Below are 72,089 nucleotides of genomic sequence, written 5' to 3'. Positions count from 1 at the left end.
TCAAATGACTGGGAATAAAAATCATCTCACAATAATAACCCAGAATGTTAATGGACTGAACTCATCAATCAAAAGACATAGACTGCCAGATTGGATTAAAAAGAAAAAAATCCAACAATATGCTGCCTGCAAGAGACTCATCTCATAGAAAGAGATACCAATAGACTAAAGGTGAAAGGATGGGAAAAAACATACCATGCACACAAACACAGCAAAAAAGCTGGAGTATCCATCCTCATTTCAGATAATGCGGACTTCAAGCCAAAACTAGTCAGAAGGGATAAAGAAGGACATTACATACTGCTTAAGGGAAGCATAAATCAGCAAGACATAACAATCATAAATATCTATATCCTGAACATTGGCTCATCCATGTATGTCAAACAAATCCTTCTCAATTCCAGAAATCAAATAGACCACAACACAATAATACTAGGCGAATTTAACACACCTCTCTCACCGCTGGATAGATCGTCCAAACAAAAATTGAATAAAGAAACCATAGATCTCAATAACACAATCAACAATTTAGACTTAACAGACATATATAGAATATACCATCCAAGAAAGAATGAATACACTTTCTTCTCAGCAGCACATGGATCCTTCTCTAAAATAGACCATATTTTATGCCACAAAGCTACTGTTAGCAAATACAAGAAGATAGAGATACTACCTTGTACTCTATCAGATCATAATGGATTGAAATTAGAAATAAATGAGAGAATAAAAAACAGAAACTTCTCCAATACCTGGAGATTAAATAATACACTATTATACGATGAATGGATAACAGAAGACATCAGGAGGGAAATTAAAAAATTCTTAGAAGTAAACAAGAACAACGATACATCATATCAAAATCTCTGGGACACTATGAAAGCAGTACTGAGAGGAAGATTTATTTCATGGGGCGCATTCAACAAAAGAAGTAGAAATCAACAAATAAACGACTTAACACTACAGCTCAAAGCCCTAGAAAAAGAAGAGCAGACCAACACCAAAAGTAGTAGAAGACAGGAAATAGTTAAAATCAGAGCCGAATTCAACGAAATTGAAACAAAAGAAACAATGGGAAAAATTAACAAAATAAATAGTTGGTTCTTTGAGAAAATAAACAAAATTGATAAACCCTTAGCCATGCTAACAAAGAGAAAGGGGGAGAAAACTCAAATTACTAAAATTCGGAATGAACAAGGAAATACCACAACAGACACGAGTGAAATACAAAACATAATTAGAAGCTATTTTGAAAATCTATACTCCAACAAAACAGAAAACCTCGACGACATCAGCAAGTTTCTAGAGACATATGAATTACCTAAACTGAATGAGAAGGACATACACAACTTAAATAAATCAATTTCAAGCAATGAAATAGAAGAGGTCATCAAAAGCCTACCAACAAAGAAAAGTCCGGGACCAGATGGGTTCTCAGCTGAGTTCTACAAAACTTTTAAAGAAGAGCTCATTCCAATACTCCTCAAAGTATTCCATGAAATAGAAGAGGAGGGAACCCTCCCAAACTCATTCTATGAAGCCAATTTCACCCTGACCTAAACCAGACAGAGACACATCGAGAAAAGAAAATTTCAGACCAATATCCTTAATGAACATTGACGCAAAAATTCTCAACAAAATTTTAGCAAATCGCATACAAAAATATATTAAAAAGATAGTGCACCATGATCAAGTGGGATTTATCCCAGGGATGCAAGGTTGGTTCAACATCTGGAAATCAATAAATGTCATTCACCATATCAATAGACTTAAAGTTAAGAATCACATGATTATTTCAATAGATGCAGAAAAAGCATTTGATAAAATACAGCATCCCTTCATGCTCAAAACACTAGAAAAAATTGGAGTAGTGGTATCATTCCTTAACATTGTGAAGGACATCTATGCTAAGCCCATGGCCAATATCATTCTAAATGGTGAAAAACTGAAAGCATTCCCCCTAAAAACTGGAACAAGGCAGGGATGCCCTCTTTCACCACTTCCATTCAACATCGTCCTTGAAACTCTAGCCATAGCAATTAGACAAACCAAAGAAATTAAAGGGATACGAATTGGAAAAGAAGAACTCAAACTATCCCTGTTCACTGATGACATGATTATATATTTAGAGGAACCTGGAAATTCCACCAGAAAACTTTTAGAACTCATAAGTGAATTCAGTAAAGTAACAGGTTACAAGATCAATGCTCATAAATCCAATGCATTTTTATACATAAGTGATGAATCTTCAGAAAGAGAAATTAGGAAAACTACCCCATTCACAATAGCATCGAAAAAAATAAAATACTTGGGAATCAATGTCACAAAAGAGGTGAAAGACCTCTACAATGAGAACTACAGAACACTAAAGAAAGAAATTAAAGAAAACCTCAGTAGATGAAATGATCACCCATGTTCTTTCATAGGCAGAATTAATATTTTCAAAATGGCCATACTACCAAAAGTGCTATACAGATTCAATGCAATTCCAATTAAAATCCCAATGACGTACCTTACAGAAATAGAGCAAGCAATTATGAAATTCATCTGGACGAATAAAAAACCCAGAATAGCTAAAGCAATCCTTAGTAGAAAGAAAGAAGCAGTGGGTATCGCAATACCAGATCTTCAACTCTGTTACAAAGCAATAGGAACAAAAACGGCATGGTATTGGTACCAAAAAAGACAGGTAGATCAATGGTACAGAATAGAGGACACGAACACAAACCCAAATAAATACAATTTTCTAATACTAGGCAAAGGTGCCAAAAATATGCAATGGAGAAAAGATAGCCTCTTCAACAAATGGTGATGGGAAAACTGGAAATCCATATGCAACAGAATGAAACTAAACCCCTATCTCTCACCCTGCACAAAAATCAACTCACAATGGATCAAAGACCTTGAAATCAGACCAGAGACCCTGCATCTTATAGAAGAAAAAGTAGGTCCAAATCTTCAACTTGTTGGCTTAGGATCAGACTTCATTAACAGGACTCCCATAGCACAAGAAATAAAAGCTAGAATCAACAACTGGGATGGATTCAAACTGAAAACCTTTCTCTCAGCAAAGGAAACTATCAGTAATGTGAAGAGAGGGCCTACAGAGTGGGAGAATATCTTTGCCACTCATACTTCAGATAGAGCGCTAACTTCCAGAATCTATAAAGAACTCAAAAAACTCTACACCAGGAATACAAATAATCTAATCAACAAATGGGCTAAGGAAATGAATAGACACTTCACAGAAGATGTACAAGCAGTCAACAGATACATGAGAAAATGTTTAACATCTCTAGTAATAAGAGAAATGCAAATCAAACTACCCTAAGATTTCATCTCACCCCAATTAGAATGGCGATTATCAAGAACACAAGCAACAATAGGTGTTGGCGAGGATGTGGTGAAAACGGCCCACTCATACATTGCTGGTTGGGTTGCAAATTAGTGCAGCCACTCTGGAAAGCAGTATTAAGATTCCTCAGAAAGCTTGGAATGGAACCCCCATTTGACCCAGCTATCCCACTCCTTGGCCTATACCCAAAGGACTTAAAATCAGCATACTGCAGAGATACAGCCACATCAATGTTCATTGCTGCTCATTCTCCATAGCCAGACTGTGGAACCAACCTAGATGTCCTTCGATTGATGAATGGATAAAGAAACTGTGGCATATATAGACAATGGAATATTACTCTGCCATAAAGAATGATAAAATTATGGCATTTGCATGCAAATGGATGAAATTGGAGATTATCATGCTTTAGTGAGATAAGAAAATCTCAAAAAACTAAAGGATGAATGATCTCACTGATAAGTGGATGAGGACATATAATGGGAGGTAGGAAGTGTTGGGGTTAGGTTTAGGGTTAGTTTTAGGGTTAGGGTTAAGAAGGGTGGTAAGAATGGAGGAAGGAAGGACTGCATAGAGGGAAAAGAGGGGTGGGAGTGGTGGGGGGAAGGGAAAATAATAACAGAATGAATCAAACAATATTACCCTATGTAAATTTATGATTACACAAATGGTATGCCTGTACTCCATGTACAAATAGAGAAACAACATGTATCCCATTTGTTTACAATAAAAAGAAATTAAAAAAATTTCATACCACCTGGAGAGTTCTGCAAACTCAATGTAATCCCTAGCAAAATTTCAATATTTTTTAAAAGAAATACAATAAACGATTCTAAATCTCATATGAACTATGAAATACCCTGAATATTCAAAACAGTAATGACAAAGAAAAAAAAAAGCTGGAGGCATCACACTTCTGATTTTTTTTAAATTAGAGCTTTGTAATTATACATATTAGTGGGGTTTATCCTGAGAGACATACATGACCCCCCTTTCCCTTCTTTTTCCTCCTGTCCTCCCTCTCCTCCCTTGTTCTCTCTCCTCTACTAGACTGCCTTTGCTCATCAATTTAATTATATTGGGTTGGTTATTTCAACTTATATATAAAGGTGAATTTCCGTGTGGTGTTTTTAAAAACAATTATAGTTGTATACGGACACAATACCTTTATTTATTTATTTATTTATTCATTAATTCATTCATTCATTTATTTATGTGGTGCTGAGGATCAAACCCATGGCCTCGCTCATGCCAGGCAAGTGCTCTGTCACTGAGCCAGAACCCCAGTCCCATGTGGTATTTTTATATATGCATACAACATGATTTTTAAAGAATTAATTATGCATTGCATCCTTTCCGCATTCCTCCACTGTGCCTCTTGATCTCCTTTATCAATATTACTTCTGTTTATGATATCCTATCCTTACCTTTCTCTTTCCTTTTTTTATCCTAGCTTTCGGATATGAGAAAAAAATATTCAACCTTGAGTTTCCGATTTTAGCTTATTTCACCTAGCATGATATTCTTCATTTCCACCATTTACAGCAAATGCCATAATATCATTCTTTATGACTGAGTAGAACTATATTTTATATATATTTCTTAATCCATTCATCTATTGACAGGCACTTGAATTGATTTTGTAATTTAACTATTGTGTATTTGTGCTGCTACACATATTGAGGTGGTAGTATCTCTACAGTAAGCCAATTTTAGATGTTTGGGGACAATACAAAAGAGTGGGAGAGATGAGTCATATGGTGGTTCCATCCCTAGTATTTTGAGGAATCTCCATACTGCCCTTCAGAGTGGTTTTACTAGTTTGCAGACCCACCAACAATGTAAAGTGTACCTTTGCCCCACAACCTCACCAGTATTTATTATTGTTTTTATTTCTGATCATTGGCATTTGTATTTGAGTAAGATGAACTTTTAGTGTAGTTTTGATTTGCATTTCCCTCATTACTAGAGATGTTGAACAATTTTTTCATATATTTGTGTCCCTTTTGTGTTTCTTCTTTTGAAAAGTTTCTGTTTAGTTCCTGTGCTCATTTACTAATTGTGTGTGTGTGTTTTTTTAGGTGTTAAGTTTCTATATTAATCCCCTATTGGAGGAGTAACTGGCAAAGATTTTCTCCAATTCTGTAGACTTTCTCTTTCTTCATACCCTTAATCATTTCCTTTGCTGTGCCGAAGCTTTCAAGTTTGATGCCATCTTGCTTATTAATTCTTGATTTTATTCCTTGTACTTTGGGGGTCTTGTTAAGGAAATTGGAGTGTGGATACCATGTTCTCCTCTAACAGTTGCAAGATTTCTGGGTAATTCCTAAGTATTTAAACCATTTTGATTTGAGCTTTGCGCAGGGTGAGAGAAAGATGCTTAGTTTCATTGTTCTGCCTAGTTTCATTGTTCTGCATATAGATGTCCAGTTTTCCTAGCACCATTTGTTTAAAAGGCTTTCTTTTCTCCAAAATATATTTTATCACCTTTGCCAAGTATTAGATGGATGTAGGTATGTGAACTTGTCTCTGTAACTTCTATTTTATTCCATTGGTCTTCATGTCTATTGCGATATCAATACCATGGGCTTGTTTTGTTATTACTGCTCTGTAGTTTACTTTCACATCATGTATTGTGATGCTTCCTGCTTCACTTTTCTTGCTAAGTATTAATTAGGCTATTGATTTGGGTCTCTTAGTCTTTCAGATGAACTTTAGAATTGCTTTTTTCTAATGCTTTGAAGAATGCCATTGGGGATTGAATTGAATCTGTACATTGTTTTAGTAATTTGGCCATTTTGAAAATATTAATTCAGCCTATCCAAGAACATGGGATATCATTCCATCTTCTAAGGTCTTCTTCAATTTCTTTATTCAGTGTTCTATAATTTTCTTTGTAGCGCTCATTTACCTCCTTGGTTAGCTTAATTCTCAAGTTTTTAAAAATTTCATTTATTTATTTGGTTACATGAATGGGATGGTTTTCTTCATTTCTTCCTCAGCTGAATCACTGTTGGCATATAGGAAAGCTATTGAGTTATGAATGTTGAACTTGTATCCTGTTACTTTGCTAAACTCAGTCTAAGCTCTAGAAGATTTCTGGTGGAGTATTTTGGTTCTTCTACATATAGGATCATGTCATCAGCAAACAGACATAATTGACTTTCTCTTTTCCTACCTATATTCCTTTGATTTCCTTTTCTTGCCTGATCACTCTGGCTATGGTTTCAAGGACTATATTGAATGAGTGGTCAAAGTGGATGGCCTTGTCTTATTCCTGATTTTAGAGAAAATGTTTTTAATTTTTCTCCATTCAGTAAAATGTTGACTTTGGATTTGTCATAAATGACCTTTATGATGTTAAGGTAAGTTCCTTTGATCCTTAGCTTCTCTAATGTTTTTAACATCATTTTATCAAAGACCTTTTCTATATGTATTGACATGATCATGTAATTCTTGTCCTTAATTCTGCTTAAGTGGTGAATCACACTGATTGATTTGTGTATGTTGAACCAACCTTGCATCCCTAAAATGAAACTTGCTTGATCATGGTGTATTATCTTTTTGATGTGATTTTGAATGTGGTTTGCTAAAATTTGCTTAAGGATTTTTGGCTATATTCATTGAGGATATTCATCTGAAGTTTTCTTTTCTTGGTTCATCTTTGTCTGATTTTGGTATCAGGGTTATACTGGTTTCATAGAATATATGGGAGTGTTCCCTTCTTTTCAATTCCGTGGAATATATTTGGGAAAGACTGGTGTTATTTCTTCTGTAAAGGACTGGCAGAACTCAGCTGAGAATTCATTTGGTCCTGAACTTTTCTTATTTGGAAGACTTATAATTGCTGTTTCAATTTCATTACTTGATATTGGTCTGTTTAGGTTTCCTGATTCAATTTGTGCAGGTCATATGTGTCTAGAAATTTGTTAATGTCTTTTAGATTTTCCAGTTTACTGAAATATAAATTTTCAAAATAGGTTTTGATAATCTTCTGGATTTCAGAAGGGTCTGTGGTGATATCTCCTTTTCCATCTCTAATCATGTTGATTTTGCACCTTCTCTCTTTTTTACCATTTTTGCTAAAAGTTTATCAATTTTATTTATCTTTTTGAAGACCCAACTATTGAATTGATTCTGTGTATTGTTTTCTCATTCTCGATTTCATTAATTTTTGCTCTCATTTAATTGTTTCCTGTCTTCTATTGGTTTTGGAATTAGTTTGTCCTTCTTTTGTAAGGCCTTGAGGAAGATCGTAGGTTCATTTATTTGGGATCTTTTTATATTTTTTAAATGTAGGCACGCAATGCTATCAATTTTCCTCTTAAAAATTCTTTTATAGTGCCCCAAAAATTTTGTATTCTACATCTCTCTTCTCAATAATTTCTAAGAATTTCTTGATTTCTACTCTCATTTCTTCTTTGATATATTCATTGAAGTGAGTGTTGCTCAATAGTCTTGTGTTCATGTTGTTTCTATTAATTTTCTTGCTGTTAATTTCTAGTTTCATTCCATTATGATCTTATAGGATGCATGGTATTATAATGATTTTTGTATTTGCTAAAGTTTGCTTTGTGACCTGAAATAATATCTATTTGGAAAATGTTCCATGTGAAGCTGAGATGAAGGTAAGTTCAGCTTACCTTCTGTAGATGTCTCTTAGGTGCATTTTATTTATAGTTTTATTTTGGTTGGAAATATTTTATTATGATTTGATGACCTGTCTATTGGTGATATGGGTGTGCTGAAATCACCCAGTATCATTGTGTTGGAGTCTATCTGGGATTTCATGTCATGGAATATTTTTTAATGTAATTGGGTGTGCTGACATTTGGGGCATAAATGTTTACTATCATTATAGCTCCTTGTTGAATTTTTCCTTTTGCCAGGATATAGTGGCCTTCTTTGTCTCTTCTGATTAATTTTTGCTTGAAATTATCTTTGTGAGATGTAAGTATAGCTGCTACTGCTTGTTTTGTGGGGGTCCATATGTGTGGAACATTTTTTCCATCATTTTACCTTCAGCCTCTGTGTATCTTTCACTTGTAAGTTCCATCCCTTGTAAACAGCATATAGTTGAACCTTATTTTTTGATCCATTCTGCTAATCTATGTCTCTTAATTGAGGAGTTGAGACCATTAGCATTCAGTGTTAGTATAGATATGTGGTTTCCTGCCATTTTGATTTTTTGCTATATTTAATGCTCTCTTGATTCTCATTTAGTGAATTACTCTTCTATTAATTTTCCACTGTTTGGGGGTTTTGGGACATGTTTCTTAGTTTCTCTGTGTGCAGTTTATTGTTGAGTATTATTTGTAGTGCTGGCTTGGTGCTCATGAATTCTTTTAGTTTATTTGTGTCATGAAATTTTTTTTTAACCTTAAATTTGAAACTGAACTTTGCTGGGCGTAGTAACCTTGACTGGAAGTTATTTTCTTTTGAAACTTGGAGTATCTCACTTCAGGTCCTCTGTGATTTTAGAGTCTGAATTGGGAAATCAGAAGTGAGCCTTATTGGTTTGCCTCTAAATGTGACCTGATATTTCTCTCTTCCAGCTTTTAATATTCTTTCCTTATTTTCTAATTTAGGCATTTTGATTATTATATGTTTTCAAGAGCTTCTCATTTGAATAGGTTTATTAGGGTCCTGTAATCCCTCTGTTTGTAGATGTCTACCTAATTTCCGATATGGTAAAGTTGGTTCTGTAACTATCTTATTGAATGCTCTTTATGCAGCTGCTTGAATCTTCACATTCTCTTCTATCCCAATGATTCTCAGGTTTGGCCTTTTAATGTTGTCCCAGAGTTCTTGTATATTCTGATCATGTTCTGTAATTTTTCCCTTTATTGCATTCTGTGTACCCAAGCTCATATACTCTGTATCCAAGACCCAAAGTTCTATCTTCAAGGCCTTAAGTTCTATTTTGTATACAATATAATCTGTTAGTAATGCTTTCAAGTGAATTTTCAATTTGTGTTTTTCATGTCTAGGAATTCTATTTGGCTTCTTTTCACTGTTTTTTTTATATCTTTATTGAAGTGGTCTTTCATCTTCTGTATTTGCTCTCCTAATTTCCTCCTTAAATCTTCTTTTAGTTCATTGAACATTTTAATAATCAGTTTTTTATAATCTTTCTTTTGACTTTTGTCTATCTCACTATCAGTGAGATCCTTTGGTGGAGGATTGTGATTTGGGGGGATTCGTTTGCCTGTTTTTTCATAATTTCAGAGGTCTTAGACTTGTGCATCAATTAAGATGGATTACAGTTCCTCTGTGTTATTTGTGTCTTTTGTGTATAATTAATTATCTTATTTGTTTTGGGCCTTATCTCTGTTTTTAATATATGAGTAGATGCCATATGGTGAACTGAAGTTCCTCTCTGATTCTTCCTATTTAGGTTCTTGTTGGTCTGGAGCTTTTGTCTCCTAATTTCCTTGAACTGGAGTAATGTCAGAACTCAGGTGGCATTAGATTGCATGTGGGGTAAGATTCACTGTTGCTTGGTTGAGATTTATTTCTCAGATGCAGGATCTCTAGTCTGTGATTTTGAAGGGTTCCAATCTCTTTCCAGCCCTTCTTAGAGGGAGGGGAGCCAGGAGTGGCACTAACATCAGCAACAGATCTACAGATTTAAGAAAAATACCTGGGGTCTACTTTAACATCTATAACACTAATTGCCACTTATATAGGAAAGGTGGTTCAGCATTTATCAAGAATACTACCAATGATAAACCATGAACTAGATCAGGCATTTGATGGCAGGTGTCTACTATGTTGTCAACTATACTAATAGTCACAAAAATGAATAGGGTAGGAATTGCATAGTCTGATCATTAGTTTGTATTTTTGGCTCTTCTGTTCTTTTTAATAAAATATAGCTGAATATTGAATGTCATTAATTTCTGTGTGAAGCAATGTGTGTTGTCTTTTGGTGGAATTTAGTTAGCAGCAGAGTCTTTACCCTGAAAACTTGTAGTACTCTTGTAGGTTGCCAGCATCTCACAGGATAAGAGGAAATAAACAATAGTAAAAACTGATGCAAACATTATACCGCATTGAAGTAAATACCCAGTTCCTACTATGATATCTTCAACCTTAATTACCACAAAAAATAGGAATGGTGGGTTCAGCAATTGTTAACAGTAAAAATAATAACCATGAACTAGATCTGGCCTTAAAAGAAAACAGCATGTGTCAACTATGTCATCCACAGCAACAATGATTGTATTAGCATTAATGGTGGGGACAGGAGATATATGAACTAAGTAGTATTGAAAGATAGCAAAAATAGTTAATTAATGGGACGGAAGGATGTTAGGGAAAGTTAGGAAGTTAGAAAAGAGTTTACTATTTCAAAAAGTGAACAGAGAGAATGAAGAAGAGATGGAGCAAGGGATAAGGAAGGTGGAGAAAAAATAGGAGAAGCAAATTAAAAGAAAAGAGGAAGAGAAAACAATAGATTTTGGCCAGTGGCAGGAGAAGAAAAGAAAGAAAGAGAAACAAAAAGTTGAAAACAATAAAAAACAAAATCAAAATATTCAAACTAGATATTCCTATACTTCAAAAGTCAAGGCAAGGAAAATTAACTACATTAAAAATGCTAAAATTCAGAAAAAAATTAATAAAAATATGTACATTTTATTATGTCTCTGAGCCAATCAGCACATCAAGAGCTCTCTCTTGTGTGTGTGTCCACGTGCACGTGTGTGCATGCACACACACACACACACAAAGAATAAAAAAAGAAAGATTCTTAATGAAAAATAAAGGAATCATCACTGCTGAGGTGGTCAAAATAATCGACCAGATTAGACAGTCACTGTCTATGTCCAACTGTCTTTCTTTCCATTTCTTCTTTTTTTATGTTATTTAAAAAAATTTTAGTTATAGATGGACACAGTACTTTATTTTACTTATTTATTTTTTATGTGGTGCTGAGGCTTGAACCCAGTGTCTCACAAGTGGTAGGCAAGAAATCTATCACTGAGCTACAACCCCCGCCCCTCCATTTCTTCTTGACCTATGTACTGAGAGTATGTACTGAAAGTGAGTGCAATTCAGCTTCTCTTCTTCCCAGTATGAGAAAGGATAGGATGTGATGTACCCTCCATTCAAATTTCGTCTGCACAGATCAGATTGATGCACTCCTAGGGTTGGGTAACTGAAGAGTTTTTTTTTAATATTTTTTTAGTTGTCAACAGACCTTTATTTAATTAATTTATTTATATGCAGTGCTGAGGATGAAATCAAGGGCCTCACACTTGTCAGGCAACTGCTCTACCACTGAAACACAACCCCAGTCCAGCAACTGCAGTTTTATGAGTGGAGTTCCAGCAGGTGGAACTTAGGTCTAATCAGGCCTCAGGGATATTGCTGCATGGTTTTTGCTCTTGAGAGATTAGATCAACATACCCCTAGGACCTAGCCCATGCTTTTCTCTGCTGGGAGCCTGGATCTGTGAGCCTCCCATGAATTCCACCAATGGGATAGGAGAGTCAATCCTTCACACACCTCTGCTGCCCACTAACAGTTTTTCCAGGCTTCCAAGGCTTAGTCTTTGAGTGTGGTCACACCTGCCTATTCGGATTCCCCATCTGCTTCAGCTGGTCACATGAGCCACCAAACTCAAAGGAGAAGTGAGTTGTGTTCCCCTTTGCTTTTCTGACTTGAATCCCCCTGGGTACAGTCATCTAGGTGCCTGTTTCACTTCCATTCTGCTGGGTACAGCTAGGCCCCATGATAGGTGCTTTCCAGGAAAGTGGTTTTGCTCAGATTTCTTGTCTCCTGCAGCAGCTCCTGCAGCATAGCTGCCTTATGATAGTTCCTTCCTCAGCTCTCCAGGACCACTTGAGAAACATGGGGCACTTTTCACACACCAGTGTACAATATAACCTCTGGATCAGCTAAGTATAGGCCTCTTTTCTGATCTCAGGTTTTTCTGTGCCAAACCAGCTTCACTCCAATGTAATTTTTCTTCTTTGTTTAATAAACCCATATTTCTGAGTCTCTAAGACACTCTGACTCTTCAATATTGAATTTTACTGAAATACCTCTTTACCCACCTGGCTGAGAATCAGTACTTCTGCTGCATGAATTCTGAGCTGCAGAGTGATTAGAAATGCTGCCTTCCTCTAGCTCACCATCTTCAAAAAATCAGTATCACACTTCTTGATTTAAAACTATTACAAAAGTATAGTAATCAAAACTGTATAGGGGCTGAGGTTGTAGCTCAGTGGTAGAGCATTTGACTGGTATGTGTGAGGCACTGGGTTCAATCCTGAGCACCACATATAAATCAATAAAATAAAGGTATTGTGTCCATCTACAACTAAAATTTTTAAAAAATCTAAATAGTATTGACATAAAAAGCCACATACAAAATTAAATTGCCTGTTTGTATATGACATAATCTTATATACAGAAAACCATGAAGACTCCATCAAATAATTATTAGAAGTAATAAATGAATTCAGCTATTACAAGAAAATAAAGGGAAAAATTATATGACATTGTCCTTGGCAATGTTTTTAAAATTATTTACTTATTTATTTTTATTTGTTCTAATTAGTTATACATGACAGTAGAATATATTATTTAAAGATGTAGATGGACACAATACACTTATTTTTATGTGGTGCTGAGGATCAAACCCAGTGCCTCACAGGTGGTAGGCCAGTGCTCTACCACTGAGCCACAACCCCAGCCCTAGAATGCATTTTGACACATCATACATAAATGGTGTATAACTTCTCACTTGTCTGGTTGTACATGATGTACAGTTACAAGTGTCACGTAATTATATATGAACATAGGATAATAATGTTTGATTCATTCTACTATCATTCCTACCCCTATGCCCCCTCCCCTCCCTACACTCCCCTCTGTTTAGTCCAAAATACCTCTATTCTCCCCCCATTTATTGTGAATTTGCATGTGCATATCAGAGAAAATAATCGGCCTTTGGTTCTTTGGGACTGGTTTATTTCACTTAGCATAATATTCTCCAGTTCCATCCATTTACCAGCAAATGCCATAATTTCATTCTTCTTAATAACAGATTAATATTCTGTTGTGCATATATACCACAGTTTCTTTATCCATTCACCTGTTGAAGGGCACCTAAGTTTTTTCCATAGTTTAGCTATTGTGAATTGAGCTGATATAAACATTGATGTGGCTGTATCACTGTAGTACGCTGATTTTAAGTCCTTTGGGTATAGGCCAAGGAGTGGGATGACTGGATCAAATGGTGGTTCCACTCCAGGTTTTCTTAGGAATCTCCATACCGTTTTCCATAATGGTTGCACTATTTTGCATTCCCACCAGCAATATATGAGTGTACCTTTTTCCTCACATCCTTGGCAACATTTATTGTCACTTGTATTCTTGATGATTGCCATTCTGATTGGAGTGAGATGGAATCTCAGTGTAGTTTTTTAAAAATTTGTATTTATTCTTATTAGTTGTACATGACAGTAGAATGCATTTATACATTTTGATAGATCATACATTAATGGAATATGATTCTCATTTTTCTGATTGTATATATTATAGGATCACCTTGGTCATGCAGTGATATATGTACATGAGGCAATAATGTCTGTTTCTTTCCTATTCTTATACCCCTTCCCCTCCCTTCACTCCCTTCTACCAAATATAAAGGTAACTCTATTCTTCTCTATTCCTCCCCCACTTATTGTGAATTAGCATCTGCATATCAGAGAAAACATTTGGCCTTTGGTTCTTTGGGGCTGGCTTATTTAGCTTAGCATGATTTTCTCCAACTCCATCCATTTACCAGCAAATGCCATCATTTTATTCTTCTTAAAAGCTGAGTAATATTTCATTGTATTTATATACCACAATGTCTTTATACATTCGTCTGATGAAGGGCACCTAGGTTGGTTCCATAGTTTAGCTATTGTGAGTTGAGCTACAATAAACATCGATGTAGCTGTGTCAATGTAGTATGCTGATTTTAAGTCCTTTGAGTATAAACATAGTAGTGGGATAACTGGGTCAAATGGTGGCTCCATTCCAAGTTTTCTGAGGAATCTCCATACTGCTTTCTATAATGGTTGCACCAATTTGCAGTCCCACCAACAATGTGTGAGTGTATCTTTTCCCCCACATCTTCACCAACATTTATTGTTGTTTGTATTCTTGATAACTACCATTCTAATTGTAGTGAGATGAAATCTTAGAGTAGTTTTGATTTGTATTTCTCTAGTTGCTAGAGATGTTGAACATTTTTTATATATTTGTTGATTGATTGTATTTTGTCTTCTGTGAGGTATCTGTTTAGTTACTTAGCCCATTCATTGATTGGGCTATTTGTTTTTATGGTGTTAAGTTTTTTGAGTTCTTCATATATTTTTAAGATTAATGCTCTGAGATGAGTGTGATGAAGAAGTTTTCCCATTCTGTAGGCTCGCTCTCCATGTTATTGATTATTTCTTGTGCTGTAATGAAGCTTTCTAGTTTGAGTCCATCCGATTTATTGATTCTTTTTTAAAAATATTTTTGTAGTTGTCAATGGAACTTTTATTTATTTATTTATTTATTTATTTATTTATTTATTTATATGTGGTGTTGAGTATCAAACCCAGGGCCTCACACATGCCAGGCAAGCACTGAGTCACAACTCCAGCACCACATTTATTGATTCTTGATGTTACTTCTCACACTTTTGGAGTCTTGATAAGGAAGTCAGTTCCTAAGCTGACTTGGTGGAGATTTGGGCCAAGTTTTTCTTCTATTAGGTGCAGGATCTTGGTTCTAGTGACTCAGTCTTTGATCCACTTTGAGTTGTTTTTTTGTGCAGGATGAGAGATGGGGGTTTAATTTCTTGCTAAATATGAATTTCCAGTTTTCCCAGCGCCATTTGTTGAAGAGGCTATCTTTTTTTCCAATGTATGCTTTTGGTGCCTGTGTCTACTATGAGATACCTGTATTTTTGTGGGTTTTTCTCTGTGTCTTCTATTCTATACCATCACTTTACCTATCAGTTTTGGTGTCAATACCATGCTTTTTTTTTTTTTTTTTTTTTTTTTTTACTATGGCTCTGTAATATAATTTATGGTCTGGTAGTATGATGCCTCCTGCTTCACTTTCCTTCCTAAGTATTACTTTGGCTGTTCTGGGTCTTTTATTTTTCCAAATGAATTTCATGACTGCCATTTCTATTTCTATGAAGAATGTAATTTGAATTTTAATAGGAATTGCATTACATCTTTTGCTTTTGGTACTATGGCTTTCGTCAATGTTAATTCTGCCTATGCAAGAGCATGGGAGATATTTCCATCTCTTAAGGTCTTCTTCAATTTATTTTTTTAGTGTTCTATAATTTTAATTGTAGAGGTATTTAATTTCTTTTTTTAGACTGATTTCAAAATATTTTATTTTTTGAGACTATTGTGAATGGGGTACTTTCCTTAGTTTCTCATTCAGTGGATTCATCACTGATATATAGGAATGCATTTGATTTATGGGTGTTAATTTTATATCCTACTACTTTGCTGAATTCAATTATTAGTTCTAGAATGTTTCTGCTGGAATTTTTTGGATCTTCTAAATATAGAATCATGTCATCAGCAAATAGTGATAGTTTTTCTTCTTTTCCTATTTGTATCCCTTTAATTTCTTCCTTCTGCCTAATTGCTCTGACTAGAGTTTAAAGGACAATGTTGAATAAAAGTGGTGAAAAATGGCATCCCTGTCTTATTCCTGTTCTTAGAGGGAATGCTATCAATTTTTCTCCATTTATAATCATGTTGGCATTGGGTTTAGCATAGATAGCTTTTACAATGTTAACGTATGCTCCTACTATGCCTAGTTTTTCTAGTGTTTTGAACATGAAGGGGTGCTGAATTTTGTCAATTGCTTTCTCTGCATCTATTGAGATGATCATACTATTCTTTCCTTTAAGTCTACTTAAATTGAATTTATTAATGAATTGCATTTGTTGATTTCTGTATTTTGAACCAAACTTGCATCCTTGGAATTAGCCCCACTTGAACATGGTGCACTATCTTTTTAATATTTTTATATGCAAATTACCAGAATTTTATTGAGAATATTTGCATCTATGTTCATCAGAAATATTGGTCTGAAATTTACTTTCCATGATGTGTGTTTGTCTGGTTTTGGTATCAGGGTTTTACTAGTCTCAAAGAATGAGTTTGGAAGGGTTCCTTCTTTCCTATTTCATGGATAATTTGAGGAGTATTCATGCTAATTTTTCTTTGAAAGTCCTATATAATTCAACTTAGAATCTGTCTGGTCTTGGGCTTTATTTTTGGTAGGCTTTTGATGGAGTCTTCTATTTCTTTGCTATCAATTTTTTTAAATTGATAGCATCTGTTTAAATCGTGTATGTCCTCCTGGTTCAGCTTGGGGAAGTCCTATGTCTCTTGAAATTTGTAAATGTCTTCAAGACTTTCTATTTTATTGGAGCATAAATTTTCAAAATAGTTTCTTATTATCTTCTGTAATTCAGTAGTGTCCATCAGAGTGTTTTGTTTTTCATCATGAATTTTAGCCAATTGCGTTTTCTCTCTCTTTTTCTTCATTAGCATGGATAAGGGTTTATCAATTTTTTTTACTTTATTCAAAGCCCTACTTTTAATTTTGTATGTTTTTTGAATTGTTCTTTTTATCTCAATTTCATTTATTTTGGCTTGGATTTTAATTATTTCCTGTCTTTTGATGCTTTTAGTACTGATTTTTCTTCTTTTTCTGGGGTTTTGAGATGTAATGTTAGGTCTTTTATTCATTTTATTTCTATTCTTTAATGAATGAACTCAATGCAATGAATTTTCCTCTTAGCACTGCCTTCATGGTGTCCCAGAGATTTTGATATGTTGTCTCACTATTTTCATTTACCTCCAAGTATTTTTTATTTCATCCCTGATTTCTTCTACTATCCATTGGTCATTCAATGGTGCATCATTTAGTCTCCAGGTTTTAGAGTACCTTCTATTTTTTGTTTTATCCTTGATTTCTAACTTAATTCCATTATAATATGATGGGATGTAAGGTATTATCTCTATTTTTTGGATTTGCTAAGACTTGCTTTGTGGTCTAAGATATGATCTATTTTAGAGAAGGATACATGTGCTACTGAGAAGAAAGTGTATTCAGTCCTTGATGGATAAAATATTCTATATGTCTGTAAAGTCCAAATTACTAATTTTATTCAGTAGTTCCATAGCTTCTTTATAAAGTGTTTGTTTGGAGGATCTATCCAGTGGTGAGAGAGATATGTTAAAATCACCCAATATTATTGTGTCGTGGTCTATTTCAGTCTTGAAATTGAGAAGGGTTTGTTTGATGTATGTAGGTGCTCCACTGTTTGGGGCATAAATATTTATGATTGTTATGTCTTGTGGATGCATAATTCCCTTAGCAGTAGAAAATGACCTTCTTGGTCCTTTCTGACTGATTTTGGCTTGAAGTCTACTTTATCTGATAAAAGGATAGAAACCTCCACTTGTTTAAAAGATCCATGTGAATGATATGTCTTTTCCTATCCTTTTATTTTCATTCTGTGGATGTCTTTGCCTAGGAAATAAGTATCGTGGACATAGTATATTGGTGGATTTTGATTTTTAATCCAATCTGCCATTCTATGTCTTTTTTAAAATTTATTTTATTGTAAACAAATAGGATACATGTTGTTTCTCTGGTTGTACATGGAGTACAGGCATACCATTTGTGTAATCATAAATTTACATAGGGTAATGTTGTTTGATTCATTCTGTTATTTTTTCCCTTCCCCCCACCCCTCCCACACCTCTTTTCCCTGTATACAGTCCCTCCTTCCTCCATTCTTGCCCCCCTCCCAACCCCCATTATGTGTCATTATCTGCTTATCAGCGAGATCATTCGTCCTTTGGTTTTTTGAAATAAGCCATTCTATGTCTTTAGATTGATGAGTTTAGGACATTTACATTCAATGCTATGATTGAGATACGATTTTTATTCCTTGTCGTTTTATTTCTTGCTTTTAGTTTGAATTAGGTTCTCCTTTGATTATTCTTCTAGTGTATCTTCCTCCTGTGGTGGTTTTTCACTTTTATTTTTCATTTTCATTTAGTATTTTCTTGAGAATATTCTATTTTGAAGTCCAGGCTTTGTGGTAGTGAATTCTTTTAATTTTTGTTTTCTATGGAAGGTTTTTGTTTCATCTTCAAATCTGAAGCTTAGTTTTGCTGGATATAGTATTCTTGGCTGGCATCCATTTTCTTTTACAGCTTGGTATGTTATTCCAGGACCAATTCTGAGGATCTGGGTTGAGAAATCAACTAAGATCCATGTTGGCTTCCCCCTATATTTAATCTGAGATTTTTCTCTCACAGTTTATAAAATTCTATACTTATTCTGCATGCTAGGCCTTTTCATTACAATGTATCTTGATATGGGTCTATTGTAATTTTGCACATTTGGAGTCCTATATGCCTTCTGTATTTGATCTTCATTTCATTCTTTAGATTTGAGAGATTTTCTGATATTATTTCATTGAAAATTTGTGCATTTCTTTGGTTTGTGTCTCTGTACCTTCATCTATACCAATAAATCTTGAGTTTGGTCTTTTCATGTTATCCCATAATTCTTGGAAGTTCTGCTCATGGTCTCTTAACATCTCTTTGTGGGCAACTCTATTTTCAACATTATGTATTTTGTCCTCATTGCATAAGGTTCTATCATCCAAGTGGTCTAGTCTATTGGTTATGCTTTCTATTAAATTTTTAATTTGTTTTATTGTTTCCTTTATTTCCAGGAATTTTGCTTTACTTTTTTCCAGAATCTCTATCTCTTTATTGAAGTGATATTTTGTTACCTATATTTGCCCTCTTATATCATCCTTTACTTCACAGATCTGTTTAACTATGTACATTCTAAATTCCTTCTCTGACATTTCTTCCACTGTGGCATAGATGAATTCTGTTATTGTAGTCGCTTGATTTGTTTTAGGTGATTTGATCCCTTTCTTTTTCATGTTGTTTGTGTGTCTACTCATTTAATGGTATGGATCTGAGGCAGTAGAGTTTCTACCCTGTGGACTTAGGGTATTCCTGAAGGATACTAGTACCTCAGTGTTTAGGGGGAGACAAATAACAGCAACAAACAATGCAAACAATTTACTGCATTAAACCAAATATTTCCTAATATGATGTATACAATGTTACTTATCACAATAAACAGGAATGATAGGATCAGTTATTGCCTATAATAAAAACAGCAAGTTTGCAATAGTGTTTACATTTTAAAATGGTGGACAGGGTCAGAACAGAAGTGATACAGGATGTGATGATTATGAGGGAGGAGGAGAGAATGCAGAAGTAAAATATTAAAGGAAAAGTGAAAGAGTGAACAATAGAGACTGGCTATTAGAAGAAGAAAAGACAGAATCAAGGGACCGCGGCTGAATGCACAGCTAGAAGGTTGGCTTTCACAAGTACAGTCAACAAAAAGACCAGCTAGAGCCATTATTGCACCCCACGTAGGATATACGTACTGTGGGTCTTGTGCTGCACATGCTTACAAACAAGTGGATCCATCTATTACCCGGAGAATTTTCATCCTTGGGCCTTCTCATCATGTGCCCCTCTCTCGATGTGCACTTTCCAGTGTGGATATATATAGGACACCTCTGTATGACCTTCGTATTGACCAAAAGATTTACGGAGAGCTATGGAAGACAGGAATGTTTGAACACATGACTCTACAAACAGATGAAGATGAACACGGTATTGAAATGCATTTGCCTTATACAGCTAAAGCCATGGAAAGCCATAAGGATGAGTTTACCATTATTCCTGTACTGGTTGGAGCTCTGAGTGAGTCAAAAGAACAGGAATTCGGAAAACTCTTCAGTAAATATCTAGCGGATCCTAGTAATCTCTTTGTGGTTTCTTCTGATTTCTGCCACTGGGGTCAAAGGTTCCGTTACAGTTACTATGATGAATCCCAGGGGGAGATTTATAGATCCATTGAACATCTAGATAAAATGGGTATGAATATTATAGAACAATTAGGTCCTGTATCTTTTAGTAATTACTTGAAGAAATACCATAATACTATATGTGGAAGACATCCCATTGGGGTGTTATTAAATGCTATCACAGAGCTCCAGAAGAATGGAATGAATATGAGCTTTTCCTTTTTGAATTATTCCCAGTCAAGCCAGTGTAGAAACTGGCAAGACAGTTCAGTGAGTTACGCAGCTGGAGCACTCACAGTCCACTGAAGCTCTGAATCCTCAGGGATGCCACCTGCACATACTCATACTCTGTCCAGGTTCCCAGCCTAGCCTCTACCAAGATATTGGTTCTGGTTTTGGGGGGATTCTGAAACCTCAAACTAATAGAACTTTCTTTTCTTCTTTTCTAGTCGGTGTAGTCCTTCTTAATTTCAGTTCATTAAAAAATGCTTTATAGTTTTGGGCAGTGGAAGGAAGGCTGGCATCAAAAGTATTTTGATTATAAAAGGTGACAATGTAAGGCCCAGTTGTGGCAGACAGTTTTTTGAAAGTAACTTGTAAAGCATTTACCATATTCTAAATTTGCACTCTTTGCAGACTTGTGTACATATATTCCGCTTTCAGAATAGTTTTGCAAATTGTACACAAACAAACAAACAAAAAAGGGTGGAAGCTTTTTAATAAAGAAATTGCATTTATAAATGATCTGTATTAGAATATAATAAATCTCCAGTTATAGACAATTACTACCCGTGTTGTACAACAGATACCTTCTATTTTAGTTGCTAATAAAGGGCTACACAACTCAAAAAAAATAAAAAAATAAAAGAATACCAAGCAAAATTAAAATATACTAATAAAATATTCTGGTTCACAAAAAACTAAACCATGTAAAATAATTGGCTTCAAAAATGCTAAAAATGAGAAGAAAAGCAAACATGAATATGTATAAATGTCATGTACCAATAAGGTCAAATTTAAACAGTGAAAAAGTATTAAAAAAGAAAATAAAATCTTGATGAAAATTTAAAGAATTCTTTCTGTGGGAATTCAGTAGATGCTCAGCTTCTCTTCTCAGCGGTTTCAGGTGGGCTGGACTGCAGCCTGGCGCTCCACCCTCCGGATGGCTGGCGTGAGAGGTGAGCCCCTGGGCTGAGTGCCTGGAGGCAGGGCCGAGGCTTCGGCGGCTCCAGGATCTTCTCCCAATGCCAATCGGTCTGGAGATGTGAAATCAGCGCTCCTCCAGTGCCCAGTACTTGCTGGTCCACGCTGGAAGTCTGTGCCCGAGGGATCTCCCCTGGGTTCCACTCCTCTGGGGCGGGGGCAGGGGAGCCGATTCTCAGTCCCCCACGTCACCTTCGGACTCCTCCTTTCCTGGTCTCGGTTCAGTCTGCAAACAATTTCTCCCGCCCGCCCTTCCGAGTTCCGGGCCAGACGCGTCTCTCCCAGCCGGACCTGCAAGCAGTCAGATTGCAGGCGTTGGGGAGAGTCGGTGCGTTTTCACGACCGGTTGTCCCCTGGGTAAACCTCTCCCCACGTTTGCTTTTCTCCTGGTCACTTAAGCACACTCTCTGTCGTGCAGCATGTGTTTGCTGGGCCTCTATTTGGGCCAAACTCGGGTTTGCCAGGAATTGGCTTCCTCAGTTGCCAGCCCCTGCACAGCTGCAAAATGGTTCCTTCCTTTTTCCTCCACTAGTTGCCTGGAGAGATGGAGGCATCTTTCCCCAAACACAGTGTCCTTCAGGTTGTTGGGCAATTCCTTGGACTCTAAGCACTCCGTACCCAGACACGCCTTGGGCCTCCCCAAAATGTGGGTTCCTTTCCTTCCCTTATCCCTCCACTATGCCCACAGAGAGACACACTGGAGCTTCTGCTGGGCTGTGGCAGCAGCTATGCTGCTGGGGAATTATTCCTAATCTTATTATATCCATCCTCCTGTGTTCCCGGTCTGCTTTGAATGTTGTTTTATATTCCAGTAAAGTCCCCCACTTTTTTTGTTCACTCACTTTGTGGAGAGGCTGCCTGAATGCTTTCTTTGTTTCAAACCACAGAGCAGCCAGGAATGCAACATTCTCTCCTCCACTATCCTGGATCTCTCAAGGATTTTTTTTTTAATATGAGTTCAAAAACACATGAAACAAAAGCTAAAATTAGATAAATGGGATTAGCTAAATCTAAAAACTTGTGCACAGCAAATGAGACAATGAATAAAATGAAAAAGCAAAATAAGCAAGACAGGAATGTATGTGTAAATCATACAGCTCATAAGGAATTAATATCCAAAATATGCAAAGAATTCAATAGTAAGAAAATCAACTTAATTTAAAAATGGGCAAAGAAACTAAAATTTGTGTGTCTAAAAAGACACACAAATGTCCAAAAAGTACATAAAAATGTGCTCAACATCAGTAATCATCAGTGAAGTGCAAATAAATACCACAATAAGATATAATCTCACACCTGTCAAGATGACTAATAAAATTGGCAAGGGATAAGCAGTGTTGTTGAGGATGTAGAGAAAAGGGAAATCTTACACACTGTTGGTTGGGATATAAATTAGAATAGCCATTATGGAAAACAGCATGCATGTTCCTCAAAACACTGAAAATAGAACTATTGTATAATTCAAAAATTCCACTCTTGGGTATATATCCAAAATAAGAAAATTAAATCAGTATCTCAGAAATATCTGTACTTGTATGTTCATTGTAACATTATCATTATTTTGGTACTGGGTATTGATCCCAGGGTCACTTAACCTATGAGCCACATCCCTAGCTCATTTTTATATTTTATTTAGAGACAGGGTCTCATTGAGTTGCTTAGGGCCTTGCTAAGTTGCTGAGACTGGCTTCAAACTCATGACCCTCCTGCTTTAGCCTCCCAAGTGGCTAAGATTACAGGTGCCAACAGGCCTGTATCATTGTAACATTATTCATGTAATTGAATTATCTAATCAACCTAAGTTTCCATCAATGGATACCAATGAATGGATAAAGAAAATGTGATACACCACACACACACACACACACACACACACACACACACACGCAAATACAGGATATATGTATATTGAAATGTTTTTTAACCATAAAAAGAAGAGAATTTGTGACAACATGGATGAACTTGGAGGGCATTATGCTAAAGGAAATAAACCTTAAAGAGAAAAACTATTAACACATGATCTCATTTATATGTGAAATCTAAAAATGCTAAACTCATAGAAATAGTAGAAGGGTGATAACCAAGAGTCATGGAGATATTGTGCTCAAAAGGTATAAACTTTCAGTTGTATGATGCATAACTTCTGGAGCTCTAATATATAGCATGGTTACTATGGTTAATAAAACTATACATTATTTTATACTTAAAATTTTCTAAGAGAGTGGATATTAAATGTTATCACCATACACAAACAAAATGGTAACTATGAGGTGAAGGATATGCAAACTTGATTGTGGTAATCACTTCACATGCAAATGTACATCAAATCATCACATTGTACATCTTAACTACATACACGTGCATTTGTAATTTATACCTCAATTATACCTCAATAAAGCTAGGAAGAGAGAGGGAGAAGGGAGAGAGAGAGAGAGAAAGAGAGAGAGAGAGAGAGAGAGAGAGATAATTTTAAAGAAAAAGAAAACCAAAAGAAGATTTATTCACCAAGCATGGCCCAGTCCCTCCTTGTACCAAGCTTACTACAGATTGAATTCAAGGAAACTCGGAGTACAGGAGGAACATGTCAGATTGGTTTTTGCTTGCTGGTTTGCAGAATCCAGCCATCAAGGAGTACTTTCCAGGCATAGGCACACCAGACACTGGAAGGGAAGAATGTATCTGATGCCAGGAAAACATGAGAGTGACACAGGCCTCCTACAGGAGTACAGGCATGTACAACACTCAGCAGACTCAAAAATTCCCTTGCACTTACTTGTTTTGTTTCCTAGACCCACAGTTATTTCTGGGCCCAGGTGACCTACTGCTGTGCTGGGGAAAGCAAAGACCATGTGGTCTTGAGCATGGCAGGAAAATCCAGCAGGAAACTCAAGTGTTAAGAGACTCCTAGATATATACCCCAAACGACTGAAAATACATGTTCAAACAAATATTTTTACATGAACATTCATAGCAAAATTATTAAGAAATAGGAAAAAAGGAGCAATCTAATTGTCTATACAGATGAATGGATAAACAAAACATGGTATATAAGGCTTTTCATCCTTTAAAATAAATGAAGTATTGATACTTAACACAGTGTCAATAAACCTTGAAATATGTTAAGTGAAAAAATACAGAAACCAAAATACATATTGTATTTACATGAAATATCCAGAATAGGTAGATCAATAGATAGAAAGCAGATTAATTTTTGCTTAAGACTAGGGGAAGGAAGAATCAGAAGTGACTTCCTTAAGTAGGTGGTTCCTTTTAGTGCTATGAAAATATTCTAGAATTAGGTATTGGTGATGGTTTTCTAATCAAGTGAATATATCAGAAACTACTGAATTCTACTCTTCTAAGTGTTGAATTTATGGCATGTACATTTTATTGTTTGTTTGTTTGTTTTAGTTTGTGGTACTGGGTATTGACCACAGGGCCTCACGTATACTAGACAAGTACTTCACAAGTGAATCACATCCTCAGCCCATGTGCAGTTTAAAAAAAAAGTGTAATGGCAACTCAAAAAACTGTAATGGTGATGGAAAGAGCATCAGCAGAGAGCCATTCTATGGTGCAGCCCTACAGAGACATGTGAACCTCACAAAGGAGAGGAACTCTGGGAAAACACACCAAAATCACAGAACCTACAGCATACAAGGTAAAGCATATCTCCATGGATAGTTTTTGAAGCTGGAAGCAGAAAAAAAACCCAAAACTCAACTAAATGCTGAATAAATTGACTATGCCCCATACACCAACAACTTAGCAGAAGGCACACTACAATTTACATGCCCAAATATTCACCCAGTTCTCCTACACATGATGACTGTCATTCAATAAATACTACAAACTATTTAAAAGTCAACATCTATCCACTCACTGCCAAGAGAAAAAGCAATAAACAGAACTGGTCAGAATTTCAGAAACCAGATGCATCAGGCTACGTAAGACTGGGAGGTTTGAATACTATATGACTGTTATAGTGCAGATTTTCTTTTTTTTTCTCCTTATTGAACAATTTTAAGTTTTTATTTCTTTACTTTTTTTACTCTCTTTTCCTTTTGTTTACCTGTTCCCTCAGAGTCTCTTTCTCCCTTTTTGCATGCAAACATCCAATTTCTTTTGATTACACTCTCACCCTTTCTATTATCTAGAACTTCTGTATATTCTTTTCTTATTTACAGCCACATTCTACATCCCTCTGCATCCTCTTTGTCCTCCATTAAAACCTGTAAACCTTATTGCAAATCTGTTTGTTATACTGAAGATAATAATTGAACTCGTTCTGTTTATTATGACAATATTATTAATGTCCTCAGAGGAGCTATTTGGTCTAGGATTGCATACTGTCTGAATTGGGCACTGATAATATTAATCTCCCCCTTAAAGAAAAGGTTCAGGAAACCTATAGGGCCACTATAAACCTATAGGGGGGAATCTGCAATACCCCAGATCTGCACTGCTAGAGGGGAAGATACATGAACAACATGAAAAAACAAGGGAAGAAAATGATCCAAACAAATCTAGATTCTATATTAATAGAATCCAATGACAGTATGTTAGAAGAAATGTCAGAAAAGGACTTCAGATTATACATGATTAAGATGATTTGCAAAGCAAAGGATGAGATAAGAGAGCAAATGCAGGCAATGAATGATAATACCAATAAGCAGTTGAAAGAGCAACTGCAGGAAGCAAAAGATCATTTCAACAAAGGGATAGAAATTCTCAAAAAAAAAAACCGAAATGGAAATCCTTGAAATGAAGGAAACAATAAACCAAATAAAAAACTCAATGGAAAGCATCACCAAAAGACTAGACCACTTGGAAGACAGAACCTGAGACAATGAAGACAAAATATTTAATCTTGAAAATAAAGTTGTCCAAACAGAGAAGATGGTAAGAAATCATGAACAGAATCTCCAAGAACTATGGGACATCATGAAAAGACCAAATTTAAGAATTATTGGGATTGAGGAAGGCACGGAGATACAAACCAAAGGAATGAACAACCTATTCAATGAAATAATATCAGAAAATTTCCCAAGCCTGAAAAATGAAATGGAAAATCAATTACAAGAGGCTTACAGAACACCAAATGCACAGAATCACAACAGATCCACACCAAGGCACATTATAATGAAATAATGAATTTAAAAAAAAAGAATTTCAGAAACCACCTTTGAAAGAATTGTGATTAATATATTAAGTAATCTAGTTGGGATGTGGTGAGGACTTCTGCAGAACAAAGAAGATAACATGTCACCAGCAGTATTCCACAACTCTGTTATAACACTGTTGCAACTCTCTACTATAGAATGCCCAATCAGAATGTGTTTTACTTTATTCAGCAGACAAAGAGCTGGCAAGCAAAAGAGGAACAAAGAAGGGGAATATTAAACACCACCTTCTATGTTAGGTGTTCAGCCTTTGAACATGAATCTGTTGGGCCAATCTTGGCAGTAATAAATGCTGTTTCCTGCTGAGTGCCCCAAAGCCCTGTCTCTCTGTACAAGAATCCCACAACAGGGAACGTGGATATTATTCATGAAGTAAAGCATTCTTAAAATTGTGTATCACTGTTTACAACTGTTAAAATAATTAATTTGAAAGTTATTAGAATGAGAAGGTTCTAGTACCCTGAGTTCCTATATAAGCAAACACAAAACCAACTCAATGTAAGTGGCATATCTAAATTTAAAATTTATCAGTCAGAAACATCAACTTACCTTTAACTAGGGAATTTATCAATGAGAACTCAACAACTAACTTCTAAATAGTGGCCTTATGGCTGCTGCTCAGCCATAAACAAATGTGTGTGTATGTATATGTACACATACATACACACATATGTATATGTATACTTAATTTCTCTTTGTGCACTTTGTACAAATTTTCCCCTTACTTTTCTGGGGGAGCTCTGAACTGCTTGCAGATCTGGTGCCACTCAATTTATGAATCTGTGTTTGCTCAAATAGTATCTTTACAATTTTAATGTGCTTACATTTATCTTTCAACATAATTCCTTTTAGCTTATTGTACATATTAAAATAAAGAATAATGATCTCTGGGAGACAGAAAGCAAATGAAGTAAGCCCTAATATTGCCTTAACTTACTGCCTGGAGGTCACAAGAGCAGAAGGGGTACATGAAAGTTTTCTAGTTGAGTAAGTAAAAGTAGGACCACAGTGAGTTTAGAGCTTATAGAACAGGAGAAAGGTGAGGATAAAGGAGAGGAGAAAGCTGTGGAGAAAGAAATCTCCAGGCTTCATGCAGGGATGGTAATAATTTGTGTTTCCACCACTGTGAATGGAAAATAAACTTTCCTCACAGATCATGGAAAATAAACTTGACAAGTCAGCAGGATCTTTTCTCAGGAATAAGGCATTGTAAGGCAGAGTATAAACTGCACTGATCTTACCTTAAAGTGTTAAAAGCAGGAACTGGAAAGAGTTGTGCTATTTCGGAGTAATTTAACTACATCTCAGAATAAATCTCAAGAATTTTTTATAGAAATACAGAAATACCTCGCACCTAACAAAAAATTCACAATGACTTCCATTCAATCAAAATTATCAGGCTTACAAAGAAGCAGAAAAGTAGGGTCAATGATAAGTGTAGAGAGGCTGGGCAAAATGGTGGCTGAGTAAATAAAGTCCCCACAGAGACACAATTTGAACAGCTATTCATACACCAAACTATCTTCAAAAGAGCTGAGGAAACCAAGTGAGAGACCACAGTATCTGTTTATTTGCATACTAATAAGAAAAGACAAATTGAAGAAGGCAGGAAAGAAAGCCTTGCCTGAATCATCTCTCCCCCAACTCCAGGCAAATCAGCAAATACAAAGACGTCTTCCCTTGAGGAGGGAGAAGGAACAAGTCTGTAGAACAAGCCTTTGGACCTGTATTGGCCAGTCAGCCAAGGAACTGCCTCCAACCAAACATGGATAACACAGAGAGGAACAAGACTCCACCCAATGGTACATAGGACAGGAAAGTAACTAGATCTTTGCCAGGGAACTCAGTGTGTAAAATTTGTATAGAACCTCAAAATGCAATGACAGGAGTCATGAGGTAATATCAGGAAAGGAAGAAAGCTTGGTTTTATTAAGGCGGTATGGCTCCAAAGCCTATGCTAATAAACATTTGAAACTACTGCAGTAGACCAAATTTGTCTTTTTGAAATAGTATCATTTAAAATGAGGTAAAAAGTGAACTAGAAATAGTGTTCAGCATTAGGGTGAATCCAGCATAATAGGTGGGAGTTTGGGGACACCAAGATGGTGGAGACAGGATATTGGTAAGAAGTTGCTGGAGGACAAGACAAGGAACAAGTCCTGTCCCTGTTTAAAATAAATTCCATTACCATGAGAACTCCACCACTGAGGACTTATCACCATGAAAATTCTGGCCACAGGTTCAAATTTTAAAATGATCAATGGGAGTAAAGTGGTCAGTATTCTAATTAGGTTTTCTAAAGTAACCAATGGGGGAAAAATTGGAAAATATTCTATCAGGTATCATAATATAATCAATGTGAGAAAATGAGGTAGGTCTTCAATTGTAGTTGTCCCAGAGTTCAGGATATAAGACCCTAATTTCCAGACATTGGGGCTTGAACCTCTGTCTTGTTCTACCCACTCTGTTCTAAGTACTATTTTCACCTTCAAGAAATTTGTACTCTACCTGTTACTTCTGTGTGCCTTGATCAATTCTTTGTTCTGGACATGAAGGACCTGGACTTTGACTGGACATCCCAATGGTAACAGGGTTAGGAATGCTTGCTGATTAAATAAGAACTAAAACATTAAAATCACTGCACTGGACTAGAAAATTTTAGCTACAAATTTTTGAATGCTTGCTGATTGAATGAAAATTGAAACATTAAAATACTGTACTGACCTAGAAAATTTTAGCTAATTTAAAAATAGCAGGATCTTCCTAAATTCCCTGCTCCAGTACTTCTTTTGTTGTAAAAACAAACCCTTTAGAAGGAACACTTTCCAAAATTTACACATATCTGATGAAGAGCCCAAATAAGGGACATTTCTTTATGCAACAGTCCACCAAAATCAGGGTGCTGTAGTGTCCCTGTTGAGCATCCAGCCAAGAACCTGGAGCCATTATCTGCAAAGGGTGCAGCTCAGCAAATGCTCAGGGGTGTCAAGGACAGGGTAGCTCCTGCTGACCATTTAATCAAGCAGCCAGGATTTAATAGGAGAAACTTGATGTGTGAGGACCAAAGGGTCCACCTCCCCACGACAGAAGGACCCATGAAATCCAACTCAGCCTATGCTCTCAGGCCTGGGAAAGCCCAGATAATGTTTTTAGCCTGAACACACTCCCATGTCCCCACTGCAACCTTAGGGGACTCAGAGTCAGGAGGGAATGTGAACCCAGGTGAGCAAGGAAAGAGGTGCAGGTCTTACCACGAACCAAGGTGAGGAGGCTGAGGAAGGAAAGCAGAACTCCATAGAATTCTGTTCTGCCCATTCTGTCAGACCTAAGATGCACCAGGCAGGTGGCCAGATGGCTCCTCCAGAGTTCTAACGGGGTGGGGGGGTCAGAGAGTGGTGGAGCTTGTTCTGATGCATGAGTTTAAGTGTGTTGGAGTGCACTGAACCAGGGGTCTGTCAGAGTCAAGGTGAAATTTAAGGAATGACTGGGGTGGTCAAACCCCAGAAGGAGGATCCCCAAGCAATCCCAGATGCCTCTGTTGTTAACCCTGCCCTCCACTGGAGCAGAATTCCTGGGCCAACTGCTTCCTCCTCATGGGACCCTAGAAGTTAAAGTCTTTGCCTGAGGCCCACAATTCAAGTCAGTAGATCCAAGGCCTGGGTCTGCCACAGGCAAGGTGAGAGCTGAGGGTAAATTGAGACCCCACTCCAGTAGGAGGGGCCCCATCCAGACTACTTCAGTGGCCAGCCCGGCAAACTGGGGTCTGTGACAAAGTTACAGGGAAAACCCCCCATACTGCAGGAGTTACACCTGGTGGTTGATGTCACCACAGAAGAGAAAGGGCCATGGAACCCTCAAGGTCAAAGTGAAACCTGAGGGTGGATGAAGGCCCACCCCACAAGGATCTATAACCAAATCATTTCAGCTGACTCTGTGTTCCACCCTGCACTCTGGGAACAGAATTCCCAGGTAACTTCCTTCTGCTGGACACTGGGAGTTAGAGCTTCAGCCTGAGGCCTGAAGGTAGTGGAGAGTATCATGGATCTGTGGGGATCAAAGTGAGAGTTGAGAGTGGACTTAGGAGGCCCCACCCCAGAAGGAGGGTCAGGGTCTCCAAACCATCCAGGCCGTCTCTGTGGCCAGCCCTGTGAGGCACCCTTTTGCATCAATGAGACCTAGTGAGGTGTAGGTTCTCTGTCTCACGGATTAAAAGAGTGAGACCCACTGACAATGGAGGGTGAGAGCAAAGTAACAATTTTTGTAACAGAAATGAAGGAGAACTCCCACAAATTTTCTACCATCTAGGGGTTCAAGTGGTATTGCTAGAGGTGACCTTTACAGCTATTGGCCAATGACTTTTAGGGAGAAGAGTTTCTACATCCAATCAGAGTGAGACACTCCCAGATGTGCTCCTGCTCTCCAATCAGGATGTTGATCACAGGCTGTTCACGTGCTGATCACTTTCTTGATCACATGATGTCTGGCTCATAAGATACTACTACAGGGAATACTATCTACAGGGAATTGTTGCAATCCAGATTCCTACACTATCTGCGGATCATATTTCTGACTCCTACTCTCAGCAAGAAACCTGGGAGTTCCAGATGTTGCTTGGACCCCACAATTCTAGTCAGTGAAGCAGACCAGGACTGGAAACTTTTGAGGTCAAGATGAGAGCTGGGGTGGATTGAGGAGGCCACACCCGCAAAGGATGGTCCCCAAACTACCAGGCTACCTCTGTGTCCAGCCCTGCCCCCCAGGGGTTCAGAATTCTTAGGTGAACCCCTTCAACCGCAGGGGACCCTGGGAGGAATTACAGCCTAGTTTTGAAACCCACAGGGAGCAGACTGACTCAGGACACTTTCAGGGGGTAGGTGAGAGCTGAGAGTAGGCTTAGGAAGCCCCTCCCCAGGAGGAGGGTCCCAAACCAGCCAAGCTGCCTCTGTGCCGAGCCCTCTACCCTGGGGTGGGGGGAAGAATTCCAGGGTGATACCTTCTGCTGCACGGGACCCTGGAGTTAAAGGCATGGCCAGAGGCTTACAGGGAATGGACAGGGTCCTAGAACCACCAGAGTTAATGTGGGAGGTGGGGGTGGACTGAGGAAGAAGTCGCCCCAGGAGGCGGGTCCCCAAACCACTCAGGCTGCCCCTGTACCCAGCCCTGCATCCGGGGATGGGGGAAAAGAATTCCAGGGCAACCCCTTCCGCAGCAGGGAACCCTGGGAATTACAGCCTGAGGCCCACAGTGAGTGGAGAGGATCCTGGAACCACCAGAGTCAAGGTAAGACGTGGAGATGAACTGAGGAGGCCCCACCAAGGAAGAGGGTGTCCAAACCACGCAGGATGCCTCTGTACCCAGCCGTGTACCCCAGGGAACAGAATTCCAGGGAAAAACCTTCCCCCACAGGGGACCATGGGAGTTAGAGCATTTCCTGTGGGCTGCAGAGAACAGACAGGGCTGGGGGACTGTAGGAGTCAAGGTGAGAACTGACAGTGGGCTGTGAGGGTGGACTGAAGAGGTCCCACCCCAGGAGAAGGGTCCCGATACCATCCAGGCTGCCTCTGAGGCTAGTCATTCACCCCAGGAAAGAATTCAAGGGGGCTTCTTCCAATGCAGAGGTGCTGGGAGTAAAAGCCCTGGGCTGAGGCCTGAAGGGAGTATACAGGACCAGGGCACAATGGGTGTCCAGAGAGAGCTGAAGGTGGACTGAGGAGGTTGCAACCCAGGTAGAGGGCCCCAAACCATCAATATTCCCTATGCGACCAGTCCTTCACCTGCGGACGGAATTCCAGGGTGCCCTTTCCGCCAGAGGCGTAGCTGGGAGTTAAAGCCATTGGCTGAGTGACCAGAGGGCCAGGGCACTGTGGGTGTCCAGGTGAGCGCTGAGGGTGCACTGAGGAGGCCCCAGCCGGCGGGAGGTCCTAAACCACCTCCATTACCTCTGTGTCCAGCGGTTCACAGGGCGGGGGACAGAATTCCAGTGAGCAGTTTCCATCGCAGGGGATGCTGGGAGTTAGAGCCGTTGGCTGAGTCAGCGGACAGGGACAGGGCCTGTGGGTGTCAAGGTGAGCACCTAGGGTGGACTAAAGAGGGTGCCCGTGCGGGAGGGTCCTAAACCACCCCCACTTCCTCTATAGTCAGCCCTTAGCGGTTGGGGGAGCAGAATTCCAGGAGCATCTTCCACTGCAGGGGATGCTGGGAGTTAGAGCCGTTGGCTGAGTCAGCGGACAGGGACAGGGCCTGTGGGTGTCAAGGTGAGCACCTAGGGTGGACTGAGGGGTGACCATCCTACAGGAGGGTCCTAAACCACCCCCACTTCCTCTATAATCAGCCCTTAGCGGTTGGGGGAGCAGAATTCCAGTGAGCAGTTTCCATCGCAGGGGATGCTGGGAGTTAGAGCCGTTGGCTGAGTGAGCAGGTAGGACCAGGGCCTGTGGGTGTCAAGGTGAGGACCTGGGGTGGACGGAGGAGGCCCCACCCCTGGGGAGGGTCCTAAACCACCCCCACTATCTTAGCCCTTCATGTGGTGGGGGCAGAATTGGAGGGTGCCCCCGTCCGCCGCAGAGGATGCTGGGAGTTAGAGTCACTGGCTTAGTGAGCAGGTAGGACCAGGGCACTGTGGGTGTCAAGGTGAGGACCTGGGGTGGACGGAGGAGGGCCACCCTGGGGGAGGGTCCTAAACCACCCCCACTACCTCTGTGGCCAGCCGTTCACGGGGTGGGGGCAGAATTGGAGGGTGCCCCCGTCCGCCGCAGAGGATGCTGGGAGTTAGAGTCACTGGCTTAGTGAGCAGGTAGGACCAGGGCACTGTGGGTGTCAAGGTGAGGACCTGGGGTGGACGGAGGAGGGCCACCCTGGGGGAGGGTCCTAAACCACCCCCACTACCTCTGTGGCCAGCCGTTCACGGGGTGGGGGCAGAATTGGAGGGTGCCCCCTTTTGCCGCAGAGGATGCTGGGAGTTAGAGTCACTGGCTTAGTGAGCAGGTAGGACCAGGGCACTGTGGGTGTCAAGGTGAGGACCTGGGGTGGACGGAGGAGGCCCCACCCCTGGGGAGGGTCCTAAACCACCCCACTACCTCTGGCCAGTCCTTTATAGGGTAGGTGGAGGCAGAATTCCAGGGTGCCCCTTCCGCTGCTGAGGATGCTGGGATTTAGAGCCTTTGCCAGAGTGAGTGGACAGGCCCAGGACACTCTGGTTGTCAAGGTAAGCGCTGAGGGTGGACTGACGAGGCCCCACCCTGGGGGAGGGTCCTAAACCACCTCCACTCCCTCTGTATTCAACCCTGCCCGGGTAGGGGGGCAGAATTCCAGGGTGCACCTTCCACCGCAGGGAATGCTGGGAGTTAGAGCTATAGGCTGTGTGAACAGAGAGGGACAGGGCACTGTGGGTGTCAAGGTGAGCACCTGGGGTGGACAGAGGAGACTCACCCTGGGTGAGAGTCCTAAACTACCCCACTACCTCACCCCTTCACGTGGTGGAGGACAGAATTCCAGAGTGCCCCTTTCTGCGGACGGGGGTACTGGGAGTTAGAGTTGTTGGCCGAGTTAGCAGACAGGGCCAGGGCATTCTGGGTGTCAAGGTGAACACTGGGGTGGACTGAGGAGGTACCACCATGGGGGCGGGGGTGGGATGGTTCAAAACCACCCCCACTACCTCTGTGGCCAGCCCTGCACAGGGTGGGGGGGGGGGGGTCAGAATTTCAGTGTGCCGCTTATGCCGCAGGGGATGCTGGGAGTTAGAGCCTTCGTCTTAGTGAGCAGACAGTGCCAGGGCACTGTGGGTGTCAAGGTGATCACTGAGGTTGGACTGAGGAGGCCCCACTCGTGGGGGCGGTCCTAAACCACCATCACAACCTCTGTTGCCAGGCCTTCACGGATTGGGGGCCAGAATTCCAGGGTTCCCCTTTCGCTGCAGGGGATGCTGAGAGTTAGAGATGTTCACTGAGTGAGTGGACAGGGCCAGGGCATTCTAGGTGTCAAGGTAAGCACTGGGGTGGACTGAGGAGGCCCATCTGGGGGAGGATCTTAAACCACCCACGCTACCTCTGTGGCCAGCCTTTCACCGGGTGGTGCGCAGATTTCCAGGGTGCCACTTTCACTGCAGAGGATGTTGGGAGTTAGAGCTTTTACCTAAGGAGCAGACAGGTCCAGGGCACTGTGGGTGTCAACGTGAATGCTAGTGGTGAACTGAGAAGGCCCATCTTGGGGGAGGGTTCTAAACCACCCCCATTACCTCTGTGGCCAGTCCTTCATGGGATGTGGATCTGGATCCAGGGTGCCCCCTTCTGTTGTAGGGGATGCTGGGATGTAAAGCCATTGACTGAGTGAGGAAACATGGATAGGGCACTGTGGGTGTCCAGGTGAGTGCTGAGGGTGGACTGAGGAGGCTCCACCTTGCGGGGAGGGTCCTCAAACCACCCAGAATGCCTTTGTTGCCAGCCCTGCTCCCTACATGGGGGCACAATTTCAGGGTGACCCACTGCAAGGGACGCTGGGACATACACCTTTAGCCATGGGATACAGGTCACCACAATGAACAAGGTCAGGGATCTCTCAGTGTGTATAGGTGAGAGGTGGGGTGGACTGAGGAATCCCTACCATAGATCACTGTTACCAACCTTCCTAGAGTTTCTGTGGCCAGCCCTGCACCCCCTTGCCCCCGTGTGTAGTAAAATTTCTGCATGAAACCTTTCCACTCCAGGGGACCCTAGGAGTTAGAGCAGATGCTGAAGCCTCCAGGGATGAGCTGCTCCTTGGCCCTGTAAGGTGTCAAAAAGAGAGCTGAGGCTGGACTTCGGAGACCCCCAACCCAGGAAGGAGGGTGCCCTAGTCACCCAGGCTGCCTTTTGGCCCAGACCTGCACCCTGGGGACATAATTCCATGGTGATACCTTCCATGCAAGTGATCCTGGGTGTTATAACTTTTGCCTGATCCTTAAAGGTAGCAGACAGGTGTAGGAACCATCAGAGTCAAGGTGAGAGCTGTATTAACCTGAGGCAGCCCCACCATAGACAGACTATCATCAAAACTACCTGGTCACCTCTGTGACCAGCCCTGCAGAGGGCCAGGTTGGGGGTGAAGGAGCAGAATTCCAGGGTGACCCCTTCTGCTGCAGAGGACCCTAAGAGACCAGATCCCTGAGTCAGTACAGGATACCAGAGCAGACAATAGGGTCGGTAGAGGGTCAAAGAGCTGAGGGTGGACTGAGGAGGGCCTGTACTAGATAGCTGGTCTCAAACCATCTAGGCTCCCCGTGTGGGCAGTCTTGTGCTCCAGGATGAAGAATTCCATGACCCCTTCTGCTGAAGGGGTCCCTAGAAGTTAGTCATTGCTTGAAGCTGGCAAGTAGCAGATAGGGCCAGGAGTTTATCAGAGGTCAAGATGAGAGCTGAGGGTGAATGGAGGTGTCCCTACCCCTGGAGGAGTGTTCCCTAACCACCCAGGTTGTCTCTGTAGGCAGCCCTATTCCCTGGGGAAAGTAGGTGGAATTACAGTGTGATCCCTTTTAGTAGCAGGAGACCCTGATAGTTATGCCCCATGCCAGAACATGTGATTACTAGTCACCAGAGTGGACAGGACCTGGAGTCTGTTGGAGGTCAAGGTGAGAGCTGAGGGTCAGCTGAGGTCACACCCCAGAGAGTGTTCCCTAAATGATCTATACTGCATCTGTGGCCACCCATCCTCCCTAGTGGCCTTCTAAGACACTGAAATCACAACCTTGGTCTGAAGGGGCAGACACAGGTTCATAGAAAACAGAGGCCCAGGGTCTGGCAGGATCCAAGGCGAGGAGCCCTGGGGAGCACAGGGGTCCCCCAAAAAATCACCCAATGCTCCTGCTGTCCAACATAGGAGGCACTGGGTACTCAGCTCATTGTGACATCCTCTAAGTTCCAATTTGGGGGATCAGACAGAGATTAGGACCTTGTTTTGATGCCCGTTCTCCAGGTTGGTAGCTCAGATAGGGCTCGGGCTGTGTTGAGGTCAAGGTTTGGATTGTGGGTGTAGCTCAGTATTAGAGAGCATGCCAGACATGCATGGAAAAAAAATCAAAGTGAGATGCTGGGAATGAACTGAAAAAGTTCTACCACACTTAAAGCATGCCCCAATTATCCAGATCTGGATGGGTGGGGATGCATACCTGGAATCCCAATTACTTGAAAGACTGAGGCTGGAGGATGGCAAGTTCAAGGCCAGACTGGACAACTTAGACCCTGTCTCAAACTTAAAAAATAAAATGTAAAGGGCCAGAGATGTTGCTCAGTGGTAGAGCGCCCGAGTTCAGTAAGGGTATTTCCAAGAAAATTATCCTGATCTGCCTGTGTGATCAGCCCTGCAGCACACAGGCACTGATGATGGGCAGGAGTCAGAGTCTTGGTCTCACTGAACATGCTCAGGTCAGCAGAGGGTAGGGTCCAAGCTCTGCTGTCAGTTCTAGGAGGCCTGGAGCAGGTTTATAGGCACTATGATTTCTGACTTTGGTATCTGGGTTTTAGGGAGCTTAGGGGCTTGGTACAAGGAGGAAGGCCTATTTGCAGTCATGGTTAGAAATGATGGAGGACTGAATGGCCTAGAACAAAGGATAGGTGTCATTCAACCCCACCCCTGCTTTCAGACTACTATTGTTGTTCATTCTGACTCTGGAATCTGGGGGAGGAGGACTCAGCTTAGGAGAGGAGTGGGCTGCTGCCAGGATCAAGGGGAGGACTCAGGGAGGAATGAGGGGAACCTGTACTCCAGATCAGAGGTGGACCTCTACCCTGACATCAACCCTGGGATACCCTGAAAGAGTGGCCAGAGGCAATGCAAACTCCCTTCTGCCTTAGGGGGTCAGGAACGAGTGAGTGTGTTTCAGATATGTGTTCTCACATCAGAAGATAGAGAATCTCAGGGCTTTCTGGAAAGTTCAATAATAGCCAGATACATACGGGAAACCTGCTTCTGCTGACAGCCTGGAGTGGCTATAGGCAGGACTTTGGGGAAGGCATCCCGCTCCTCCTCCTCCCTTTGGGCTTTAGGGAGATGATGGCCTTGGCCTGCAAGTTGCATCTACAGATCAGCAGAGGGAAACCCTGTCAGGAGTGAGTGTGAATACGTTGAGGACACTCCAGACAAAGGAGGCCCCTGGATCCTGCTCCTTCTGTCAATCTGGGGAAAACTCATGCAGCAGTGTCCAAATGTGCTGTCCTCACTTCTGTGTCCTCCAAATCAGGGAAGTGAGACCTTGATGTGATGAGAGTTCATCAGGACAGCAGAGGAGCCATACTTTGTCAGCAGAGTGAGGATTCCAGCATCTGCTGGGAATTGAGGTGAGGAACTTTGGTGACAGGGAATGAGTGCCATACCTCCCAAAGGAAGGGATCTCACAGAACCTGACTGTAATCAGCCTGGGTGGGGGCAGACAGGTCTCTGGATGACACTCCCTCTCATTTCTGCCTGGGGTTTAGCTGGGAGGTATTATGTGGGTAAGGACCTTGGTCCAAAGATCATGTCAGGTCAGCAGAGGGAGCCACAAGTGGTTAGTGAAGAGAAGAATCCTAGGACCTGCCAAACCTGATATGAATCCTTCATAAGAACTGAAGGCATCCCCAGCTCTGAAACAAGGAATCCCACATAGTTTGCCTCTCCAATGTGGTCGGCCATGGAGGCCCTAAGTGTCACGGTCATTTCTACCATGTGCACAAAATTGGGGAGTCTTTAGGGAGATGGGAGTTTTGTACTAAAGATATCAGTTCATCTCAGATGATGTGGGCATGAAGGAAGGCAGATCTGGGCATGAGTAAATATTTAGGGAATCCCCAGACCAGAATAATGGGGCCCAGGTTTGACAATCAACCCTTTAGAACCCATACTAGGTGATGGAATATGACATTTGTTCATTTCTCCTGAGAGTTGTGGGGCTCTTAGGGAGTTGAAAGTGTTTATGTGACAGGATGATATCACATTGGCACAGGGAACCACATCTTGTCATCAGACAGAGCGGTGCTAGGTTTCCCTAGAGTTAAGGTGAGGACCCTGAGGGAGGATTAAGGGGTCCCCCAGCCAAGAACACAGAGGTGCCCCTCAGAAATCTGGTGTGCCTACTGTCAGACATTGAAGCCCAGGCAGGACTGTCAGGCTGAAACACCTTTCCTTTCTGTGTGTCATTGATCTTGGAGAGGGGAAAGAGTTGATAAGAGGATCCTGGACTTACTTAAGCAGAGAGAGGATCTCAGGCACAGCCAGGAGTCAAAGTGAGACAGAGGGAACCTCTACACATGAATCCAGTTCCCACCTGTCCTTTCAAAAGACCTGGGACCAAAGCTCCATTGGTTTCCCCTTCCCCTCACTTCATTTCCAGGTGTCTTACAATGATAGGATTTGGTTTAATAAAGGTGGCTTCAGGACATCAGGGGACCATCTAAGACCTTAACTTTCATTAAGGCAAGGACCAAGTAGGTCTTCCATGCCAAGATACATGGAACCCTTAAATTTGGCCAATTCTCATCTCATGATCACAATTGGGCAGCTGTGGGCAAATGTGAGACAACTCAGACTTTTTTCTGTCTCACAGAGTTGGACATTTGTTCAAAAGGGGGCTTGAGTCCACGTTTTGCCTAGGAAAAATTGAGGACCTAGAGTCAGCACAAGGGGACCATCCACCCCAGATCAGTATGGGCTTCACAGGGTACAACCCATCCCTCCTGTCAAGACTGGGGGCCCAGTAATGTGTTTTCAGACTGAAGTGCCTATTACAAGAGCTCTGGGAACCAGCAGATTAATGTTTTGGTTTGAAGCAGTGTCCTCAGGTCACAGAACAAATGAAGACCAGGAAGTGCTGGGAGTATGTACCAAGGGCCCAACTTTCAATAGAAGAGAGGGTGCCCCATAGTAATTAATTCCACAGGGCCTAAGTCAGCCCTGGGGCCTTATGCTCTGCAGGCTGGCTTCACCTGTTTTACTCCATCCCTCAGTTTCTCAAGGGGTCAGGCACACCAGAAGGACAGGAACCTGAGTAGCCCTTGATCAACACCCAAAGAGATGACATGTAGTAGACCATTGTGAGTACCAACAAGGGTGTGGTTCTCAGTTCACTGGATCCCTCTCTCCCCCAGAACTGATCTCCTGCCCACCTTCTTGCCTACTGTTCCCACGGAAAGCCATGTCAGCTCATCGACAAAAGCGCCAGCATCGCAAGCAGGAAGGAGGTCCTAAAGCCCAAATGGAGGCAGGGAGCCTTGTTGGTGTGCAGGTCCTCAGACCTGAGGAGGAGGGCATCTCCTCTGCCTGCATTTCCTCCAGTTCCCTTCCTCTGATACCAGCTACCCAGAGGGGGGTGTCTGCTCCTGGGCCACTGGTTTTTCCACAGGTTCCTTGGAGAGCCTCCTCTCTGTCTGTCATCATGGATCCCACTTCATTGATCCAGTCCAATGAAATCTCTAGCAGCCAAAAAGGGGAGGAGGGTCCATTTCTCTGTCAGGACCAGGAACACCATGAGTCCTTCTTGGGAGACCCATTGGATGAGAAGATGTCTGATTTGGTGCAGTTCCTGCTTCTCAAGTATCAAATGAAGGAGCTGACCACCAAGGCAGAAATGCTAAGGAGCATCATCAAAAATTACCAGAGCCACTTCCCTGTGATCTTCAGTGTAGCATCTGAGTACATGCATCTGGTCTTTGGTATTGATGTAAAGGAAGTGGACCCCTCTGGCCACTCCTATGCCATTGTCAATGCTTTAGGCCTCACCTATGATGGGGTGCTAGGTGATGATCAGAGCATGCCCAAGACGGGCCTTCTGATAATGGTCTTGTGCATCATCTTCATGGAAGGTGACCATGCCACTGAGGAAGTTGTCTGGAATGCTCTGAGTATGATGGGAGTGTATGCTGGGAGGGAACACTTTATCTATGGGGAGCCGAGGAAATTCGTCACTGAAGATTTGGTGCAGGAACAGTACCTGGAGTATCGCCAGGTGCCTGGCAGTGATCCTGCTTGCTATGAGTTCCTGTGGGGTCCAAGGGCCCATGCTGAAACAAGCAAGATGAAAGTCCTGCAGTACTGGGCCCAGGTCCATGGGAGTGACCCTCGGTCCTACCCTTCCCTGTATGAAAAGGCTATGAGAGAAGAGGAAGAGGGGGCCCAAGTGCCAAAAGTAGCCAGAGCCACCAGGAGGGGCAGGGGACGGGTCAGGTCCAGGAGACATGGCAGGGCTGCATCCCGAAGCCTCCACTCCCTCATGTGAGATGGGACCCAGTTTTCACTTTGGGTTGGAAGAGAGAAGTCACCTAAGTGGTGGAGGGGATCTTCCGTCTAACATTTTGATGCTTCTGTATTTGTGTAACTTAGAAGTTGAATTGTTATTTCCTATAGAATTTTTCAAATATTCCTGTTAATTGAAAGTTTCATGTGCTTCAGAATGGAATGTCTTGAAGACCATACTCATTCATTCATTGCTCTTAACACAGTTTCAGGCTTCTTCACAGTTTTGCTTTTTGTTCTATTATTTGGCAACTCATTCTTTCTTTATTTTTTGTGACCTGAACAAAGATCACATGGGAGTGGAATGGATAATTCCTTGGATGTGTGAACAAAGCCATAAAAAGGAAAGAATAAATGATAGAGAAATGAAAGGTTAATGCTTGCCTTCCCTTATTACCTGTCTTCCCTGTGACATTAAGGGGAGTTGGTGTGCACTGGATTTGCTGTGTATTGGAGAATGGAAGAGAAACGATGAGCTAATGAAAAGGCCCTCCACGCAGCGTCTCATTGATTCCTGAAACGTTCCTGCATCTCTGCTCTGAAAGCCTGGTGTTAGCATTGGGAATACTCAGACTATAGGCTTAGCCACACTGGATCCTGTCATTGAATGTTAGAGTTGAGCTACAGCAACCATGTCAGGAAGATGGGGGGATGTCCCCAGAGACCTAAAGAACAAGTGAAGGAGGGTGAGGAGAGGGGCTCCAGTGTAGAGCAGCCAAGTGCCAATGTCCTAATCCAACCAAGGAGTTTGGAGTTTGGGGCTTGGGGAAACTTCCGTGCCTTCTGTGTGGCTGGACTTCAGTGACACTGCATGGTTGCCAGGGCCAGACTTTAGATGATGTGTCTTAGGGCTGAGAGAATGGAAGACTACTCTGAGTGGTTCCTTTTGATGGTGAATGAAGCTGAGAGGAATGTCCACCTGGGGCAGGTGTGCTGTGCGGTTGAACACGGCGCAAGAGCTTGGTTCTCTGTTACCGTCAACTGCCAGGACCTGCAGAGAGATGAGACCAAATGTCCCAAGAAGTGAGGCCTCAAAGTCCCTGGCCAGGACCTCCTGTGCTTGGCTGGGAGAGCCAGAGCTGAGTCCAGTACAATGTTGTGTTATGAGGGTGCCAATGTAATGTGGGCAATTGTAAGAAAGCACTGGAGGTTGCATGGTGATGAAATGAATGGAAAGAGTGGTTTGGATGGAACAGACTCTGGCATGGAGGTGGTCCTATCTAATTCTATGAGCTTTGTGTTAGCTGTACCCAGGGGGGGAAGAGTTCCATCTAATTATATAATACATATCATGGAGCTAATTTTACTGAGCAGTATTTTTGACTGATTTTCTATTCAATTTCATATGGAGCTGCAAGTTCTCTGAGATATTCTGGAAAAAATGCCAGAGGGGAAGATGGTAATACCTGGACTCATCATAGTACTAGAAATAGGTACCAATTGCTAAATATTGAATATATACCAGGTGTTTACATACACTTTCTACATTGCAACAGTCATACATACAGTGTTGTATCAAATCTGTTTTACAGATGGAAAGCCTAAGACTCATATTGTTCAGTAATATTCCTAAAATATGGCTAATGAATGATGAGGCTGCTCTGAATTTTGTATCCTACATTCTTCCCAACTCCCCAGTCTGAGGTGGACTTGTATATTAATTCATTTCTTAGTACTCCATAATATCTCTCCGATGAGAAAAAGAAGGATCGAGTTTGAGTGAGGGGAATACAGTAAATGTGGTCCTAAAAAGGTGACAGGATTAAACATAATGTGGGGATATCCAGTGACTGACTCATTGAGAGCCAATAAGCCCAGATGTGGGCATATTTCTCCAGTTCCAGCACTTTCCAACAGAAAAATGCCCTTCCTTTGGCTGATCTCTTTGTGCCCTCTCTTCTAGTTCTGCAACCTGGCCTGTTGCTCAGCTCCATGCACAAGTATCCTGGCTTCCCCGATAAGCTCATCCTGGAACCTTTCTGATTGCAATAGCCACATTTAACTGAAATGTTCACTCAGGACAGAGACTTCCAGATATATGGTCGTCCTGTCTGAACATCCACGTGGGTGGCAGGGATAGTATGATTTAGCACATAATCTACTCATTCTTGACATATAAAGTTAAGAGGATTTTCAAAACCACTCTGTGTAATTTGAGTGGGATGTTCTTGATTTGAACATGGCCACTGAGCACACAGATGAATGAGCATACCTTGGTTGTAAAAGACAAGCTGTTCTCATAAGCTGTAGATGAGAAAAGACCATGGAAATCACTGTGGAGCAAACATACTGTGGCTGAGCTCCTAAATCCATAGTGTCTGCCAGAAGGCAAAAATATTTCCTTGGTTGGCATATCAGTTTGAATTTAAGAAGAATAATTAATCAAATTTCTATTTTTCTTGTTAAGAATCTGGCCCACAGGAAAATCCTGGCCTTCAGTGTGCCTAACACAGCTGCCCAGGTGTTCAGGTCATAGAAAGATAGCAGGGAATCACAAGTTATGATTTTGACCATGAATCAAATGGAGGAGAAATTCTAAGCATACTGAGATTTTGGAGGTTTTTACATGGCTACTAAAGAAAAGTGCTATTGAGTGAAGAAAATGAAACCTCCCTGCTGAGATTTACATTATCCTTTGAAATGTAAATGAAACCCTGTATTTGAAAGCACCTGTTACATAATATGCAGGTGCTTGAAAAAGCTGGAGAATTTCCAGATGTATCTGACCTTCTCTGAGGCTCCACCCAGAAAGGAAGAGGGCTTTCTAACAAATTGTATTAGTGTGCTTTTTGTTGAGCCCCTACTACATAACAATTTATGGGAAAAACTACAAGTATCCATTCACTTCTTTTTCTCTCCTTCCTGGCCAAATGAGGATACTCCATTGCCAGTTCACTTGTCATTAGAAGGGTCATGCTACCTCAGTTTATCTCTGAATTAAGGAACAGAAGCATTATTTGTCAAAGCCATTTCTATACAAGGTGCCATAGAAACTGGAATGAATTCTCACGCTATGACCACACAGGACACAGACCATTCCATTCCCATATCTACAGACATAAGTGATGCGACTATACACCCATAGATCTGAGAAACAAGAATCTGTCAGTTAAGGGCCTAGGAAGGGACAGATATCTTCAAAGGAGGAACTACGCCAACATGCTGATCATATGTTTCCTTCTTGCTACTTGTACCCTTGATATTCCTGTGGCACATCTATCAGTCTCCTGAGAGCTCTGATAGCATCAGAATCAGAGACAGCAGCCCAAACTTTCCGCTTAGGATTGACTGTCTCCTTTGCTGCAGGTTCCTCCTGGAAACCCCACCACTCCTTTTGGGTAGAACTTTGTGAACACTCTTCTGTATTTAGTCTCAGGCAGTCCAGCAGGGTGTTTTACCCTTCCAGTCTCTTCAAAGACACCAGCTGAGCTATAATCCGCCCAGTCCTGATGATCACATGCTATTATTATCTTTATTTTATATCCAACAATTAATCCATTTTCAAGATATTGTGGTTTAAGTAGAACTAGCAGGGGATGATGCAACCTTTCATGAGTCTCCCAATGGTTGATAAATAATGATCATTCTGTGAATGAGCATGAGTAACAACTCACTATGATTATGAGTTATTATTCAGCTGATCCTCCACATAATGACCAAGCTTTGATGAACTGATCACCCTACCTGAGTGATTATGAGGTTGATCCAGAAAGGTAAGGCAGGGATGTCCTCCTGTCAGCCACCACAGGGCCAGCTAGGACCATGGTGTCCCCAGACAGGAAGTTTGTGCAGACTAAAGACCGTGTGTATACGATGAAGCAGCTGTCACTAGGACACTCCCCAGTCCCCAGAACACACCCAGACCCAATTTAGGATTTGGAAAGGAGCTGGGCAGGAGAGGGCTTTGGGGTTCTGAGATAGTGGTGATGAGGATCAGCAGCCCCAGGAGAGGCAGAAGGAGGAGCCCCCACTGGATCCATGTGAACTTCTGTGTACTGGCCAGGGGAGGGACACGGGAGCAGAATGGGACTGCATGTGAGCTGGAGTCCTGGACCACATCATGAGTCAAGTGATCCTGAGAAAGGCCAGGAGGAAACAGGGCACTACCTGGCAGTTCGTGGAGGGAGATGACATGTGTAGAGAATGCTTGTCCATCACCTTTCCTGGGAACACTTCCAGTGTCCAGTGTCTGTTGCATCAGACTCTTGTATGGACAAACACCACCCAGGGACTGGGCTAATGCTAACACCTGAGGAGGGCAGATCACATGGGAGCCTCCTCGTGCCCACCATGGGAAGATGCTGAGGTTCTCTGGATGCCCTGAATCTGCCTCCCAAGGGATTGCTGTGAGGATTCTCAGCCATGATACTGTTCCACTGACAAGTGCCCCTGTCCATCTGGCCATGTTTACAGGCCTCTCTGAGCTCCAGCCTCCTTGGCAAGGGGTTGACTCCTGCTTGTTTTTTTTTTTTCCAGCCTTTTCCTGTGGCAGAAAATATTGGCAGGTATTATAAGGTTTTCCTGAGCAAGCAAGGGATCTCATATCTGCTCCTAGCCTTGACAGGGGGCTACTGCTACAGTACAGGAAAATCAGGTGTTTGAATATGCAGTAGGACAGCAGTAGAGGGGCTGGAGATTATGAACAGATAATGTAGATCTTCTTGATATGAAAGAGACAGCGTTTTTGTACAAGTCAAGCTGGGGTTAAAGAGGGAGGAAAGGACTGATGACAATTTAGGGATGCTTCACTTCTTGGTTCTGGTCTGTGCACTTGTGCTTGATTTACTATATTTTTAGCATATCCTTCATCCTCCAAATTTTCATTTTGTCCTTTTCAATTTTTAAAAATTTCTATATACTCTATTTTAGTATTTTAATATTTTAGTATTTAGTGTTTGTGAAGATTGTACACAGTTCCTATATGCCACTTTTTTCTTACATGAGCATGGTAAATTTGTTAAAATTGATGCATTATTTGTAGGTAACTGAAGCTCACTATTTATTTGATTTTCTTTTTTCCACATTGCATCTAGTTGTAATATCTCTTCAGTCTCCTCTTAACTGTATCACTTTCTTCTTTTGAATCCTCTTGACAGTTTTAAGGAATACTTACTGGTCAGGTATTATGGAGAATAACCCTCAGTTTTGGTCTATCTGATTCTTTCCTCGTGGTTAGCCTGGAGTTATGGGTTTGGAGGAAGAAGGCTACAGAGATGAAATGCCATTCTCATAACATCACATGAAGGGTACATATCAGTAACATGACTTATCACTAATGATGTTGACCTTTGTCAGCTAGCTAAGGTAGCATTTTTCATGTTTCCTGACAATGACAATGTTTCTCTTCTCCTTTCTGTACTGTCCTCCTTGGAAGAATGTCAGTCCGTGTGGCCCACACTATAAGCAATAGGGAGTTGCTTCTCCCTTCTGTTTCCTGAAGTGAACATATCAGAAAAATCAGGTGGAATTTTTCTCCATGGGAAATTTGTCTATTTATTCATTTAACCTATAATTTATTTACCTCAGTACTGACACATAGATATTTTTGTACTTTCTGTTAAAATCCAGAACAACTTTTCAGTCTTCAGATTGCTCTAAGTTTGGGCACTTGGAGATCATTTATATATTCCTTTCTCATATACCTGTCGAAGATCCATTTGTATATTCCTTTCTCATATACCTGTCAATGTGGTTTTAAAAAGTTTACTCGTACTTATTTACTTTAAGGAGTATAAGGTATTCCTGACTCATTTCTCTTGTTTCTTACCCCAAATCTTGAATTAGTAATTTATCCACTGAGCCTTAGAATCCTAGATTTGGGCAGTAGGTATGCTCATTGCTTCTGTGGTGTTGTTTCTTCTATATCCTCCTAGCTGACAAAGCAAGAAATTACATGTGTATATAATTATCTGTATATATTCAAATACTTGTTGATAGTTCTAGTTATAATTGCTTAATGTATTAAGTTAATGTATTAAGTTAAATATGAGTTCTTACTAATGTCTCTGACTCTAATTCATTATCATATAAATCATCCTAGCCTCCTCTGTTTGCTTTTCTGGAAATTTTCTCTGATGCTGAGAAACATTGAGGTTCACAATATGTTTGTGTGTCAGTGTCCTGTTGCCTGATCTAGAAGCTTCAGGGTTCAGTTATTTCTGGAGAAAATGCCAGAAATAAGTTTGTGGGTCTGCAGAGCAATAGTTCAGTTCTGGGACTCCCTGGGACCTCAACAAAGCTCGCATTCTGAGCATCCTGCCTGGCTACTATCTATGAAACACTTGAGAGAGCCATGGTGCCTGTCATTTACATTTCTGAACTGACAAGCTTGATGTCTTCTGATAGTTAAGATGGTGCTGGCCACTCTGACCCCTGGCAGATACCCGTTTCTAGCAGTGTGGCCTACAGGTCTGACAGGACCTCAAATTATATATTTGCTCCTCCATCTCCACTAGATAGGTGGCCCAGGGCATGTTATACAAACCTCTCTGTGCCTTAGTTCCCCTTCTATTTCAGGGTTCACTGGGATCCTCCTCAAGGCTAGACCATTTGAAGGATGGGTACAGGAGCTGAACCAAAATTTCTGGGACAGGGTGCCCACGCTTCCGCAGTTGAACACTTGATCCAGGTTACTCATCCTTAAAACCAACTCATATAATAATATCCATTCCCCAGTGGTTGTTGGGAAGCCTAATTACCACTTGTGAAATGTTTTCAAGTTCTCAGATGAAAGCTGATACATTATGGCAAAGTATGACTCTCACAATTGCGATGCTCTTAAGCTTTCCCTGGGGCTAACCAGTATAAAATTGCCATTCATGAAACTCTGCTATTGTAACAAAGTATGATGATTATCCATAATAGATAGACTAATGTTTAAGGTATTGCTGTGCTCATGAAAAACTCTTCAACTGACTGCAAATGAAGACTGTAGACTAGGTCACCTTTTGTGGTATGGTGTGCCCCAACACACACACACACACGCGTGCACATGCACGCATGCGCGCGCACACACACAGACCCCATCTTGAGAGGCTGGGATTTTTTAAGTCCATACTTTAAGGATATTGTTGAATCATTCACTAGGTGTAAGTATAAAGTAAATAATAAAAAAAGTGTCAGTATCCACACATGGCAAACAGGACACATTTTACAAAATTGGTTTAGAAAAGTCACTAAACAATTGAAAAACTGTGACCTAGAGCAAGCAAGCAAAAATAAATCCTGGGGAGGCAAAATTTCTGATTTCCAGAGTTAACACTTTATATTAAAAGTGCCAAGTTTTCCACAAAAAATATGGAACATGGAAAGAAATAAGTGACTTATTTATAGGAAAAAAAGAAATAGGATCTGTCCCAGCTGTTGGACTTTTGTGAAAAAAACTTTATTTTTAAAATGTACTCAAGGACATAAAAGGAACCATGGCAAATAAGTAAAGTAAATCAGGGGGCCATCATCCTCCTGTCAGTGACTTGCTGCCCCAAAATCTCATTTACCTTCTGTTTCTGGAGTCATGTGAACTGATAGGAGACTGGATTGTTTGCTTGAATTCTATCTTTTCTTGCCAGCTAGCCTCCTCATTTAATTGGGCTTATGTAACTGATTTGGTTTCATTCATTCATGTGATCTTCCCAGATTTCAGCAAGTAGTTTACAGTTGAGAGGACAGTTTTAAGCAACTCTCAGGAACCACTATGTCCTTTTTAGCTCAAAAACACACCCCTAGTGACACTCTGGAAACTATTCTGCAGGTAATAATCCTTTTAAGTTGTTTTTATTTTTTAATGAATTGTAACTTTAATTTGGAATACAGTTTTTCTTTCAAAATCTCTGCCAACCCTGAATCCATGTGCCAGCAGGCATACATGGAACCAAAGAACATCTTTCAGTAAGAATTGATTTTCTGGTTTAAAGTTTTATTACTCAGAAAGTATCATTCTTCCTACACACATGCACACAAGGACATACATTACTCCATTACTTAGCTTCCACAGTTAATGGTCATCTTTAGTAAGTGCCATATGACAGAGAAATAATACAGTGGAAAACAGGTGAAACTGTCTAACAGTTTCTGTATAACCCCATACTCCAAAAGTCATATTGTAAATTTTGTAGCTTGGCTATATATATATCCCTCAGGTTTCATATGACTTATATACTTTTATCATTTGAAACGTCTTTAGATCATTTTTGTAAAGAACCAAAAACACAATTTTATTCTTTAAAAATTGAGGAATTAACTCTTGATTCCCTTGCTATGAATGAAGATCCTAGTAACCCAACTACTCATGAATCAGAGTCAAATCTGCCCCTACGTGGCCAGGGAGCCTAAATATTCCCCAAATAAATGAACTACTATGTCTAAAGGTCTATAAGGGGAATAAAAATGGACCTTTGATTTTTTTGTTTTGTTTCATTTTGGTACCAGGGATTGAACTCAGGGTCACTTAAACACTGAACCACATCCCCAGCCCTTTTTTGCATTTTATTTAGAGGCAAGGTCTCACCAAGTTGCTTAGGGCTTCACTAAGTTGCTGAGACTGGCTTTCAACTTGCAATCCTCCTATCTCAGCCTTCTGAGCTGCTGGGATTACAGGTGTGCACCACCATGCCTGGCAGACTTTGTTCTTGATATAGAGTCATATTCAACTCCAGATCACATTTTCCAGATCCTGGGCATCTCAGATCATTTGCCAAATATTTAGTTAAACCCAAAATCCAACTGCATAGAAGCTAGGACAAGAACCACTCCTTCCAACTAGATCTAGGTCCTTCCCACTCATCCTCCCCAAATTGTTTTTACCAACTACTGCTGGCCCTGTGAGGCCCCACACAGAGTACACACTGTGGAAAGACCTTGAGGAAACTACCTTATTCCTCTGAGAACTTCAGAAATTACCTCCAAACTGGTAAATACCATGTCTCCCACAAACTGTTTGAAATTGCTATTGTGATGGTAAAATACTATACCAATTCCATAAGAAGCCACATTGAATTGACAGTGGCTATGATATGTTTCCTAGAACCCCCACTGCTTCCTGTGGGGTTCATGGAATTGTCTTTTATTTGTGAAAAAGACCTTGGTACTCAAACTTATGTGTACCCCACTCCCTGCCTTAGTGGATAGTCAAGAGCTACTTGGTGTGAGCAGAGCTGAAGAGTAAAGTGGCAAATTCCAGGGCAAGATGGTGGATTAGTGTAAGGCAGCATTTCTCTTAGCTTGGCTACCCAAAGCTCAAACAGCAGAAAGACCATATCTCCCCAAGGCTCAGAGTGAAAAATCCTGAGACTGGAGGGGCAGTCTGCCCTAGCAGAACCAGAGACTACTTGACTCAATCAGATAAAAAGCAAACAAAAAATCTCTCCACCTGTGTTTATCAATCATCTGAGAGCCAATCCAGGAGCCATCTTGGGAATGTGTCCTGGCGGAGCCTACAAAAACTGAAAACCCAGATATGTGAGTTTGTAGCTAGGTTGGCATGGGCCTGTCTGAGTCTAGCAAAACAGTGGAAAGTCAGAAACTGGGAATATTTTGCCCAGGGGATCACAGGTTAGAGAGGTTGGAGAAAACCAGGCTCTCCCCAGCTCTGTGAGTCCTGAGTCTTGCAGGGACTGACAGGGCCAGCTATAGCAAGTTGGAAGGTTGGAAGAGGATATGAGGGCATTTTGCTCTCAGCTCATCCAGCCAGCCAGTCTGGCACCAACTGGGTTCCTGGGACCCACTTGGGCCAGCACTCACCAGGTACCAGCACCAGCCTGGTCCTGAACTCCCTTCCCTGTCTAGCATCCACCAGTCCCCAGGACCTGCCAGATCTGGCATAGTCTGGCATGCAACAGGGTCCTCTGGATCCCCAGTCTCCAGAATCCCAACCCCTCCCTGTCCCCTGACCCAGTCCATCACTCGCAGTTTCACAGTGAGCCCCACAGGTCCCAGGATCTGGCCTTCATCCACCCAGCACAGACCATTTGGGCCCCTGGCCTGGCTGAACTCCACATGCTGCTTCACAGCCAGACCTGTCTGGTCAAGCACACAGCCTTCCTGTCAGCCTCCAGGATCCTGTGCTGGGCCCTGATCCACCTGCCACCCGAACTTGGCCAGCTGCTTTGTTCCCTGACTGCAGCTCAGCTTCCCCTGCATGCCACAGCACCTCCAGGTCTGCAGCCCACACTAATCTCCCAAGAAGGGAAATTAGGAAGTCTTAAGCGCCAACCTTCAACATGGTGAGCAACACAATAAAAGGAAGGACACAACACATGGCCCACACTCGCAAGCTTAGATCATACTCAAGAAGAAACAAAAAGAAAACCAGGTGGGCACAGACAGTGAACTCATACACTCACTGACTAGTTTGTCCACCACAGTGGATATGACTCCTTAATTTTTCAACATTTCACAAAGATTTTCCTTTGATGCTGTGACTTGTTTGTTGTGGCAGTAATTCTGTTTTGCTTTTTGACTTTGGGTTTCCAGATTGCTTTCTTGTTTTATTTGAATGTGTACTGACTGATTCATGGGCTCCTACACATATTCATATTTGTTTCTTTCTCCTTGTTTCTAGCCTTGTTTTACTTTTTAATTTTTTCTTCTTTTTTGTTTCTTTCTCTTTCATTTTATGTCGTTGATATAGTTTTTATGTTTTTAACATTTTTTCAAAGGTATTATTTTCCCATGCTCTGTATTTTGAGGGTCAGTGATCATGATTAGCTTATTTTGATTTAGTTTTGTATCATCTTTATCACTACTCTATCTCCCTTGTCTTCCTCTCTCATTTTTCTATTTCTGACCCCCAAATTCCATTCTCTCTCTTCTCCTTTATGTTCTTCTATTTTTGTCCCCTTTCAGATTTACAACATATCCTGTTACCACTGCATCTGCCCTATTTGCCCTTGGAAATTGCAAACACTTTTTTACACTTCTATCTCTTCTTCTTTACACAAATTCAGCTGTATACTTAACACTACTTAATACTAATTGAGATATATAATGTCTACCCCTACCACCAATATCACAGCAAAAATTAATACAGTGGAAGGCATAGACAACACTTATTTTTTGATTTAAGCCAGACATAATACATGATTACGTACTGTTTTTACTGATGAAAATTGATGATCCCATTATCCCTACATATCATACCAATTAACACTAGCTATCAAAACAGGAACTAAGGACTTAGTCTACTGCAATATGTTGTTTGCACACGATGTTGCTATCAACTCCCTTCTAATCCATGAGGTACTAGTAACATACAGGGACAGTATAAACCCATAAGGTAGCAACTCCACAGCATCAGATCCATCCAGATACATGGGTAGACACACAAACAATATGAAAAAGCAAGGGAACAAACCATCAGAAAGAATCAGACTACTTCAACAGTAGACTCCATTGACACCACAGTGGATGTAGTTTCAGAGATAGAATTCAGAAAGTTCACAGTTAAACTGATCTATGAGGTAAAAGATGAAGTAAGAAATGAAATCAGAGATGGGCACAGTGGTACATGCCTGTAATCCCAGCAGCTAGGGAGGCTAAGGCAGGAGAATCATGAGTTCAAAGTCAGCCTCAGGGAAAAAAAAGTAAGGTGCTAAGCAACTCAGTGAGACCCTGTCTTTAAATGAAATACAAAATAGGGCTGGGGATGTGGCTCAGTGGTTGAGTGCCCCTGAGTTAAATCCCCAGTACAGAAAGAAAAAAAAGAATGAGTGAAATGCAATGAAATCATAGAGAAAATAGAAGGGAATGACCATTTCAATAAGATAGAGATCCTGAAGAAGGATCAGTCAGAAATCCTCAAAATGAGGGATTCTATAAACCAAATTAAAATTCAATAAAAAACATCACTAATAGATAAGACTACTTGGAAGACAATTTTAGGCAATGAAGACAAAATATATAATCTAGAAAATAAAGTCGACAATAACATGAAAAGACCAAACTTAAGATTTCTCAGGATAGATGAAGTCTCAGAACACAAACCAAAGGAATGCATAATCTTTTCAATGAAATGATATCAGAAAATTTCCCAAACCCAGAGAATGAAATGGAAAACCAAATACTGGAGGCTTACAAGACCCCAAATATAAAAAAAAATTACAACAGACCCACAACAAGGCACATTATTATGAAAATGCCTAACATACAGAATGATAAAATTTTAAAGACTTCCAGAGAAAAGTGATAGATAACATTTAGAGGGAAATCAATTAGAATCTCAGCTCATTTCTGAACCCAGATGCTGAAACCTAGGAAGTATTGGAATAATATATACCAAGTTCTGAAAGAAAATGGATGCCAGCCAAGAATACTGTACCCAGCAAAATTAAGCTTCAGAATTGATGATTAAATAAAAACCTTCCATGACAAACAAAAGTTAAAAGAATTTACAACCAGAAAGCCTGCACTGAAAAACATAATAAAATTCATGAAGAAGAAATGAAATATAAAATTGAAAACCAGCAAAAGGGGAAGATACACTAGAATAATAATCAAAGGAGAACCTAATTCAAATTAAAAGCAAGAAATAAATCAAAATGACAGGGAATAAAAATCATATCTCAATCATGACATTGAATGTAAATGTCCTAAACTCATCAATCAAAAGACATAGAATGGCAGATTGGATTATAAAACAAGACCCAGGAGAGTTTCAAGATGGCAGACTAGAGGGTGGCTGCATTTCATGTTGCTCCAGGACTCAGGATTCAAAAGAGGAGATATTGAGAGATTTGGGACCAACGCAAAGCCACCAGGTGAGTCTCTCCTGTTGGGGAGGCATCCCGGATGTGGCGGTAGTCCTGGAACACAGGGAACTTTGTGAAGTAGAGTTGCCCAATGAGACATCCCTCCCCCCGCTGGAGCAGTGAACATGGGCAACCGGGAGCATCGTAGAGGAGGCCGCTCAGCACAGCGCTGGGACTCGGAGCAACCCACCGGGGCTCCATGCAGCTGCCCAGAGGAGGAGATGTGCAGTGAGCTGTTTAGACTCAGAGTGACTGCTCCTGAACACCAGGGGGCTGCCCGGAGGAGGAGCGCGGCGGGTCGCTTGGACTCAGAGTGACTTCCCAGGGCTATGGGTGGTTGGTGGGAGGAGGAGGCGTGCAGTCAGTTGCTTGGACTCCTAACAACCACACCGGAACACCTGATGGCTGCCCAGAGGAAGAGACGTGCGGCGGGTCACTGGGTCTCGGAGCAACTGTACGGGGCTCCAGGTGGTTGCTCAGAGGAGGGGCCACATAGCCTGGCGAATAGGTGCAGAGCAGGGTCCCAGGACTTAGGAGGCTTCTTGGTGGAAGAGCTGCACAGAGACAAGCTGAGGGGCAGAGCAAAGGTTCCAGGACTGCAGGCAGATTCTCTGAGGAGCGGCAGCCTAAGGAGACTCATCTGCGAAGGGTGAGGCTCCCAGGCCCAGGAGGTAGGGCTGGGCCCCTGGGAACATTGCAGAGGAAAGCAGCCCAGCCCAGGCGGTAGTTGTGGATTGAGGGGAACCTCTAGGAGGGGAGCTGACCAGCGAGACCTCCCCACTGGATAGTCTTCCCTGCCAGGTGAGATTTTCCCACAAGAACGGAAAAATCACAGACAGGCCCAAACAGGCCTTGCCTCAGCCCGCAGCCTAGTTCCCCTGTGAATGACCATTGGTCAACAAGTGGAGGCACCTCTGCCCACTAGCAGGGAATATACCCCACCTGAAGGCCACCACCCCTAGAGAGACAGCTTCCTTGTGGAGCACCGCATTATAAACTTCCTCCAAGACTTTAGGCTACTGAAAGCTAAGAGGGGATATACTAGAAATCTTCAGGGATATTATAAGTCAATAGAGGAAATCTGCAATATCTTAGCAGTCCACTGATACCTGAACAATATGAGAAAACAAGGGAAGAAAATGCCCCAAACAAATCTAGATGTTACATCAATAAAATCCAATGACAGCATGGCAGAAGATATGACAGAAAGGGAGTTCAGAATGTACATAATTAAAATGATCAGGGAAGCAAACGATGAGATGAAAGAGCAAATGCACGCACTGAATGATCGCACCAATCGACAGTTAAAAGAGCAAATACAGGAAGCAAAGGATCATTTCAATAAAGAGTTAGAGATATTGAAAAAAAACCAAACAGAAATCCTTGATATGAAGGAAACAATAAACCAAATTAAGAACTCCATAGAAAGCATATCCAGTAGGATAGAACACCTGGAAGACAGAACCTCAGATATTGAAGACAAAATATTTAATCTTGAAAACAAAGCTGACTGAACAGAAAAGATGGTAAGAAATCATGAACAGAATCTACAAGAACTATGGGATTTCATGAAAAGGCCAAATTTAAGAATTATTGGGATTGAGGAAGGCTTAGAGAAACAAACCAAAGGAATGAACAAACTATTCAATGAAATAATATCAGAAAATTTCCCAAATCTGAAGAATGAGATGGAAAATCAAGTTCAAGAGGCTTTTAGGACTCCAAATACACAAAATTACAACAGACCCACACCAAGGCACATTATAATGAAAATACCTAACATACAAAATAAAGACAGAATTTTAAAGGCTGTGAGAGAAAAGCACCAAATTACATTCAGGGGGAAACCAATATGGATATCAGCAGATTTTTCAATCCAGACCCTAAAAGCTAGAAGGGCCTGGAACAACATTTTTCAAGCCCTGAAAGAAAATGGATGCCAACCAAGAATCATATACCCAGCAAAACTTACCTTCAAATTTGACGATGAAATAAAATCCTTCCATGATAAACAAAAGCTAAAAGAATTTACAAAAAGGAAGCCAGCATTACAGAACATTCTCAGCCAAATATTCCATGAGGAAGAGATGAAAAACAAAGAAGCAAATCAGCAAAGGGAGGAATTATCCTAAAGGAATTGTCAAATAAAGGAGGAACCAAGTCGTGTCAAAAAAATAAATAAGCAAATAAAATTTTAAAAATGAACCAAATGACCGGGAATACAAATCATATCTCAATAATAACCCTGAATGTTAATGGCCTGAATTCATCAATCAAAAGACATAGACTGGCAGATTGGATTAAAAAGAAAGATCCAACAATATGTTGCCTGCAAGAGACTCACCTCATAGAAAAAGATACCCATAGACTAAAGGTGAAAGGATGGGGAAACATATACCATGCACATGGACTCAGCAAAAAAGCTGGAGTATCCATCCTCATTTCAGATACTGTGTATTTCAAGCCAAAGTTAGTCAGAAGGGATAAAGAAGGACATTTCATACTGCTTAAGGGAAGCATAAATCAGCAAGACATAACAATCATAAACATCTATGCTCCGAACATTGGCTCATCCATGTATGTCAAACAAATCCTTCTCAATTTCAGAAATCAAATAGACCACAACACAATAATACTAGATGATTTTAACACATCTCCCTCACCACTGGACAGATCTTCCAGACAAAAATTGAATAAAGAAACCATAGATCTCAATAACACAATCAATAATTTAGACTTAATGGACATTTATAGAATATACCATCCAACCAAGAGTGAATACACTTTCTTCTCAGCAGCACATGGATCCTTCTCTAAAATAGACCATATATTATGCCACAAAGCTACTGTTAGCAAATACAAGAAGATAGAGACACTACCATGTATTCTATCAGATCATAATGGATTGAAGTTAGAAATAAGAGTAAAAAACAGAAACTACTCCAACACCTGGAGATTAAACAATATGCTATTATATGATGAATGGATAACAGAAGATATTAGGAAGGAAATTAAAAAATTCTTAGAGGTAAATGAGAACAAAGAAACATCATATCAAAATCTCTGGGACACTATGAAAGCAGTACTTAAAGGAAAATTTTTTTCATGGAGAACATTCAATCAAAGAAGTAAAACTCAACAAATAAACGACCTAACACTACAGCTCAAAGCCCTAGGAAAAGAAGAACAGACCAACACCAAAAGTAGTAGAAGACAGGAAATAGTTAATCTCAGAGCTGAAATCAACGAAATTGAAACAAAAGAAACAATACAAAAAATTGACAAAATAAATAGTTGGTTCTTCGAAAAAATAAACAAAATTGATAAACCTTTAGCCACACTAACAAAGAGAAGACGAGAGAAAACCCAAATTACTAAAATTCGGAATGAACAAGGAAATATCACAACAGACACAACTGAAATACAAAACATAATTAGAAGCTATTTTGAAAATCTATACTACAACAAAATAGAAAATTTTGAAGACATCAACAAGTTTCTACAGACATATGAATTGCCTAAACTGAATGAGGAGGACATACACAATTTAAATAGACCAATTTCAGGTAATGAAATAGAAGAAGTCATCAAAAGCCTACCAACAAAGAAAAGTCCCAGACCAGATGTGTTCTCAGCCGAGTTCTACAAAACCTTTAAAGAAGAACTCATTCCAATACTTCTCAAAGTAATTCATAAAATAGAAGAGGAGGGAACCCTCCCAAACTCATTCTATGAATCCAATATTACCCTTATACCTAAACCAGACAGAGATACATCAAGGAAAGAAAATTTCAGACCAATATCCTTAATGAACATCGACACAAAAATTCTCAACAAAATTTTAGCAAATCACATACAAAAGCATATTAAAAAGATAGTGCACCATGATCAAGTGGGTTTTATCCCAGGGATACAAGGTTGGTTCCACATCAGGAAATCAATAAATGTAATTCACCAAATCAATAGACTAAAAGTTAAGAATCACATGATTATTTCAATAGATGCAGTAAAAGCATTCAATAAAATACAGCATCCCTTCATGCTCAAAACACTAGAAAAAATAGGGATAGTGGGAATATTCCTTAACATTGTAAAGGCCATCTATGCTAAGCCCATGGCTAATGTCATTCTCAATGGTGAAAAACTGAAAGCATTCTCCCTAAAAACTGGAACAAAGCAGGGATGCCCTGTTTCACCACTTCTATTCAATATTGTCCTTGAAAACCTAGCCAGAGCAATTAGACAAACCAAAGAAATTAAAGGGATATGAATAGGAAAAGAAGAACTCAAACTATCCCTATTTGCTGATGATATGATTATATACATAGAGGAACCAGGAAATTCCACCAGAAAACTTTTAGAACTCAGAAGTGAATTCAGTAAAGTAGCAGGATATAAGATCAATGCACATGAATCTAATGCATTTTTATACATAAGTGATGAATCTTTGGAACGAATAATTAGGAAAACTACCCCATTCACAATAGCATCGAAAAAAATAAAATACTTGGGAATCAATGACACAAAAGAGGTGAAAGACCTCTACAATGAGAACTACAGAACACTAAAAGAAAGAAATTAAAGAAAACCTTAGAAGATGGAAAGATCTCCCATGTTCTTGGATAGGAAGAATTAATATTGTCAAAATGGCCATACTACCAAAAGTGCTATGCAGATTCAATGCAATTCCAATTAAAATTCCAATGATGTACCTTACAGAAATAGAGCAAGCAATTATGAAATTCATCTGGAAGAATAAGAAACACAGAATAGCTGAAGCAATCCTCAGTAGAAAGAGCGAAGCAGGGAGTATCACAATACCAGATCTTCAACTCTACTACAAAGCAATAGTAACAAAAACACCATGGTACTGGTACCAAAATAGAAAGGTAGATCAATGGTACAGAATAGAGGACATGGACACAAACCCAAATAAATACAATTTTCTCATACTAGACAAAGGTGCCAAAAATATGCAATGGAGAAGATATCCTCTTCAACAAATGGTGCTGGGAGAATTGGAAATCCATATGCAACAGAATGAAACTAAACCCATATCTCTCAGCATGCATGAAACTAAACTCAAAATGGATTAAGGACCTCGGAATCAGACCAGAGACCCTGCAGATAATGGAAGAAAAAGTAGGTCCAGATCTTCAACATGTCGGCTTAGGACCAGACTTCCTCAACAGGACTCCCATAGCCCAAGAAATAAAAGCGAGAATCAATAACTGGGATAGAGTCAAACTAAAAAGCTTTCTCTCAGCAAAGGAAACTATCAGCTATGGGAAGAGAGAGCCTGCAGAGTGGGAGAAAATCTTTGCCAATCATACTTCAGATAGAGTGCTAATTTCCAGAATATATAAAGAACTCAAAAAACTCTACACCAAGAATACAAATAATCCAATCAATAAATGGGGTAAGGATATGAACAGACACTTCATAGAAGAAGATCTACAAGCAATCAACTAACATATGGAAAAATGTTCAACATCTCTAGTAATAAGAGAAATGCAAATCAAAACCACCTTAAGATTCCATCTCACCCCAATTAGAATGGCGAATATCAAGAATACAAGCAACAATAGGTGTTGGTGAGGATGTGGGGAGAAAGGTACACTCATACATTGCTGGTGGGTCTGCAAATTAGTGCAGCCCCTCTGGAAAGCAGTGTGGAGATTCCTCAGAGAGCTTGGAATGGAACCACCATTTGACCCAGCTATCCCACTCCTTGGCCTATACCCCAAGGACTTAAAATCAGCATACTACAGAGATACAGCCACATCAATGTTCATAGCTGCTCAATTCACAATAGCCTGATTGTGGAACCAACCTAGATGCCCTTTAGTTGATGAATGGATAAAGAAACTGTGGCACATACATACAATGGAATATTACTCTGCCATGAAGAATGATAAAATGATGGCATTTGCTGGCAAATGGATGAAATTGGAGAATATCATGTGAGATAACCCAATCTCAAAAAACCAAAGGACAAATTATATCGCTAATAAGTAGATGATGACACATAATGGGGGGTGGGAGTGGTTAGTGTTAGGGTTAGGGAGCAGGGCAAGAATGGAGGAAGGAAGGACTGTATAAAGGGAAAAGGGGTGGGATGGGTTGGGGGAAGGGAAAAAATAACAGAATGAATCAAACAACATTATCCTATGTAAATTTATGATTACACAAATGGTATGCCTTTACACCATGTACAAACAGAGAAACAACATGTATCCCATTTGTTTACAATAGAAAAAAATCGAAGACCCAACAATATGCTGTTTCCCCGAGACTTATCGTCTAGGCAAAGACTTCCACAGAATTAAGGTGAAAGGATGGGAAAAACATATCATTCACATGGATCTTTTAAACAAGCAGGGGTTTCTATCCTTATATCAGATAAAGTGGACTTCAAGCCAGTGTCAATCAGAAAGGACCAAGAAGGTCATTTCATACTGCTAAGGGAAAAATACATCCATAAGATACAACAATCATAATTATTTATGTCCCAAACAGTGGAGCACCTACATACATCAAACAAACCCTTCTCAACTTCAAGAGTGAAATAGATAGACCACAACACAATAATATTGCGTGACTTAAACACACCTCTTACCTCTGGATAGATCCTCCAAACAAACACTTTATAAAGAAGCTATGGAACTACTGAATAAAATTAGTAATTTGGACTTTACAGACATATAGAACATTTTATCCATCAAGGACTGAATACACTTTCTTCTCAATAGCACATGTATCCTTCTCTAAAATAGATCATATCTTAGGCCACAAAAGAAGTCTTAGCAAATCCAAAAAATAGAGATAATACCTTGCATCCCATCATATTATAATGGAATTAAGTTAGAAATCAAGGATAAAACAAAAAATAGAAGGAACTCTAAAACCTGGAGACTAAATAATACACCATTGAATGACCAATGGATAGTAGAAGAAATCAGGGATGAAATAAAAAGTACTTCGTGGTAAATGAGAATAGTGAGACAACATATCAAAATCTCTAGGACACCATGAAGGCAGTGCTAAGAGGAAAGTTCATTGCATTGAGTTCATTCATTAAAGAATAGAAAGTCAACAAATAAAAGACCTAACATTACATATCAAAGTCCCCTAAAAGCAAGAAAATATCAGCACTAAAACCATCAATAGACAGGAAATAATTAAAATCCAAGATGAAATCAATGAAATTAAGACAAATTCAAAAAACATACAAAACTAAAAGTGGGTTTTTGAAAAAAATAAATAAAATTGATAAACCTTTAGATGTGCTAATGAAGAAAAGAGAGAAAAAACTCAAAACACTAAAATTTGTGATGAAAAAGGAAATATCACCATGGACACTAATTGAAATACAGACGATAATCAGAAACTATTTTGAAATTCTATACTACAATGGAATAGAGTATCATGATGACATCGACAAATTTCTAGAGACATGGCATACCCAAATTGAAACAGGAAGACAGAAAATTTAAGCAAATGAATTTTAAGCAATGAAATTGAAGATGCCATCAAAAGCTGATCAATAAAGAAAAGTCCAAGATCAGATGGATTCTTAGTCAAGTTCTACCAGACCTTAAAAGAAGAACTTACACCAATACTCCTCAAATTATTCCATGGAATAGAAAAGGAAGAAAATCCTTCCAAACTCAGTCTATGAAGCTAGTATCACCCTGATACCAAAACCAGACAAACACACATCATGGAAAGAAAACTTCAGACCAATATCTCTGTTGAACATAGATTCAAAAATTCTTAATAAAATCTTGGCAAATCACACACATACATATTCAAATGACAGTGCACCATGATCAAGTGGGTTTCATTCCAGGGACGCAAGTTTGGTTCAACATGCTGAAATCAATAAATGTAATTCATTGCATCAACCAGCTTAAAGCCAAGAACCATATGATTATCTGAATAGATTCAGAGAAAGTATTTGACAAAATTAAGCATCCATTTATGTTCAAAACACTAGAAAAACTAGGGATAGTAGGAACATACCTCAACATTGTAAAAGGTATCTATGCTAAACTGAAGACCAACATCATTCTAACCTTCCTGGCAGCTAACTGGAATGATTCAAGGTGCTTGACTTTGGCTTATCTGACAGGAGATTCAGTCTGCAGAAAGGTGGTGGGTGCTCTTTGAAAATATTGTAAAGCAAGTGAACAACACCTACTCATCTAGGACAAATCAATATTATGGGGGCAAATAAGAGTGCCTAGAGCCAGAGAAGGAAATCTGTCGAAAGACATTTTTTTATGTTTGTGTGAAATGTGGGCATTTAAAAATGCTGCGTATGTCCTGGGGATTTAGAAACTCATATGTTTAATACCTGTACCTACCCCATGATGTAGGTACTGTTGTTATTCATGGTTTATAAGTGAGGAAACTGAGGCACACAGTGTTTAGAACCATACAGAATGAACATCCTATGCATCCACAGTCCTCTATTAGGTCATAAACTACTCAGGGCAAGGGTTACACATCATGCTGCATTCACAGTGCTTGTCACGGGCCTTAACAACTAGTGAAGATTACTAAATATTTGTTAGATAAAATTCACACAGCCTTGGGCTGGAATGTGGCTCAGTGGTATAGCACTCCTCTACCATGTGCAAAGCCCTGGGTTTGATCTCCAGAACCACAAAACAAAGCGAAAAACCCTCACACAACCTTGACAGATCAACTTTATTTAGCCTATAATACATGTAGCATTTTGAGACAACCAGAAGCACAAACAGAATTAGTGGCATGAGTGGCACTTCTCCAAATATCTGCAGAAGTGCCTAAATACACACCCAACAGTAGAGGGAGAGAATGAGTCTTGTCCATGTGCAATTTTTAAAAGCCACGTTTTTCATAAAAATTAGCACATTACTATGAAAGAACAAAATGATTACAAAAGAAATCTCTTTAGAGTGAACCAGTGTGCCAATACCCTTCAAACATTAAAAGGGCAACAGTAGCATTCAAGAAGAAATTACTTGGAGGATACCATAATATGAAAGCAAGTTGAGTTTGGGATGAGGGCACTTGTTAATGGTTGAATGTATCCTCCAAAAGTTCATGTTAATGGTATTCAGAGGTGGAGTCTTTGAGGGATAATTAGTATTATATAGGTCACGAAGATTTCCCATGATGGCATTAGTGGCTTTATAAGAAGAAGACAAGAGACCTGAGCTACATTGCTGTCTTTCTATGAGATGGCCTTCTCCATATTATGATGCCAACTAGATGCTAGCACCATACTGTTGGACTTCGTAGCTTCATAACTGTGAGCTAAATAAATCGCTATTCTTTATAAATTATCTGCTCTTGGATATTCGGTTATTGCAACAGGAAACGAACTAAGACAATGCTACAGTATTCCCATGGGTTCCAGAAGTTTTAAAATTATTTTCTTAAAGTATCCCATGTCATATTCAAGAGACAGATAATTTTAATTTTCTTCCTAATGGAATGAACATTATGGCCCCTCCTTAGCTAGTGTATCCATGTAAATGCCAGAAATAAGTAATTTCACCCAAATTCTGGGCTTTGTATTCCTGTCACTATTACAAGGAAATGAGTGTGTGAGAGATGTACTTAATCATTTTGTTTCACTTTTGCTTGAAGCAGAAGGACTCAAGAATTTATGTTGGGATAGCAATGTCTTCCTTCTAATGACAGAGAGGTCAAGCCTGTGAGGCCATACCTAAGCAAAGAAACAAGCCTATGACCCAAATTCAATAGAAATTCAATTGTATCCATGATGATAGATTAGAGGAATCACAGTACAAAATCAGAAAGCTCTACTGATCTTCTCAGTTCCACATCAAAATTCAGGCTTTCCTGGTTTTGGGGCCATGATAGCTGGTAGCCAATGTGTGGAGCCTCACCTGAAATTAAAAAAAAGGAAACAGGTGAAGTGAACGTGTTTCTTACAGAAGCAAATTGGTCTCAAAAAGAGTGAAGAATTGTTTCCTTGGGGAATTTAAATCATACCTTTCTTCTGAGGTATTCATATCTACATTTTATACAGAAAATGTTCAACCTTACGTAAATCCCAGCGAAGAAGGTACATGACAGTCAGTACATGCATAAATATGCTTGACCCTTTCCCCAGAAGGGAAAAAAAAAAGGATGAGAGGAGCCCAGATGTCATATAAGTCTGTGACTGAATTACACAGACTAATGTTCACATTCCTTACTCTGATATTCAGGGTTCCTCTAAACTGGACCCACAGTACATTCCATATTTTTTTCTGTACATGCCATGATCCTGTGCATTGTCTTTCATATTTTAAGGCTTCTGTTACACACAGGAAGTAGGGGCTGAAGTGTTTCACTGGGTTTTAATTTGTGTGATAAGTTAGCTATAATCAGCATGGATTCTTGGACTGGTTACTTAGGAAGTGATCCAAATGCTGGAATCCCTTCTTTATTTCTTCACTTGAGCTTAAGAAAAGGAGAAAGTAAGCACTGGGTGTCTTCCCCAGCAAGGGAGTCAGAGCTGATCTTGGTAGGCTGCTGCAGAGTGAAATGGAAGAGAAACAGGCAGCCCCTCAAGGTGAGCTAATAGCAAGAATGCCCTGTTCAAGGCATCTACCTCAGTAAACGACAATGATAGGATCTGTAGAGTCATTCCAGTCCCAAATGTTATGGAGAACTATTATAGCTGCAAGTCCTGAAAGACTAGAGTTAAGGACATTGATTGTGATCATATAGTTGAGAGTTCAGAGAAGGGGGAGAGATATGTACATGCATCCACAAATCAAGAACCAGCAGACAGTGGGGCCAGGAGTAGATGACAGAAGTCCTAGGCCTCTAGCTGTTTGTGAGCTTGTAGGTGATGGTTCATGAATGGACCAAGGCAGGAAGGACAATTTAGAAAATGTTACAATTTCAGCAAAAAATGAAGATGCAATTTTAAAAATGGTGACTTGAAAATTCCTCTGTCTTACTGAAAGAGATGGCAAGAAACCATTCCAAAAGAAACTGTCACAAGAATTCAGCAAAAAAAAAACCTGTAATGTGTTAAGAATAATAGTACAAAATTGTGGAGAGCTTGGGAGTCAGGACTCAACCCAACCAAAAGAAAAGGAAAATGTACATATGGGAAGCAGAGATGTGGCAGGAAGATTCCCTTTTAATAAAGGACTCACTAGGTGGGATGTCATTGCTTACCATTTCTAGCTCTGAGATCCTTCAGAATTAGTCTCCCTTTTTGAGCTCCTCCAAATGGTTTTCACCTAATGGCTTATTGGAAAGTAATACCTATGGAGAGGAAGATAAGGTCAATGAGATTAAGTCCAAGACTGAAGATGTGGGCTCAAATGAGAATGACAGGTGCCTGATCATTTTCATTGACCATAGACCTCCTTATAATAGTCAATATTTGTTCAAGATCTCCCTCCATGGACTGATGGAGACTGTCAGACTGGCATCATGGTCTTCTGGCTCTCCCCTTTCAATATTCTTTCCCCATTTTCCCTTTCATAGGTGTTATTCTTGAAAAAGCCCTTTGCATTGCTAACTTCCTGAAACTGTGAACCCGGGATCTGGGCCCACTCTGATCCCAACTAGAAGCTTTCTGGGATGGATTACCCTTTTTAGCCACTCCCCCAGTTCATTCAGAACACACCAACAGCAGATTTGGGTTTGGAGTGCCCTCTAGTGCTGCAACAGTGATATCACACAAACTGCAGATTGACAGCAAATCTGGACTTGGGCCATTGTATAGTACTGAAATAGCAAAATCGACCATAATCTCAGAGAAAGCAGGTAGTCTGTCTTGAATTTGTGGAAGGACAGACACCAAAAACGCAATCTATAAAGACTATAATAGTATCTAATCCTTTCATGTGCAAACAATATCACACTGACATGCATCAAGAACTTTCAGGGAACCAACATCTTGTCTGACAGAATAAAGTAGCAGAAATTGACCAAGTAGCAACTGACATATGTGAACTCTCAGAGAATCCATATTTGCTGTTTTAGAAAAATCGAATGCACTTCAATAAAACAGAAATGATTCAGTATTCTATCAGAAAAATGTAACAGATTAAATTAATTATAATAAATCAAACACAAATTCTTGAGCTAAAAAGTATAATAGCCAAAATTTAAAACATGATGAGGTACTAGTGGTGTATCTCAGAGGTAGAGTGCTTCCCTGAGTTCCATCTCCAGGACAGCAAAGAGGGCATCAACAATAAAAGAAGAAGTAACAAAGAAAAAAATGATTAGTGAGCTTTAAGACGGCCTACTGAAAAATAAAATATGTAGTCAGTGAAGAAAAAAGTAAAAAAATGAAGACCAACAAACAACAATTATAGGAGTTTTTGGATAGGATTAAAAGAGCAAAATTTTGGGTTAAGAGACTTAAGAATGCCAGAAAGGACCTCTACAATGAAAACACAGAACAGTAAAGAAAGGAATTTAAGAAGACCTTAGAAGATGGAAAACTCTCCCATGCTCTTGAATAGACAGAATTAATATTGTCAAAATGGTCAAACTACCAAACGTGTTATACAGATTCAATGCAATTCCTATTAAAATCGCAATGGCATTCTTCATACAAATAGAAAAATCAATCATGAAATTCATTTGGAAAAATAAGAGACCCAGAATAACCAACACAATCCTTAAATAGAGGAGTGAAGCAGGAGGCATTACACTACCAGACTTTAAACTATACTACAGAGCAAAAGTAACAAAAACAGCATGGTACTGGCACCAAAAGAGAAGTGTACACCAATGGTACAAAATAGAAGACATAGAGACAAACCCACATAGTATGGTTATATTTGTCTAACAAAGGTGCCAAAAATATACATTGGAAGAAAGATAACCTATTCAACAAATGGTGCTGGGAAAACTAGAAATCCATATGTAAAAAAAATGAAATTAAACCTCTATCTCTCACCCTGCACAAAACTCACCTCAAAGTGAATCAAAGACTTTGGCACTATACCAGAGACCCTGCACTGAATAAAAGAAAAACTAGGCCCAAATTTTCATCATGTCGGCTTAGGATCTGACTTCCTTAACAAGACTCCTAAATCACAAGAAGTAAAGTTAAGAATCAATAAATGGGCTGGATTCGAACTAAAAAGCTCCTTCTCAGCAAAGGAAACAATAATTTGAAGAGACAGCCTACAGAATGGGAAAAAATCTTTACCACATGTACCTCAGAGAAAGCACTAATCTCCAAGATACATAAAGAACTCAAAAAACTTAACACCCCCCCCAAAAGAACCTGATCAATAAGTGAGCTAAGGAACTGAACAGACATGTAACAGAAGAAGAAATATAATCAATCAACAAACATGAAAATATGTTGACCATCTCTTGCAATTAGAGAAATGCAAATCAAAACTGCTCTAAGATTTCATCTCACTCCAGCCAGAATGGCAATTATCAAGAATACAAGCAATTATAAGTGTTGGTGAGGATGTGGGGGAAAAGGTACACTCACATTGCTGGTGGGATTGCAAATTGGTGCCACCACTCTGGAAAGCAGTATGGAGAATCCTCAGGAAACTTGGAATCACCATTTGACCCAGCTATCCCATCCTCGGTTTATACCCAAAGGAATTAACATCAGCATACTACAATGACACAGCCACATCAATGTTTATAAAAGCTCAATTCATGATAACAAAACTATGGAACCTAACCTAGGTGCCCTTCAACAGATGAATGTTTAAAGAAAATGTGGAACATTACTCAACAGTGGAACATTACACAGCCTTAAAGAAGAATGAAATTATGGCACCTGCAGGTAGATGGATGGAACTGGAGAATATCATGCTAAGTGACATAAGTCAATCCCAATAACACAAAGACCAAATGCTTTCTCTGAAAAATGGATGCTGATCCATAGTGGGGAGTTGGTAGGGAAAAGCGAAGGAACTTTGTATTGTGCAGAAGGGAGTGAGTGGAGGGGTGGGGTGGTTGGGGATGGGAAGAACAGTAGATTGAAACAGACATTATTACCCTATGTATATGTATGAAAATTTTTTTAAAAATGTTTATGCATAATTACATGAATGGTGTGAATCTCCAGCATGAACAACCATAGAAATGAAAAGTTGTACCCCATTTGTGTACAGTGAATCAAAATGTTTTCTGTAAAAAAAAATAAAAGGTATTATATAAGCTATGTTTGGTAACAGAATCAAATCAATAATTATTATTCTAATATGAATGATTAGTGAGTAAAATTAATAAATTAAAATTTTTATTAAAAATAAGTTGGCATTACTTCAGATAGAGCACTAATCTCCAGAATCTATAAAGAACTCAAAAAACTCTACTCCAAGAATTCAAATAATCCAGTCGACAAATGGGCTGAAGAAATGAATAGACACTTCACAGAAGAAGATCTACAAGCAATCAACAAACATATGGAAAAATGCTCAACATCTCTAGCAATAAGAGAAATGCAAATCAAAACCACCCTAAGATTCCATCTCACCCCAATTAGAATGGCGATTATCAAGAATACGAGCAACAACAGGTGTTAGAGAGGATGTGGGGAGAAAGGTACACTCATACATTGCTGGTGGGGCTGCAAATTAGTGCAGCCACTCTGGAAAGCAGTGTGGAGATTCCTTAGAAAACTTGGAATGGACCCTCCATTTGACCCAGCTATCCCACTCCTTGGCCTATACCCAAAGGACTTAAAATCAGCATACTACAGAGATACAGCCACATCAATGTTCATAGCTGCTCAATTCACAATAGCCAGACTGTGGAACCAACCTAGATGCCCTTCAATTGATGAGTGGATAAAGAAACTGTGGTATATATATACAATGGAATATTACTCAGCCATAAAGAATGATAAAATTATGGCATTTGCAGGCAAATGGATGAAATTGGAGAATATCATGGTAAGTGAGATAAGCCAATCTCAAAAAGCCAAAGGACGAATGATATCGCTAATAAGTGGAGGATGACACATAATGGGGGGGGAGGGAAGGGTTAGTGTTAGGGTTAGAGTTAGGGTTAGGGAGGGGGGCAAGTATGGAGGAAGGAAGTACTGTATAGAGGGTAAAGAGGAGTGGGAGGGGTGGGGGGAAGGGAAAAAATAACAGAATGAATCAAACAACATTACCCTATGTAAATTTATGATTACACAAATGGTATGCCTTTATGCCATGTACAAACAGAGAAACAACATGTACCCCATTTGTTTACAATAAAAAAAATATTCTGAATAAAAGATCAGATAACAAAAAAAAAATAAGTTGGCATTACATAAAACAGGAAAATGACATCAGACTATATTAAAATTGAATATCACCAGTTTTCCAACCAATATGAAGCAATTGTTGAGTCATGAGCATATTTTTGCAAAAAAATTCCAGTTGCTAATTAATTTTTTCTAACTTTAAATTACTTGGGGGGGGGTGTAAGACTGTCTTCAGCTGATAAAAGTTTTCTTCTGTCACTATTTTCAAACGATCCTGTATCTCATATAACTTTATGCAGAGCTTTGAGGATTTTCCCCCCAAATAAAACATTTTGCATTTGAAAAAAAAATACACATCACTGTCAAAAAAGATAATGAAATAAAAAAATAAATAAAAGTTTAAAAATAAAAATAAAAAATAAAGTGAAAACAAAGAATGCCAGAAAGGTAGAAAGATTTCAAAATAAATAATAACAAAAAAAATCCCAAATCTAGAAAATGGTACAAAAATTCAGGTATCTGAAGTTCAAAAGAAACCAGTCAGATTAAACTCAACCAATCCTGCTATAAAACATATCATGAAGTGCTGAAAGATAGACACAAAGGGGATTCTCAGAGCAGCAAGGTAAAGGAATAAAAATGCATAAGGATACTCCAATTCACCTGACAGCAACCTTCTCAACAGAAACCTTACGGACCAGGTGAGATTGGCAGATTTTCACAGTACGGAAGGAAAAAACATGCCAACCAAGAATATTGTACTGAGCAAAGGTATCCTCTAGAAATGAAAGAGAGAAAAAATATTCTCAGATTTTTCCCACAAAGTAAGGTGAGGGATTTTATCTTCACCAGACTAGTCTTATAAAAAACTGTAAAGGGAGTTCAAACTACAAGAGATGCTAACATGTAAGGGGAAACATAGGAAGGTGTAAAACTCACTGATAAGTTAAATAACTATACAAACTCAGAATGCTCCAACATTGTAAACATGGTGTATAAATCATTCGTATCTTTAATATGAAGAATTTTTAAAAGTTAAAAAATAAGTACATTTATATATTAGGAAATAGGCAATAGAGATAGATTGTCCACCAAATATTCAAAATATGAGGAGGAATGGAGTGCAAATGTACATATTTTATTAGTATCTATTTTCTTATTGTCTTTCTAATCTTTACAATGTCAAGTTGCTATCATTTCAAAATAACTTGTTATAGTCAAGAGAGTTTTTTGGTAAAACTGGGAAGTACAAATCTTTAATAGACACACTAAAATACTTTAGATTAGGTAGAGGAAACTGAAGGGAGGGGAGGGGTTCTAGGGGAAGGAAGGATTGTAGAATGAGTCAGACATTATTACCCTGTGTCCATATATAACTACATGACCAGTGGGATTCTACATCATATACAACCAGAAGAATGCGACATTATATTCCATCTACTTATGACATATCAAAGTACATTCTCCTGTCATGTATAGCTAATTAAAACATAAAAAATTTAAAAAGAGATAGAGATGGAAGTGGAGATAGAAGGAGAAGAGGAAGGAAGATCATGAGCAGAGGAAGAAATTTTGGGTCATCTAGAAAAAATATTTTAAAAGGTTACACATAAAATAGGCTAATTGATTTTTATTGCAATTAGATAAAGGTGCCAGGGATGTCTTAAAGTTTTATTTTATTAAGGTCATCGATTATGTCATGTGTTGTGCTGGGTACTGAAAATAAAGATCCAAAAGAGGTTCTACTGAAATATATACTCATATATATATGCATATATGTAAAAAATAAAATATAAATAAAATGAAAAAAATTAAGAAAGTAAAAAAAAAATACACTACAAAATAAATCAATTAACCACAAAGAAACACAGTAAAAGAGAGAGAAATAAAGGAACAATAATAAAACTAGAAAATAAGTAACAATTTGCAGTAGTAAAATCTTAGCTATTGATAATTATTTTAAACATAAATGAATTAAATTCTTCAAGTGACTGAGTGAATGTATGTGTGTGTATGTGTATATATCTGTGTGTACATACATATTGTATGTATATGTGTGAATATATGCATATATATTTACACACAGATATACACACAGGTCCAATGACATGTTGTTTACAAGAAATTCATTTCACTTTTCACACTTAAGGACATTCACAGATTGAAAGTGAAGGGATGGAATAATATAGTCCATTCGAATGGAATCCAAAAGGAAACAGTTACACCCTTATGTATCTCATATGAAACAGACTTTACACCAAAAGCAGAAGAAAGGAGATAAATATGATAATTTTCTAACAATAAAGGGGTCAATTCAGCAAGAGGAAATAACACTTACAAATATATGTGCATCCAATATATCAGAATCCCTAAATAAATAAAGGAAATATTAGACTTAAGAGATAGAATTCAATATACTAAATAGAGAGGAATTTAGCACCCGATATTTAGCAATAGACAGCTCATCCAGACAGAATTCAACAACCACCACAACAGCCAAAACAGTAAAGTATAGCCTAGGCCAAATGGACCTAACAGACATCTACAGAACATTCCATTCAGCAACAGTAAAATACACATTCTTCTCAATGGTACATGGAACATTCTCACACAGATCATATGACAGACCAGAAATATAAGCCTTAACAAATTTTGAAAAACTGAAATAATTTTAAGCATGTTTCCTAATCATAATGCAATAAAAATAGATATCAATAATAAAAAAATTTGAAAACCATGCAAATACATGTTAATTAAATAACTTACTCCTGGACAGTCAACAGATTAAGAAAGAAGTTCAAAATGAATTTAAAATATTTTCTTGCAACAAATGAGAAACATAACATACCAAACCATATGGGATACATCAAAAGCAGTACTAAAAGGGCAATGTATAGCAATCGATGTCTACATCTAAAAGCAAAAAGATCTCTAATAAACAGCATATCACTGCATTTAAGAGAATATAGAGGTAACATGCATCTATAACAAACTGATTTTTGACAAAAGTTAAAGGGACAGAGGAGAAAAGGCAGTCCTTTGAAACAAAGAGTGTTGAGAAATTTGGATATGCATGTTCATAAGAATAAAGGAAAACTCCTGTCTCTCACCAGTCACAAAAATAATCTTGGAATGTATTACAGACTGAAATGTAGTAACTAAAGCTATGAAACTACTAGAAGAAATGAGCGGGAATACTTCAGGACATTGAAAT

General features: G+C 39.7%; 1 protein-coding gene and 1 pseudogene across 2 annotated transcripts; both read left to right on the top strand.

Annotated features, from left to right (window-relative positions):
• The first annotated feature begins 19,869 nt into the window (after window positions 1-19,869).
• Window positions 19,870-21,146, top strand: LOC306651653 (protein MEMO1-like; annotated as a pseudogene). Its single transcript has 2 exons — window positions 19,870-20,177; window positions 20,300-21,146. The product of its transcript is annotated as a protein MEMO1-like (transcript).
• Window positions 21,147-39,824: 18,678 nt separating this feature from the next.
• Window positions 39,825-40,904, top strand: LOC306651043 (melanoma-associated antigen 8-like; the record flags this gene model as incomplete). The annotated part of the gene is made up of 1 exon (XM_079123590.1): window positions 39,825-40,904. The coding sequence occupies one exon, from the start codon at window positions 39,825-39,827 to the stop codon at window positions 40,902-40,904; it is 1,080 nt and encodes a 359-aa protein (XP_078979716.1).
• Window positions 40,905-72,089: the final 31,185 nt, after the last annotated feature.

The sequence above is a fragment of the Sciurus vulgaris genome (genome assembly GCF_902686455.1).
Source record: "Sciurus vulgaris genome assembly, chromosome: X".
NCBI classification, from domain to species: domain Eukaryota; kingdom Metazoa; phylum Chordata; class Mammalia; order Rodentia; family Sciuridae; genus Sciurus; species Sciurus vulgaris.
This window is presented reverse-complemented; position numbering and strand designations above follow the sequence as displayed.